At 46.7% G+C, this 71,244-nt stretch overlaps 2 protein-coding genes across 3 annotated transcripts; both read left to right on the forward strand.

The window, feature by feature from the left end:
* Positions 1-10,507: 10,507 nt before the first annotated feature.
* On the forward strand, positions 10,508-37,791 carry LOC144094601 (aminopeptidase N-like). Of its 2 annotated transcripts, none has more exons than XM_077628517.1 (24): positions 10,508-10,594; positions 11,933-12,058; positions 14,398-14,714; positions 15,463-15,732; positions 16,733-17,082; positions 17,990-18,145; positions 19,795-19,897; positions 21,172-21,292; positions 21,690-21,844; positions 22,697-22,810; positions 23,650-23,784; positions 24,879-24,944; positions 25,466-25,531; positions 26,779-26,945; positions 28,088-28,179; positions 29,072-29,202; positions 30,070-30,125; positions 31,690-31,837; positions 32,754-32,833; positions 33,605-33,721; positions 35,183-35,350; positions 35,655-35,804; positions 36,177-36,258; positions 37,596-37,791. In XM_077628517.1, exons 3-24 carry the CDS (start codon positions 14,403-14,405, stop codon positions 37,773-37,775), a joined length of 3,219 nt encoding a protein of 1,072 aa, XP_077484643.1. In that variant the 5' UTR covers positions 10,508-10,594; positions 11,933-12,058; positions 14,398-14,402; the 3' UTR covers positions 37,776-37,791. The 2 variants fall into 2 exon arrangements, with proteins under 2 accessions (XP_077484643.1, XP_077484644.1); XM_077628518.1 differs by having other exon boundaries at positions 10,508-10,590.
* A 4,434-nt stretch (positions 37,792-42,225) lies between these two features.
* LOC144136454 (uncharacterized) lies at positions 42,226-57,596 on the forward strand. The gene is made up of 6 exons (XM_077668789.1): positions 42,226-42,326; positions 42,623-42,757; positions 45,373-45,481; positions 47,723-47,934; positions 53,393-53,728; positions 57,442-57,596. The coding sequence occupies exons 1-6, from the start codon at positions 42,282-42,284 to the stop codon at positions 57,520-57,522; spliced, it is 918 nt and encodes a 305-aa protein (XP_077524915.1). The 5' UTR covers positions 42,226-42,281; the 3' UTR covers positions 57,523-57,596.
* Positions 57,597-71,244: the final 13,648 nt, after the last annotated feature.

Raw genomic sequence — 71,244 nt, forward strand, 5'->3', positions numbered from 1 at the left:
TCAAAAAGCCTATGAATGATGAACAGACAGTTTGGTAATTATTTAACTGAAATATAATTGCACAATAGGGTTAAGATGTTTGCACCGCGCTGAGTCGCAAGTTCCTCAGCGGAGGCTTATAATGGAAACGTGAGTCATTTATTGATGTTACTGAAAGCACAGATGTTTAGTGGTCGCGAATGCCAGATATGATAGTGTATTGTACATCCTCTATATCCAACTTGCATCCTCATATCCAACTTGATTGATTGATTGATTGACTGATTGATTGATTGATTGATTGATTGATTGATTGATTGATTGATTGATTGATTGATTGATTGATTGATTGATTGATTGATTGATTGATTGATTTACTCAGCATCGTGCATCATACAATGCTCGCTTCCCAGCCCGTGGAAAACAAATACTGCCTATGACTTGCCGTGAAGTGGAACAGATAAGCATGAAATGACTCTAAAGGACCATTTAATGCAGGAAAAAAACCTCCAAGCATGCACCGACCGCAGCTCTGTTGTCGCTGTTGTTGCTGTTGTTGTTATGCTCTTAAAAGACAATATTTTTTAAGGATTTGCCACTGGGATAGATGAAATTGCTCACACCTAGAAGAAAAAAAAAGAGAAATGTGGAGATCAGTTAAGATTTTACAACAAAAAGCTAAAAATAATCTCACGAATACTAAAACAAATGCCAACGAATAGTTTCAGACCGGTCAGTGCCGCCCTCGTCGTTTATAGTCGAGTATAGTTCATTTGCTTCATTGCTTCATTGTGTTGATAAGAATAGTTAAACGATGTTTTACGAGGCATTGCGTGATTCTGGAGAACGCTTGGTGAAGCCTCGTTCACGCCACTCGCTAACTAGGGGTGAGCTGAGGGCATGAAATGTAGGCTTTAATTGTCGATTCTTGGTATGAGTCATTGTTGCGCCATAGCTACTGATACCAGTTGAAATATAAATTTTTTTTAACCTTCCCTGGCCCCTTAAGCATGCTAACGAATGCCTACGATGACTTTATGAAAAACAGTCTCATGATGCTATTCATGTCCGGTCTTAAGCCTGCCCTTTTTTCCCTCCCTTGGTTCACCGGTGTTTTAACTCCATGCTTCAAAATTACTTGAACGGCTGTTCATAGAGAACGACCCTTTGGGCTTCATTTCGTTGGTTCTTGTTATAACATTGTGCAATCTTCTGTTCCAGCAATTAACAAAGCAATATATCAGTTTGCCTTATGCAGCATACAAGTAATATTCTGAAATCCCGTAATATCCTATATAATAACTTAATAAGATCACTTTGTTTGTGTCTTTCATATATCTATTTTGCCTTCCCTACTCTGAGTACTCTGCAATGTTACTACACAGATGATATCTGGATAATGTGTAATGGTTTTTTTAATCTGCGGTATACCAAGTACACGCATATGTTTTATATCATAATAACAAATATTCCGTATAATGTGGGCCTCGCCTGTTATTTCTTTTATTTTCACGTTTACATTTCTAGCTAAATTTCTAGCTAGCATTTACCTTTGAATTCAACCCCCTCCTCCTGTAATGTTTTACCCTGGGGGTATCAAAACAAATAAGCCGACAGGCAAGAATGCTGTTGTATTTCCGTGGTACGACTAGATTGCCCCGTTCTCCCCGTTTCTTTCGGCCTACCGATACCAAGCGAAATGTGTCGTTTCATCTCTCTCTCTCTCTCTCTCTCGAATGACAGTTACAGTTGAGACCTCGATGGCCTTAACTAGTGCGACCCTGTTAGAGATTAAGTCCTCCTGGCCTCCAGAAAGATCACTCCTGTTCGATAAGCTTCATTCCGCGGATTCGTACGGCGGCGAATATGTGGTCTCGTTTTAACGCTCCTATACTCGCGCTAGATCAACGGACTACTTCTCGCAGCGTCCGTGCCTCTGTCATGTCCGGCGCGAAAGCGAAATGACCGAAACACGCTCGCTTCGACTGACCGTCTTTTCGCATAGCTGGCCTGTCATGTTTCTTTTCTTTCTTCGCTTTTCCTTCCATCCGCGCTTCCTTTTAATCTTTCTTTCTTTCGTTATTTGTGAAGCGGCCCTTGTAGAGTGACCTCAGTCGGTGCAAGAAGGGGCTATCCGAAATATGATTCATTTCTTCGCGCGGAAACGGCCCCCCAGTTTGTTCACACGCTGCTGCTGCGGCCGGACCGGAAGTAATTTCGCTCGGACGCCTCTCTCGTGCCTCGAGCACGGAACGCGAAATTGTGGCGACAGGCGCGGCGTGCGGAAGAAGTCCGCAGTCCGGCAGCATTGGAGTGCAGGAGGGACACGCGTGTCTCTCTCCCTCTCTCTATCTCTCTGCCGCGTCCAGATCGCGGGCCACTGAGTGAGCGGCCGCTTGACGGGTCACATACGGGCGCTTCAGCGCTGACCGCCCCTGTGCGCCACCTCCTCTGTGGCGCCGGAGCAATGACCATGCTGCGCTACTCTCAAATCTCTCCGCCGATGCGGGCCCACTCGAGAGGCTGTCGCACCACGACCGATGCAGAGGGTTTTAAATTTAGATGCAGTGCTGAATTCAGAAGTCTGTAATCGTTACTGATAACTATTCTTTCGAAACGTTAATAGAAAATAGCAGCAGTAGTAGCATATTTTGGTAGAAATAAAAGTATAGTTGCAATGCTACACTCCTTTAAAAAATTATAGAGCGGAATCTCGTCAGCTCGAACTCGCGTAACTCGAACTTCTGGTTTAACCGAACTCTAACGTTGGTCCCATCACCATCACGTTCACTAAGAAGTGGAAAAGAATTAGGCGGACATCGAATTAAGGAGATCCCGATAGGGCCTCTGTCAATTCGAACCCCGCCCAATTTGAACAAATTTGGGGTCCACTGCGAGTTCAAACAATTGAGATGCGGCTGTAGTAGAGTATTGACGTGACAACTGGTGACTTAAAGACCTTCTGTAATGCGTATCCATGAATGAGATCTCAGAATAAAAAGAGCAGGTTACCCGGTCATTACTGCGTTCTATTCACTGATCCCGCTATATTTGGATCAACAGCCCGACGCCAAAGCCACTGAACCACCGCGGAGGGTCACTGTTGTCGCTTTCATGCCTCATCTGGGCATTTAGAGCTTGGATTTATGTGTCCAGTGGCATATTTAGAACCTCACTTCAACTCAAGAGATTTCCTTAAAGAACTCTTTAGTTGCGCTGAAAACAATCGCTTCTCTCTGCAGCGCTCTACACTGAAATCAGGTCCGATGAAACGCGCCAGTCAGTTTCAGCGGGCAAAAAGCGACCGTGTCTTTCATGGGAACGACAGGAACGGTCTTCTCTCTTTTTGCCTCGTGCTAGCACAACGGACCGCCAGGGCGCAGGGCCTTTACTTTGTTTCCCCAGCAGAGCTGTTCCGGTGGCACTCATGAAATGCCGCATCCTACTCGATGTGAAGAATGTGAGCTTACAACTAGCCACGCCTGTCCCTATAATCTGTCCCGTGTTTCTGCTGGAAACAAATTCCAGCCGTTAAACAACGGCAGTGGCTGTGCAAACCATCGTTGAGACACAGCCATTCCCTTTATTAAAAAGAAAAGCAAAATCTCGCTTCCATATACGCAGGCCATCCATGGCTGCCAGCGGAAACCGGCGCACGGAGCGGTCGAAAGCATTACAACCGTCTCGCTCAACACTGAAGACTACACTGCACTCTAACTCTGTTCAGTTTCCCCGTAACGTTTTAGGAGGAGCAGCGCACTTATGAAAGCTCTCGAGCGCATTGCGGGTTTAGCGGCCGCTTCATATTTCATTCCTGTCGTCCTGCAGCAAGAAAGGGAAGGGAATCACTCCTGTCGTAACCGAGCCCTCGTTGCACGAATCTGTCTGGCGGTGGCGCAGCAAGATTTGTTTGATTCTCGCTGTCGACCCACCGATGCTACGGGACACACGGCCTTGACACGACAGCGCGGCGTTCACGAGAGGTTACATGCAGTGAGATTTTGTTGGCCAACCATTCTCTTCAGTGGAGGCGCTTCGGCTCGCACTCCGCCCGGTCCAACTTTCCTTCTTGCTTTCGCTTGCGCGAGCACCGTCGACAAATATTTAACGCTGCGGGTTTCCAAAGGTTGCGCAAAAAGAATTCGCTGCGAGCGAGTGCACTCGACAGGTCCGGTATGTTGCCAGGCGCTCTTGTGACCGTTTAGTGACCGGGGGAAAAGCAAGATCTAAAATCTTGCTTTTCGGACCTACGGTTGGTCTTACTGTACTGAAGCCGACTGATAAATTACAGTACAACTGCTTTCTTCGTTCAACACGAACGTAACCACGTTGAGACAAGGGCATAAGTCAAACACAGTGAGCGAAAACCGGCGTTTGTTTATTACAACCGCAACGTTACGATGATTGGTCACGGAAAACAGGCTCGTTATACGCAGTTACAGAAAACTCTCGCGGTTGTGTATACCCACGAATAAGGGGGCTTTTTCGGAGCACCACTGAAAGGCTGCTGCGGAGCAAATGCTCTGCGGGGTCGCGTGATCTGGAGCGTCTGGCTCGTGGGAACGGAGGCGTTGCCGCCATCAGCGTCATTTCGTCATCCTGAAGGCATGGAGCGCTCCAGAAGGACATGTAAAGTCTCAGTCTTGTAAGCGCAGTGATCCTGACCCTTGTGGTGTATAGTACAGGAGACACGCCCACGGCATGGGTGGACTTATCAACGCTGAATTTTCCCTTGAGCACTCTGCGTCTATAGATTTCCACTATATTCAGTGGCAACGTGCTGATGTCACAGGAATGTCTTCCTTAGCTTTTCGTTTCTGTTGTGCAGGATAACAAGTGCGCGTCAGGGTTTAGTCTTGTTCTTTCCGGCCTTTGAGTCGCGATGTCGCTTTACGAACAACTTAACAAATATGCGCCAAGTACCGCAGCAACGCGTTCTTCTTAGTCATTGGCAAACACTGCATGTGCTGTCGTTCATAATTCGCACTCCAGTTTATTTTCTTAAATGTTCTCTCTTGCGGGCGATGTGCTTAAAAGAGCGAACGTTCACAGAACCAGTTAATAAATTACGGAGTATTAGTTTCGCAACAAAACGCTTGTTGGTTGCCCCGTTCGAGAGCAATACACGGGTAGAACAATATACGGCACAAAATTTTCTTGCACCTACTGCACAAGCGAAAGAATTCTGCGACAAATAAAATGCTGGGCGATGATTTAAAACTGTTTTTACTGTGATGATGATTTTTGTCTTGTTATCTTGTTTGAGATGCCGAGCGCCTCTGCTTCTGCAACCTGTGATGCTGGTTACGTGTTGGGCTAGCGCATGATGGGCGATATATAAGTGCATTTTGAGCGCATTTTGGCTAAAATTCTTCTCGTGATTCTAGCCGCAAATGAATTATCAGCAAAAGCTAAAACTTCCTAATTATAGCTTTAGTTAACTTTATCACAACTGAACACCTTCTTGTTCAAGTGTGGTCGTAGTAAAGCTGGGAAATTTAATTCAAATATAAGGAAATCAAATACACACGAAGCTGAGCAGCCAAGCTTGTTGTCTAAAGTGAGTCTCTGCGTTATTCGTTGGTACATGCTGGACATTTTCTACGTTCTGCTTTGGGTTCAGAAAAATACGAAATAGTTGTTTCGGCAGGCCACGCCCTACCAACAGGCAACAGGGTGCGTAAGCGCCTGGCGAGGATATGTTGTGTGTTCTGAAAGATGGCACATTTAATTCGACCTCAGCGACTATTTCTTGCATCGCCCGAGTGATCTGAGAAAGAGGGAGAGGAGGTGGTTCAGTGGTGAGTACGGGTTGCACTGCTGAGTACTTATAATGATCTGACACGCGCAGTCCCCGTTTTGTGAGCAGCATCGCAATTGTAGACACGCGGTAAATTTGTACACAAACGCTCGAATACAAATGTGCCGACTTCCGCCTCCAGAACCGCGCGTCGTCGCTGCCGGAAATACGTGCCCGCAGCCAAAGTCACACTCAACCTCATTTTGCAACGCACTTCTTCGAAACAGCCGTCTTTAAAAAAGCAATCAAAGGGCGACTAGAGAGAGGCACGGGGAACCGGACAATCCGAACAAATACGCGCACCGACGACGGTCCTTCAAAGTCAATTGGGGGCCGCACTCTTCAGCCGCCCAGTGGCGCGCGTTATGCGAACTCTTCTCAAGCGCGCTTTCACGGAGCCGATTTGCCGACACCTTCGACAGGTCCTCTAACTGCCGCGCGCATTCAGGTCACGCGTAAGTCGCGACGCTCGATTCGTCCTGCGCCCCCCAGGGCAGAAGGTAAGGCCTTCTCACCTGTGCTGGAACTATGGCTTCTCTCCCGGTTTCCGGCAGAACCGCTGCAAAAAAAAAAAAAGAGGGCAAACCAGGCTGACCGTAAGGAAGAGTGGTTTATCGCGTCGTTTCAGTCACACTTTTTGTTTATTTTTAGATGGCCCTTCACGTCCGTACATGCGAGCTGTTGTTGTTGCTAATGGCAGCAAGCACGAAGCCTGGTGTCGCACTCGCAAGTAGCTCCTTTACTGCTCAACTTCAAGATCTTCGGTATAAGTCGATGACCCGACTTCTGACATTGCATTGGAACGGACGGAAGCGGTATCTCACTGGCAAAGAAACCTTTTCAGTTGCCAGATGTGCCGCATACTAATGTAGCACGTTGAGAGACTTGCTTCGTAAGGCGGCCATACACTTTAGCTTCTCTTTTTCACAGTTTCCGATCCCTCGGCAGCCTGCGAAAAAATACAGCCGCGACAGTAGGTCACTGCTGGGGCTGTGCTCTCGTCATACCTTTTCTGCAGTCGTACTTACTGCGCCTGAGGTAACCTACCACTTTGAACCGCTCCTTCAGCGGTGACTGTCGATTTGAGTGTCACCTTCCCCGACAAAGCGCACGAGGGGCTTGCCGTCAGTGGGAGGAGAAACTGTACATACCCAGAAACGCGTGTTGCGTGTTTTGAATCACTTCGGCGCTTTTGCCACCTGGAAAGGTTGTTTAAGCCTGTCGGAAGTCGCCGATGGCTGTCACGCATACCCAGTGTTTGAGTTGCTGTTTATAAAGCAGATTTTCAGTTCGAAGCCCGGCTCAATGCGCTTAAATCAGTTCGATGTTTTTTTTTATTTGCTTGCTGGCCTCATACTGCCGTTAAAATTAAGCACGCATAAACAAACATACATCGTGCGCGGGCGACTCTGCTGCATGTCTTTCCGCATAGTTGATGCGTGCTTGCTGCGAACTTGTCGAACCTCCTTCGAAGAGGTACACCGGAAGGACCCGCCGTCACTAGCTGTTTTGCTCTGTACTCTTTTTTTCAGCACGAGGGGAAGGTGTTGCTGAGAAAAGAGGTTAATTGACGTAGTATCGATTCGGCATGGCTTCGATACTGACAGCCGCGTGCCGGACACGGCGCCCGCATAACTGCATCCGCAGGGACAAGCGTCGGCAGTCCTCTGGGCAATTGGTGGGAATCGTCAGGCGGACACCTCGACGCCAGGTGTCCACGGTTCACGCAGACGTTGAGAGTTTGAAGCCCAGCCGTGCTTGCAAGGAGTGCGAGCGCTTGACAGTTTGCCGATTTTTTGAGAAAGGGCCGACCTCAATCCTTCCATTGAGGCAGCTATAGTGGCATATGCATCGCTGCGTTCTGTTCTTCCAACGCCTTTCACGTAAACGTCAGAGGCTACGCCTATAGCGTGTTCTTTCCTAGGGATTGAATTTTTATTGCACAGCTCGGGCTGGAATGCAAGCTCGGGTAAAAAAAAAACAGCAGCTTACCCCCGAGGTACAACAGTGATCGGCGCTAGGAGGTCTGCACACAGTGATGACGCAAGGCATGAGCACATATTAAATTACGCAAACACGTATAGCCGCAGTAGACTGTGAATGATTGGGTGGATTCTTGTCTGAGAAGAGATACATCACAGTCTGGGTTATAGCCACCTCTTTTTTGTTTTTTTATTTGCTCTCAGTCTTCCTGTGAAATGTATACAAACACTACTGATAACGCAGATTTGTTGCATCCCATAAGTTTTATCGCCTGTGCTATCTTTTTCGAAACTTTTGCCAGCGCTGCGACAGGGGACAGGGAACAAGAGACAGAAGGACAAGCCCTACTAACAAGCGCGACTAATGGTTCGAAAATGAGCCAACTAGCTCAAATTTCCGTGTTACTACATTTTTTTTTAAATCTCTGCCGGCATGCGAACGTTCCGGCACATTTTAGCTGTGGGGAAGAAAAAAATTAGTGCAGGTTGCGCACTGCGGAGTGATCGTAAACACGTCTTTATAATACCGAAAGGTCTTCCAGGATGTATCCGCGTGCGTGTCCAATCACTCAAATCCCTTGGCCTCGACTAACATTCGAGACGTAATCTCCGCGCAGAAAATAGTTTCACAGACGCATTCTGATTTCAGCAGAATCTGCCTGTACGACTTCAGGCCATGCAGATTTGAGTCCTAAGTTCTCCACAAAGTTGCAAACTCGTACGAGTGCTTTGCTGCTATAGGTCTTTTTTCGGTTCCTACACGAAAATGATGTCATTTAGTATACAGCCAACCTGAATTGTGCCTTTATGGCAAGTGTGTGAAAAAAAAAATAGAAGACTGCTTCCTCCGGCCCCACCTCAGTGCACGATGATTTGTCCCACACACGCAATAATCTCTGAAAGGCTTCTTTTTTTTCTCGCAACTTTGTTTTTGTGTGTAACTCATAGACATATATCTTTCTTTCAAGCCGCCATTGCCGCGTTTGCGCTCTCCCAAGGCATTAGCAGGTGTCCCTTGGCGTGTGATGCTGTTTGTGTGTTGTTATCTCCTCGTTTCTGGAGCCTAGTTTCTTGCACATTTTCAGAAAGAGGTCATTACAGTCCTGTACAGTGCGTGCCCTCGCCCTGCGTTCTAGCAGCGGATTAAAGCGGCCTCTAACGACGCTTAGGCCGATAGTTGGGGCCACCGCAGCTTGCACAGGTGGTGCACATGACCGGATCTGCCGTCCACATTCCGGAAGTGAAGTACTTGCGTGCGCACGCGCATAAAGGTCGCGCTAATTGTTTCCGGATGCCCGAGGACAATGGGTCGACTCGGACTTACCGGGAGACCAATCGCTTATTGGCGGTCGCGCACGCCAAGACCGAACAACCTGCCCAGGCCGTGCGAGAGTGGCGTGCAAAAGGGACACGCTCTCACGGGCCTGCCCAGTGGTCACGACCTCCATCGATAGCACGACGCAAAACTGACTCACAACCGCCACGCACAATTCAATGTTTTGCTTTCTTCCTTTCTCAATCAACAAGGAAGAAAAGAAAGGCTGGTGGCTAGTGTACACTGATAACATCGTTAAGTGCTCCACTGTGCCCTCCTGTGATAGCCTTTGGTAACTGTAGCGGCTCTTCTTTTTTTTTCTTTCAAGTTTATATCTACATGGGGAACATTGCCCTGCGTATATGGCGAATATTCCCGTTCTCAGGTGCTATCTCGTGGCAATGTTATCCTGGTCGGCAGATAGCACAGGGGGCAAGCGGGCCGTGTAGTAAGCTTCCTTCACAATGCGCCATTTGCGGTCGTGTGATCCAGGTTACCCCTGGTAGGCGACGCTTTAACAGGGGTGTGGCGTAACTGGCATTATCATTTTTCTTTAACTCTGGGGAGTATGAAAGGTCTCGAAGCGAGTTTTTTTTTTCTTTTTGTTTTTGTGCTGGTGGGCCGAGGTGGCCGCTGAGAGAGGTCAAGAGCTCAGTGTCTACGACGAAGGCCAAAGAGTTTATAGAAAGAGAACACAGATATTTATATTGCCTCCGGCAGCACGACCCACAGTTATCAGACGAAGACGGAAACACACACGAGACTCTAGCCAGTACATGCAAAACGAAACTGAAATTAAAATACACACGCAGAAAACAAATTTTCTTTTCGACTATGTTGCCACTGTGCAGTCGGCACCAAGCTCTTTGTATTTTCCTTGAGGCGCCGATGACGACAAATCAAGCTTCTCGATAATTCTTTTCCATGCCTTACGCCTCTTACGATTCTAGGTAGGTAGGTAACACTATTAACGATTCATTAAAGAACCGAGTGTGGGGGGGGGGGGGGGGGAAGCAGGACGACGATGTGCCCTCGGACGGCTCTAGATGGCCGGGCACTGTTGTGCTTCGGCGACCCCTCGGGCTCAGCCCACCGTCAGAAGCTGTACCTCCAGCAGCGAGCTACGAAGAGCAGCCTCCCATCGCTCCTGATGTCCTGAGCCTTGCCACAACTTCAACAGAAATTTCGTGTCTCGAATGCTTCTTCATATCTAGATCTGTACCATAAGCAGCGACGTCCGTACTCTGTTTTCTTGTATTTATTGACACAAAACGACGGTAATCATGAAAAAATTTTAATTTGAACTAAAATTGGAGGTTGGTCGCCCTATTCCGAAAGTCAGTTAGATCTAGCTTGCAGCCGCTCCAGCGCTTTCAGCCATCTCCTGCTGAGCTGATATTCAGCGTCCACATGACTCTTCAATATAGAGGCGTGAAGAAGAGGAGAACAAAGAAAATCTGCGCGTGCCGTCGCTGGAGCCCCCTGCGCAAGAAGCGCTTCGGCAGGCCACGGGCGTGAGTACGTTTATTCTTTTTATAATTTCCACCCGCGGAACGCAAAGAAATCTCTCTTACGCAGAGGATCGAAATAATGTCTGTCTTCATGCCCTTGTTTGATTACGGTCTCGGGTGACTGCCAGCACATGGCATGGTGTGCCAGGGCACGCACATGCCATTGTCTGTAGGCCTAATTTCGTGCAGTAATAAGCAAGCTTAGCACGTGCTAGTGCGCCGCTGATCTGCGCGCAGATCAGCGTGTTACTTGAGACTCGGCAACCGTGAAAACAACATCCGCAGGGATTTCTTAAAACTAGCAGCATCCCCTGAGGAGTGTCGGACCAGGCAAAGTCTGACTTCGGCACCATAGAACGAACATGACCAAAGCCATAGACGCTGCATGCAAGGCGGTGCTGTGTCGGCGTCACAAGTGGTGCAGCCAGCCTAAAGCACGCTGATGAAGTATGGTGCGCTGTGCTCCTGACAGCAGTGGCACTGAAATGAGAAGAGCCTTAACTCGTTTCATAAAAGTGATCGTCCTCTTGCCGGCCTCGTCGACAGTTTAAATCACCTAGTCGTGCATGGATCATTGTTGGTGCTAAGATTGCGAACATCAGCCTGCGGAAAAATCCTCTTTGTTTGTGGGAGCCGAGTATTGGTGCCTAATGTATTCTCAGTGAGTGTCCCCAAGTCCCAACTTGGAACAGACACTAAGGCGATGGTTGAGAAGTGTACCATCGCTCGAACGCAGTAAAAATCGAAGACCATACGCAAAATTAAATGCGAGCGTTAGTTGCTGTTATTTCATACTCTGTTTTGCAATAATCAGGGACAAAATACAGGGAGGTTAAAAAATGAACATAGGACGCTTAAGGATTCTGGCAGAACATTTGCCTCCGTCGAGTCGTGTGTTTTAGCGCGATTGACATCCTTGTAATACATTTCTCTTAGGGTAGGTGTGGCGTTTATGCTATCAAAATGCAGATGCTGCCTAGGAATAATGTCAACTAAACAAAACATTTTTCTAATCCAGCTCGTTTTCCGCATTTCGTTTCTGTGGAAGCGGATTAGATTTAGTTGGTGACCGGTCAGGGTTTCTTCTTTACGCTCTAAGGTTCTCTAAAGCCATTCGTTGTTATCCATGTTTTTAGCTGTACTAGGTGGCTGGAGAATCGTCGGCTAGATTTTTTTTTAATACGCAGCCAATTCTTCTTAGTATAAGAATGAAACCAAAGGAGCCGGAAGCCGTCTCTTGAGAACATGCGAGCTTTACTGTTAGTTTATTAGGTCACTGTAGTATAGTTTCTGCGCTTAAATGTGTCATTAAACTGGTATCCACCGAGTTGGTGCTTCTGCGCAGCGGCATGTCCGTCGGAGGTGGAGCCATCGTGAGAGCCTAACGCGCGCCGTGGGAGTTCAACCACGGCGGCCGTAAGCGCACCACGGCTGACGCTCGCCCCGTTCCCTGTACGCCGGGCTTTGAATGGTGAGCGTGCACACGGTCGTACACATCATCATCATCACCATCATCCTGACTACGCCCACTGCAGGGCAAAGGCCTCTCCCGTGTCTCTCCTAATAACCCTGTCCTTTGCCAGCTGCGCCCACAGTAGGTCCGAAAACTTCTTAATAGACACTTTTAGTTGGGGCGTACGCAATACGCTTGTGTACGCATCTCTTACTGCGTTGCCTACGCTGTGAATAGTGTAAACACGACACTTTTAGTTGGGCCGTGTCGTAGCGTCCCTCAATCGCACGCTTAGACAGTAGCGCCATCTAGTGACAAGACGTCAAAGCACATCGACGCTCGGTTGAAGAAATTTTCATCCGTGATTACTGATAACTAGGGTGAGTGCATTGCGAGCCTTTTTTTTTTGTTCCAAGAAGAAAAACTATGCAAACCGTAGGAAATGTAAGAACTGACTAAAAGCTAGAAAACTGATTCGCCAGGTGTCGTTGCTACGAGGAAAACACCGCATTTAGTTAGGCCTAGGAGCTTGAAAACGGCCAAATTATCTGAAAAACAGGAGCTAGTTATCGGTTATACCTCTTGGTGTGGACGAGAGTAGGCAAAATAAAAGCGAACCGCTACCATCTGAGCGAGCTATTGCGTAAGAGAATCCAGCGGCGACATGTATTTATTTCGAAGCGGGCGAGATGGTCGCCGCCATGTTCTCTACGCAGCACGTAGCGTCCCACGTTGCGTACGCTACGCTATGCTTTATAGTGGGCAGGCGTCCGCAACGCGCGGCTAGATTCGTTGCGTTCTGCGCATGCGCATTTGTTACCCGCAGTGTCGTTGCGCACGCAAGCTCACTGCGTACGTCCAACTAGAAGTGTCTAATCTCATCCGGCCACATAACTTTCTGCCACTCCCTGCTACGCTTGCCTTCTCTTGGAATCCACTCCGTTACCCTTAAGGACCAGCGGTTATCTTGCCTTCGCATTACATGCTACATGCGCTGCCCAAGCCCATTTCTTCCTCTTTAGACTAGGATGTCATTAACCCGCGTTTGTTCCCTCACCGACTCTGCCCGCTTTCGTTCTCTTAACACTACACCTATCATTTTCTTGTCCATAGCTCGCTGCGTTCAAGCGCTAAATGCAGAGTAGAAATGATTGCGCACTTACAAGAAGTTTGTGTCACTGATGTTAAGTGAAGCTACGTGTGATGATTAGCAGCCCGATTACTTATAACGTCTGGCGACCAAATCTCCGCATTTTTGCGCTCACGTTTGTTTTTTCCTTCTTTGCCTTCACTGGACGTTGATCACGTATGGCTTCAAACGAGACCAGTAAGACAATGTTTTTTTCTGAAACAATTAGGGTTCATTAGGCATAATTTCGGTAGAAATTTTCCCGTCCTGGGGGACCCAGCCCAGTCAACGCAAAACGTTATCATTCGTTAACATTTAGTGCTACACGCTGCTTTGGGGGGCTGGTCTGTAAATTTAGCAATCCTTCATTTTTCTCGTTTACGTGATTGTTACTGATCCACTTACCGCAACCGGACTTGACAATAACCTCGGGGATAGCCCGTACTTCCGCTCTTTTACATCGGGCTGTCTGTAGTCAGTGTAAGAAGACAAAACAGCTCCTTTACCAGTGCACCCCAGTGATCGTTTACTCACGAGCACTACCACGTCCTCTCATGATTGTTCTGGTCTGCTCCCTCTACGGCGCACAGAATAAGTGTCTTATTCTTGAACGCACGTTAACACAACACAGGCTGACATTGCTACGCACAGGTGCACACAGGTTGTCAACAGAATCTGTGCTTTGGCCACCTAATCACTGAGCTACATACTCTGAGCACCTCTGTAATGGGGTTTTGCCAACATCTCAGGAACTTCTTGTGCAGACAGCAAGCTGTAAAAGCTGTGCTCCTATCAACCATAAAACCGCACCGAGCCTTGGTCAGTCGCAGTACCACACCCAGATGTCGAACCCACCTTTCTACTTCTCACTTCTGCTCATGTGGAATTTCAGTTACGAACTCGATTACTCACTGTAAACTTTGCAACGCAAAGGGGGCTCTTATGGTGTCCTTGTCACCGTTGCCCTGCACAGTACAATCCTGTATAATGCCCGCAAGTCTTACGTAGTCCACTACTGACGCTTGTCTCGTCCAACTTTTACGAGCGCGGAGACGGGACAATTAACCGTGTCATAAAGTGAAGAACACAAAGGGCAGTCTTCTATCTGTGCTGTCTTTTCGCCTTCGACTGTCTCACGGGTAGTTTGAATTTTCCAACAGAAATTGAACTGACGTGTGCTACCAGCCCACTCTGTTTTCATCTCTGACAACCTGTGGGTGGTGCGCAGTCACCATGTCCTCGGCCATGGACGACGGCTCTGCGGCTGGCAGCTCGACCAAGGGCGGCACCGGCGGATCGTCCGATTCGGCAGTCAGCGCTAACCCACCCACGTCATACTCTCGGATGGGCGTGACCGTGGCGGTTGTCCTGTGCATGGGCGGATTAGTAATCCTCTGGCTCATGCTCATGGGGGGATCCAAAAAGCACACTGAGGCACCACTTATACCGTCTCCGCCGCCCGCCTTAGTGCGCAAGCCCTTTATGCCGCATCTGCCCACGAGGAGGGAGAGGGGATTCACCGTGCCTGGCTCCGAGCTGCGCAAGGTGCGTTGTTCTTCTTCTCAGTACAAGCTGCGACCACGCTTTTGTTTCTGAGACACAGCTATGGGAGGCATTCTCTCCGGAAGACTTAACTCTAATACAGCTGGCTGCAACGCAGCAAAGACCATTATTCACATCATCTGCATGTGCCCTCTCCACTGCGATCAGAGGGAATCGCTTGGGGCAACTGTCGAGTGATTGGACTTATGCATTTTCTGCAAGGGTACTCAATTTGGCGCATGGCCGGGGAGGCTTCGACCAGCAGGAACCAACTATGGACCCTTTTACGCGACAGCGTATACGGCGGCTTGTTCGCTCGAAAAGCTGTCGGCGTCGTAGTAGTCGGCACCGCGTGTCAGAAATAATCGGGGGATGGTAAAAAAAAAAATCATACCATAGTAATTTGTGGGTCTAATGATTGGTGTTTGATTGGTGTGTGATAGGCGATGATCAATTAATAAAATTACTGTAATTAATAATTAAGAAAATTAAATAGAAAATGAAAAGGGGGGTTCAAAGGCGTCAAAATCATCAGAATGAAAAAAAATCAACGCATGATGATGTAATTAAGAAACTTTAGAATGTGTAATTGATCAGTGATTCGAAAAAAGTAAAAAATGAAAATGCGTTCAAAGGTGTCGGACTGCTGAGAATGGAAAGTCTAACCCGCTGCGCTATCGGTTCATACCCTGAAGACGGGGCTAAAGTGTCTTCTCCAATTTTTTTTATTTTCCTCGTTTTTCTTACGCAGCCACTCGTGCCTCAAGGTGCAAATCCCGCCCCTCCGGCCCTCATTCAGCCTCCTCAGCCGGCAGCAGGCGATCCCGTAAGCCAGAAGCCCGTTGACATGCTGACCACCTTGAGACCGCTCCCCGCGATGCCGGCGAGCACCAAGGGTCCGGACGTACTGTCCGAGCCTGTCTACTCGCCCGAAGACGATTACCTGCCGCCGCCGCGCTCCGACTTCGTCGAGAAGTTGCCGCTCTACGTGGTTCCTGTCCACTACGATGTCATGATTAAGGTCAGTCCGACAATATCTACCGCCTAGTTTACTATGTCCCTTCCTACTCAAAGACTTCACTGAAAAAGATGCTATTGCGACAACTTCACAAGCACAGGGCGACAGGCTTAAGGAAACAAAGGGGCACTAGTGACGCTGACGTACCATTGAAAATTTCTTGTCAGAGCAATGAAAAAATATGAGCGATCTTAGGATTAAGTGAAATAACCGAAATAAACATAGGTTATCATATGACAAGTTCTGATATCTACTTTCAATTCACTGCCAAAAGATTTAACAGATGCGAAAAGAGACGCATGATTAACACTCACGGCTTCTTGTTCAGTTTTCCTTATTGCATAATTCCCCGTGAATTTCTGTCTATTCTTCCGCTCATTTGTGCTTCCGACAGAAATTGCTTACATGAAATCCGATACCTGAGTGCAGCAGTACATTGTTTCCAATTTGTCTGCTCCATTTTGTTTGCTGTGCAGTTTTTCAAGATGATCATTATTATACGGATTCGTTCTTAATGTTACACGATACCGGAAGTTTATCGTACTGCTGGGCATGCAACGTTATTTGCTATTTCCAATCATTTCAGAGTGTATTACATATTTCTAAATTCATTATTATGGCCCTTCACCTCTGGTACTGCCACCCGTGTCGTCGGCGCTGGTAACCAGCACCCATTGTTATTCCCCAGCTATAGAAGAGCGGCAGGTAAGCAAAAAAAAATATCTAAGTTGGGAAATACTCTTAAGAAAGCCTGATCCCAGATGTAACAACGACCTGTGATTGGTCGGTATCTTTGCGAGTGGTCCGCCCCGTAACACAAGCGACGGGAGCCGATGCACTTGCCCAGCAGGAAGATGACATCAGCGACTCGAACCATTCCTGTTCTTCTAGGGGTTTCACCTATGCCTGTTTTCGAAGCTCTGATTTGTGTCAAATGAATCTTTCCTTCGCACATCTTCTTCAGTCTATCCACTTTGACCGTCGCTAACGCTGCGCCGTCCAGGTGGTGATTGATGCGAACCGGGACCAGAGCTTCATGTTCGGCGACGCCTACTACCTGGGCAAGACCATCATCCTGGTGCGTTGCGTGAAGCCCACGCAGACGATTTACATGCACGCGACCGGCTTCACCATCAAGGAGCAGCAGACGACGCTGGTCAGGGAGGCCGACAAGACGTTCATCGGCATCGCAAGGATGGCCGTTAACGACGACCTCGAGATGCTGAAAATCGAGACGGACACGCCGCTGGAATTCAACGAGACGTACTCGCTGTCCATCGAGTTTGCTGGACCCATCAAGAACATGCCGCGCGGTATCTACAAGGCCCACTTCACCAGCGACAACGAGCGCGTGTGAGTGCCGGCCCATTGAGATGCATCCCTCGAGGGACGAATGACGTATGCCCTTGCCGGAAATGTTTACTTTAACAATTTCTACCCAAAATACAGAAGCTTAAGCCCAGGGTTAGCGACCGACTGGAGAAAATATAATCCTCGGAAACGCTTCTCAAATACTGAAGAGGTCGCCACTGCTTCCAATGCGAGCATGAATACCCACATAAACGCCAAAATATTGCGAAAAAAATTTCTCAAATATTATTTCTATGATTTCGGCTGAGAGAACTCACAGTTCACCGCTCATATGGCGTGCTGCGTTGTCTGTGCACGCACCAATCACACGACGAAAATGGTTTCAGGGTCCGGGCGCCTTATTCATCATTTCTTACTGAAGCGTCCCCTATTAAGCACTCGTGAGCAACTCCATAAAGACGTTAATGTGGTGCTAGATGTCGCACCGTAGAATAAAGTCGACACTTTCTCTATATCTGCCGTTATATCATATGACGACAGGCTAATGAGCAACTTAGGCTTGCAGCGTTGACATTTAGCACCGAATTTTCGCCGCGACAAGGATAAAACAGTCAGCACTGCTTCCTTTGCTGCAGCGTCCACTTCGTAGGGACAGTTGAGGTTCTTTACAACAGCCTGCAAGGCATCAGCGTCTTTGCTGTCGCATGACTTGCAGCAAAACTATTTTCAGATTTGTTCCAAACAGTGTCTTTGTCAGAAGTTCTAAGGCCGTCATTATTGCTGCCGAGCCATGGATCGATTATCTGATTGCGCCGTCAGCGCTAAACCTCTGTATAGCGAGTAAATACTCTTGATTTCTTAACGCCAAGTCCTTGAAAGGCCAAAAAGTGCGCCAAGAATTGCGCCAAATGATCACGACCACACTACGCGTATCCCTTGGTTCCCGCAGCACCGTGGTGGCCACGCAGTTCACGCCGACGTACGCTCGTCGCGTGTTCCCGTGCTTCGACGAGCCCTCGCTGCGAGCCACCTTCGACCTGGTGGTGGTGCGGCCCGGCCACTACCGCAGCTTCTCGAACATGCCCCTCTCCAAGAGCGAGGAGAGGTAACCGCCCTCATGCAAGCAAGACGGATTTAAAGTGGTGGCGAAGGCTGGGCCGAAAAGTGGTTTAGCGCGACTGCAGCACAACCAGAGGATGGGGGGCAAAACACTCATATAAAGAAATGATAAAGCTACAAAATTGGAATGTAATCTGCGAATAGAAAAGAAAAAATATATTAGCACCTTGTTTTATGAAAGAGGTAAGTCATTTTATTAAAACCTGGCAAATTTTGTATTTTTGCAACACTCTTGACCAGCCCCCTATTCATGAGTGTGCGGTGCATTACAGCGCGTCTTTGCAGGCCTTGTTTCGATACCCGGCTAACCCGGCCACGCCAGTGTCTGGAAGTGTTGCTGCCTTTCTATGCTGCCCCTCCTTTACCACTCACTTTCATTGCGTTCCCAATTGCACATTAACAAGGCCATAACTAGCAGGAACTCGAGCACACAAGGCGAGCACATTTGACTGGCAAAGGTTGGGGCGCGCTGAAAGGCAGCAACCTTCGAGAGGTACGGGCTCGAAAACGCGGATTCTACAGAAAGACCGCTTTATAATTCGCGCCAAAGAATACGTATGCGTGACGTCATTCTACGTCACGTTTGCGTAGTTTGCCCCCTCCCCCCCCTAAATCCAGGGGGCGCTGGAGTGCCCACGAGCCGCCATTTTTTGGACCAATGGGCGTCTATGGAGCCTTCGCTACCAGTGTACATCTACCTTGATGCAAGTGCCGCCACATTGCCAGTCATCGCGGAAGGAATTTCCCGCCCATTCTCCTGTATCGCATAAGTGAATCAGCGCGAATGGAGGTGCCCGAAGCAGATACGAAGGAGGGACAGGAAATAGCGCTGAACACATCCTCTTTACGTGGCCAAAAGAAGGCCGTACTGCGCTGAACACAACCCTGACTTCACTTCACTTCACTTTATTACCTTAAAGGCCTTTGGGATTGGGGGTGTTACATAAGGGATGGGTTACATGTATAAAACAGATTTAATAAACAAAGAAAACACGTAAGGTACATAAATTATTCGCTGTTAAGGTGCCAATCCGTTCTTGCGGCAGAACGTAAGGTGCCTTGCGCAGTAGGCTGTTAGTAATTATCCTTTTCTTGTAAATAAATTTCGTGTGGTTCCTTCGAAGTCGGCGCTCACCACATGGCATAGTTTTTTGTTCTGAAGCACAGTAATCCTATGCGCATTTCTTTTTGATGTAGGGCTCCAAACAAGACTTGGGTATTTCAAGTTGGATGCAAATAATGCGTAATATAATTGGAATTTAATTCGCTGTGCCAGTATGTTTCTACAGAAGGACGCAGATCCTGCTAGTGCAGAGACTTTCCTCACGGATGCTTAACGTCGTTATCCCAACTTAGATGCGCGATAAACCTAACTACTGCTTGAATACCTTAAACGACTAACGCCGGCCTGACATCGACTTTGTTAACAAATATCTCTGGCAACAACTCGGCTCTGGAAACAGAACCCTTCAGCTCGCTGCAATGCATGGACGAAATAATGTTTTGCTATGCAAGCCTGTGGAACCTGCAGCTGTTATCTTTTATCTATCTACAATAGCGCTCTAGCTTCTTTGCTTACTCTGTTCTCGCTACTTTTTTGATGCACAAAACATAGCTTTCTTTTCTTTTTTCCAGATCAAAAGATTTTGTTGCCGACTACTTTGACAGGACGCCCTTGATGTCAACCCACAACTTGGCTTTTGTTATTGGGCCCTACGTGACCGCAGGCAATGGCTTGGTCAGTGCCATATTTTTTTTTGGCTCAAATATATTTCTTTTTGGTAAAAAAGCTTTTATGAATGTGGTAAAGTTATCATTTACAATCGCAACCGTGGTACGGTCCTTGACCCGCTTGTAGTGAAATGTGAACCGCGATTAACAGCAGGCTGGAATATCAGCCCAGCAACAACCACAAGAATCCGCCGCGGTGGCTGAGTGGTTATGGCGCTCGGCTGCTGGCCCGAAAGACGCGGGTTCGATCCCGGCCGCGGTGGTCGAATTTCGATGGAGGCGAAATTCTAGAGGCCCGTGTGCTGTGCGATGTCAGTGCACGTTAAAGAACCCCAGGTGGTCGAAATTTCCGGAGCCCTTCACTACGGCGTCTCTCATAGCCTGAGTCGCTTTGGGACGTTAAACCCCCATAAACCAAACCAACCAACAACCACAAGTCTCCTTACAGCAAAGCAAAACAATTAACCTCTCCAAACAAACTTAAACGTTTGAGATGAATGACCCCTAACGCAGCTGGTAAATTCAAAGTTTACATAATAATTAAATGCATTGTAATGCGGCCGCACACCGACCTAAACTGAGCATTTCGCCACTACTGTTCTCTTAAAACATGCTTCATCAAGCTCCTCTGAAATAAATATTTTTCTGGAAACGAGGAACGCGATACTCACAGAACGCAATACTAAGACTAAATATTGTAGAAGCTTGACATTGTAACTTTTGAGGCATTTGAGGAAAGGCATTTGATGCATTTGAACGGGGCTCGTTAAGACATACATGAAGGAGCCAAGGGTCACCGGAACTAAGGAGCAAAGGAGATGTTTCTTTTTTTTCATTAATTTGTGGTGTTGATCAATTTGAGGCTATTAGCGTGATTATTTTATCGCTTAAAGGTAACTGTTTAGAAAGCAGAAGAATAAAACGGTCCACAAGCCGCCGGTTGGATCCGAAGCCACGTACTCCGAATTGCTAAACAGGTATCTCTTAGTTATAGAATGATTACGCCATTAATCTCGAATTAGTCAGCACAACGAATTAAGCAAAATAGAAACGCCCCCTTTGCTCCTAGGTTTCGGTGACTGTTGTGCTTGCGTCATGTAGATATCCCGTTGAATTTTTTGCACTCGGAGCATCACCGCAATCAGACCGCGGAGCTCAGTCCGTTTACTTCTAACGCTATTCGTCAGTATTACATAAAAGCTCCGTGCATTTGCGAGAACTACCTCAAGCTGTCCTATTTTATGGTTAACACAAACAGATCTCTACTCCAACTGCTTGCAGATCAAGGTGCACGGGACGACGCAGCAGGTGCGCAACGCAGACTACACGCTTCAGGTGGCGCCAAAGATACTCCTCTACTGCCAGGACACATTCGGTCTCAACTACCCTATCCCGAAATTAGGTAAGGACAGGCGCTCAGTCAGTGGAGACGATTTATTTCTCTCGACACAAAGAATTTGATTCAAAATCAGAGTGGTTTTCCCACGATCCTCGAAAAGTACTCTTTCCACCGCAATGACAGGGCAGACTACTCCAGGAACGATTCGCGGATAGTTCTGTCTGATGTCTATTGCAGATAGACAAAGTAATGGTTCTTCTCCGAAGGACTGATTCTTGTTCCCTTGCAGTTAGTCCCCGAAGCACTAAACCGTGTAGCCGTTCTAGTAATTTCTGCCATAAACCGTACTTTTAATTGCGGACTTGGGTTTAAAGCCACTTCTGTAAGGCTTTATTTAGCGGGTGCAATTAATCACATGTATATCCAATAGAGTGTCCGAAGAGCGCGTGTTGTCTCGCAGACTTCGTGGCCGCCCCGATTCTCCCGGCGCCGGCCATGGAGCAGTGGGGTCTGGTCACTTTCCAAGACATCTACTTGACCTTCCGCGCCGATGAGACGCCGTTCCAGATGAAAGTCGATTCGCTCAGGGTCATCGCCAACAAGATTGCCCAGCAGGTACACCAACGCCCAAACAGTTGTCGATGCGCCAATTGATGGGAGCACGTTATTTAGCCTGGTCCTCTCCTGTTCCATTAAAGTCCCTCCTCCTCCTTAGCCTGGCGTTCTAACAGGCCTTTGTTGTGCTCTTTTCCGGTCAGCTGCTTTTTTTTGTTAACTTAGTCTTCGAAGAGTAGCTCCGCAAGAAGTGTCAAGAAGCTGTTCTTTTTTATTTATTTAAAGGAGGACAACATTCAGCGCGCCCTGAAGCTGTAGGACGCCGCTTGGCAAGAAAGGGTCTGATCGAGACCAACGACTATTACAGGCATACTGCAAAACACCAGTCCCTTTCGTCACCCTGAACAGGAGTGCAATTCAGCTGTCCGTTTTTGTTTGTCCGCTCCCTTGTTTTCTTTTTTGTTTGCCCGTAGTCCGGCTCTTTCTTGCCAGGAAAATTCGGGACTTCCTTGTCCCGAGCGCATCGTCTACTAATCTCTTTCTGAATAAGTGTTTCGCGTCTATTAATGCGATAACGTTAGTAGTATCAACGAAAAAAAATATGCGCCGCCGGTCACATAATTCCCAACAACGGAAGTGACGTGACCATAACAGAAGTGGCAACCGTATGTTTCGATGTATCTTTACTGCGTCCGTGTCGCCACCTCTAGAAGCCTTTGAGAAACATCTAGCCACCAACTAGATGACCCTAAGAGATGTCGGTCATGTGCAGACAGATGTGTAGGAGTCCGCTAACACAATCACGAAATAACTCAGTCTCAATGTAAAGGCATTAATCACATTTAATGCTATTCGTCTGCCAACATATATAATGTACACAGGTCTCCCTGTGAATCTTTTGTTTGTTGCTAGTGGATGGGAAACCTGGTGACCATGGCCTGGTGGGACGACATCTGGCTCAAGGAGGGTATCAGCCGCTACATCACTTACACGGCGGCTGGCAGGGCGGACCCGCAGACGGACGTGGTACGCATCACACATCCTCTAATATAGCGCGTTGCCGCCGCGGTGGCTTAGTGGTCTTGGCGCTCGGCTGCGGACCCGAAAGAAGCGGGTTCGATCCCGGCCGCGGCGGTCGAGTTTCGATGAAGGCGAAATTCTAGAGGCCCGTGTACTGTGCGATGTCAGAGCACGTTAAAGAAACCCAGGTGGTCGAAATTTCCGGAGCCCTTCGCTACGGCGTCTTCACTACGGCGTTTCTTTTTTGCATTTAGCCTGCACTGAAATGACGCTGCCTCGGCCAGATTCGATTCCACGACCTCGGGATCAGCAGCCAAATGCCACTGAGCCATCGCGGTGGATTGCAGTCAGATGAATGCAGCCAACCCGAATTCATATGCGTCTGAAACCTCGCGGCAGCGCGGATCAGTTTCAATGACGTCATTTTTTTGCGTCGCTGCAATTTTCCCCCAAAATATTGGTGAAAAACTTTTGAGGCGCAAGGCACATTTTGCCAAAACTCAGTTTTAAAGCAAATTGCTTGTTTCCAAGTCGTTTGTATTCAGATCTGCAGCCGTCATTCATAACTTTTTAATTTTTCTGAAAACAAGCAGTACTTTTCCTTACCTTATGCGCTAAATACGGTCATAGAACGGGACATGTAGAGTTAATTCGGGATATATAATTAATTACTGGTCCCACCCGGAACCACGCCGGTTGCTGTGCTCCCGTATTGTGAATTCCGCGTCCTTCTCCGCAGCAAAAGTATTGAGAGCGGCAGCAGCATTCGTTGTGATACTTTCTCTCTCCATTCATCTCCGAAGAGAGGAATCACATGCACTTCTTCCATTGTTGTGCTCGCGCAGAGCTTCATGATCCTGGAGTCGGACGCACACTATGCCATGGAGCAGGACGGATTCAACTTCTCGGCGCCGGTGTCGAGGCGGCTGAACACGTCCACCGACATTCGGAAGCACATAAATGTGGTGACAATAGCCAAGGTAAGCGCCCTCTAGTGCCTCTATACGATTCAAGGTATACTTATAATGTTTTTATGTGTTCATAGATCTGCCCTTGCGAAAACACCCTGGGAAATAAAAAAAACGCCACAATGGAGGGCTCTCAATCTCGGACAAGTGGGGCTCTTATAACGAGCGCGGAAATTGAGCTCTTGTTCATTTTTGCACGTCGCATCCATTAAAATTCAGCCGCCGCTGCAGGGATGGAACCCACAAACTCGGAGGCTTAATAGCCCAACGCCATAGGCACTGAGTCACCGCCGTGGAATCTGTTAACCCTAGTTATTGAGCTCCAAAAAGCAATAAAAACTACAGTTGTTTACACCACGACGTGGAAAAAAAGGACCACTGTATGGAAAACATGCGAAGCCATATATCTGCTTGCAATGGCTCAACAGACTCTCCGGTTCACAAGGTACGCCAACAAATCGAAGCGGCTTAGTGCAGTGCTTAACCGTTCTGTTCTCTTCTGGTGCGACAAGCTCCTCAGCCTATTACCGTTGTTACATTCTCCAATTCAGTATTGCCAAAAGAAGCCGTGACTTGAATTTTTTTTTTCCGTATCAGCTTCAACTAACTCAGATAATATTTCAGCTCCGGCAATTCAAATAAAAAACCAACTCTGTCCTCTTGCGCGATCAACCTTTCTGCTCCTTTCGCGCATGCAAAAACCGCACAGAAACGTGTGCTTAAATAAAATATGCGACACAAGCATTCACTTCATTCGCAGCATCTAGGAAGATTGTTTTTCATCGTCAATTTCTTCCAGTTCACGCCAAACAGCTGGTTGAATAAAATTAATACGGGTTAAAATTGGAAGCTAAAATACTGTAAATCAACGACTGTCGCGGCAGCATGCACTGTGAAAGCCAGCTCAGCCTAGTGTTATCTTCTTCGGCGTCACTAAAAATGTCGTTATTTTTTTCTTCTTTTTTACTGTGAGGTGTGCCTCCACTGCCTTTGAGGAAATGGGTGGCTTTTAAGGCCCAGATTCCTTAGACTGACGTTTTTAGTTAATTATTCGCTATCTATACTTTACGGCACGAAAGCAAAAAAAAAGTGACTTCCTTTTTCAGGGCTCCGCGCTTGTGCGCATGATGGCGCATATGGTTCCAAGCAACTTGTTCCGGCTGGCCTTGACGGTAAGTGTGCCGGATTTCTAGTAGCGCATGCCGGTGGCGGGGGTGTTTATGTGCAAGTGGGACGAGTCTGACGACTATTGCTCAGCCGCCTGCAAAGCATATCTTCAGTGACTGACAGCCTGGAACTACTTGTGAAAGATACTTTTGGTTATTGATACTTTTTTTTGCCACCCCCGTACCAAGCGAACCTTGTGTCCGCAAAATTTGGTCCTTAATTGGGGCCCTTTAAAGCACCTCACCTTTTCAGAATCTTTCGCGCGTATAGTTTTCTTATCATTTGAAATAAAGCGATGCTGCAAACTGCTCGGATCAGAAACAAGGACTCACAGAGGGTCGTCCGTTGAAGAAAGGGGGCCCGTGTTTGCATTGTAAAAGCAAGTGAGATCACCATTTCGTAGAACACGAAATAAGCTGCCATCCTCTATAAAAAGAGTGTCATCTTTGGCAATGACTCAATGACTCCGAAAACTCCACTTGCCTCACTGTATAATTGACGTCATATCGCGAAAACTTGCTTGCAGGAAGTTTTCAAGAAGTACAGCTACCAGGCCATTCATCCTCAACATTTTTACAAGGAGATACATACGGTACGTTCAACACTAAACTGCAATTCTAGTCAGTGGCAAGTCTTGATTTTCTCCACAAAAACGTGCTCAAACTATCCCGAAAAAAAGCAGAATGCAAAACAAAAAAGGAAAGTGCGTTGACTAACAAGCCCAAAGGCTTTGGTGTTCGCGGCTGGCAATACTATATTTTTTGTCCCGAAACCCGTATCAAGTACTCCCTCAAGCAAGTTATTCATCAGATCTCATATCGATCTTGTTGCCTCTAGGCTTTCGTCCGTAACGAGCACTTAGATCAGGGGAGCTTCAAGTCGGGCTGGAACGCGAACTTAACATACTAGTGAGATCAGAACAAACATAAGAGGTAGAGCCAACTCGAACACTACTATACAATACACCGCTATTAGAGCATAATGCTCAGTATTTGCTGTTCATAACTGCCTCTACGCGAGATGAATGAAACAAGTTGTGATTTACTCCAAGTCAAAACGGGGCTTGCAGTCATGAGCCTTAGGTTTGGTTTATTAAAGTACGACATAAATTAGCGAGGCGTCGACGACTCCGCACAACATAAGTCGATATATCGAAATAGCGATATTTGCTCATCTCCATGTTTTTCGCAGACACCTACATCCATAATTTTGACGTTTTCTGTCTCTTAACGCTTGCAGCATAATTGAGGAATCCTGAATGCAGCGCTGAATGAATCCTGAATGAAGCGCTTGTCCGTGTCACTTCTTACGTCTTGTCTCTGTTGGCGCTTCTCTTCTTAGTAACATGCACCAACTATCCCAGCAAAAAGTTCTACCTGAATGCATTGTTATTAGAAGGATGTTAAATAGTTGAGGCTTCGAGTGCTTCATGTATACCAAGGCGAGCAGCGGTTCCAAGATCGAAACAAATCATTGTGCTCGAATCGCACTTTCGCACGCTGACCAGTGCCTCGTGAAAAAGTGTGTTGACACTTTAGTAACACGGCGAGTTGTGTGAGTTGGAACATTCTTGATCAACAACAGCAAAGGAACAGGGACAAGAAAGAAGAAGACTGGACAAGCGCTTGTCCAGTCTTCTTTCTTGTCCCTGTTCCTGCGCTGTTTTTGTTCAAGTGTGATTGACACCATCACAAATTATGCAAGCAGGAAGGCGCGGTCCTTATTTACCAGGCAGGTGTCACTATTCCTATTCGTTTATCGCTATTAGAAGTTTCCTAGGACATACGACTCGGATCTCGGATCCTGACCATTGTGTATTTTTCGATGCTCTGCGAGCAGGCCCAGAAGGCCATGTACGATCGGGTGGCAGTCAACCTGACCAAGGTGATGCACGAGTGGGTGCACATGTCCGGCTTCCCGGTCGTGTTCGTGAACCGTTCTTACGAGACCAACACCTTCTCGCTTTACCAGCGGCGCTTCATCTTCGGCAGCGGACCTGTCGACAAGCAAGTGCTTCTCTCAAGTCAAACAAGCCGAGTCATTCGGCCTAGGGACTTTTGTTTGTCAAGCAGATTAACTAAGCGATCGACGGATGCGTCATAGAATCAGTCATTTGTTAGATCGATAAGTCGTGCCTGTTTTATGTAATGAATTCTCTTTTACTATATTCTATTGATGTAGCGAACAATGTGGTCATTCTTGCATAAAATAGTACCACATGCAGACGAACAAGAATTAGTGGTGGGAAACAGCGCGAAAGACGTGGGCGAAATGATAATTACAAGACAAGCGCTCGCAAGTAACAGAGCCCAATACTAGAAATTAAGTTCAACATTATAGCTAGACTGGTGAGTTGATGATAGATTGCTGACCTTGGCAATTTTTTTGTTTTCGTTGCCTGCTGACTGATATCCAAATATGTTATATTCTGCTGTAGAGCAGGGCGCATGGGTTTGGTGCAGCGAATTTCGTGCCGCACATGGCGGTCAGAAGTCCTTTTGGGATAGATGAGCACGATTAAACGCAAATTTATTTTTTAATGTCTCTACCAGCTGCTTACAACTGCATGAGATGAACGCCAATGAATTTGTTGCTGCAGAAATAGGCATCGGCGCCATTCATTGGCTCGCATTCCTAATGAACAGAACACTTCGCTCACACACGCACATCCCTGCCTGTGTATACGGGATTAACACTTATTTGCTGTCGCGGACGAAACGAAAACGCTGTCAAGTTCAGGCTCCTCACCCAAAGAAAAAACAGTTTCAATACCTGACCTTGTATGGTCCTAACTCGTAATTTTTTCAGCTGAAGCATGTGTAAGGAGTGCCGTAAAATCAGCAAAAAAAGAGAGGAAATGACGCCCTGAAAATAAAACATTGTTTAACTTTTTATGTGGCTGAGTCAAAACAACTGATCCTTGTACTGTTGTCAAAACCTTTAAATAAAGCCTGCACTGCCACTAGACTTACTCCTTTGTGTGTCAGCTCATATACGCCAGCACTGAAGCTGCCGTTCGAACTCTTCTTGAAGAACGGCGTGTCCAGAAAACGTGCCAGATGGCCAATTTCTGCTTACGATATCGTTTACATACATGCGACCCGATTTCGGCTGGCTCATGGCTATTACAATGCAATTTCTGTGACAGCACCATATGGCACATCCCGATCTCGATCGTCACCGAGGACAAGCCGGACTTCACGGCGACGGCTCCCAAGCACTGGTTCAACACCAGGCAGTGTGAGTCGACCGTCCTGTCGTGTGTCATTTCTTCATGAAAACGATGACACCTGCCGACCCAAGACACCGAAGCAGGTTCTGTAAATGTAGGACGAGGGAAACCACACCGCCTAGCACTCCGATAGCTGCTTTTAGTACGTATGGCGACGTGAAGGTGCCCACACAAGTTTTCGGAAAGCGGAAACCAAGAAAAACTTAAATTCCTCTATGCTTGGAGACGCGACCTGGCACGCAAGAAAGCCAACAGCACGCTTTTCGACACAATGTCTGCAGGCTCAGACTGTGAAGCAATTAAGCTTGCTCGTGGTCTCTGTATACAGAAAACTTATGTGGGTGCCTGTAAATGTATCTCCTTAGCTACCTCGGCTGCATTCGTTCACAATGCTACAAGAAGCCTCTTAAATAATGCATTCTTATGCATAAATTTGCGCATACCTATGTGTAGGTGCAAGGCTTTGTATATTCGCCTGTCACGTATTCGCTTAATTCGTTGTCATGCGCCACTGTCACAGTCAAAGTGACACGCTAACGCCGTAAATCTGCGTTTAACAGAAAAATTACCCGTAAGCCACGACGTTGTTCCGAGTGAATGTGTCATGTACACAAAATGGGCTCTACACTTGGTTCCTGCATTGTACGCAGTGTACTTTAACTTACCGCAATGTCAAAAAGTGAGAGACATACAATCCCAGAGCACCGTAGTTCGAAAGCTGGTAAATGGAGCGAGCAGAGTTTAAATGTCTACTCTGCGCTGTTTATTTTTTTTTTTTCAACCTGCAGCCACAGCACGTTTCGTTTCTGCGCTGTCGCCAAACGTTACACTAAAGTATCCGGCATCGATATAAAACTGTTATGAAAAGCTGTCAAACGACTCAAACCTTATCGTTCGCAGCCGAGCTGATCGCCGGGCCAAGCAAGCACCATTGGCTCCTCCTCAATGCCCAGGAAACTTACTACTACAAGGTCAACTACGACAAGGGCAACTGGCTTCTTCTAATTGGTCAACTGGAAACCGACCACAAGGTGAGTGGGTCGATGGTTCCTCGCGTGGCTGAGGCGCGCGAAATTTCGCTGCTCTTAAACATCGGTTTCACCAGGCTACCAGGAATGTGAAATCGCTGTCACTGCGATGATTGTAGTAGAGTTCGCCCACAGCTCCAATTCACTATCAAGAAGCGTTGTATCCCAGAAATACTAATGGGGGTCAGTGATTCGTTCTAATGAGGAGATTTGCTGTAAGCGTCACCACGCAGACCGATTGCTGGTGTTATGCCCCGTTCTTATTTAGTGTATAGGTTACAGAATATAGAACACAGTTTATTGTTTTGTGCCCCTCCGCGGTGGCTCAGTGGTTAGGGCGCTCGACTACTGATCCGGAGTTCCCGGGTTCGAACCCGACCGCGGTGGCTGCGTTTTTATGGAGGCAAAAACGCTAAGGCGCCCGTGTGCTGTGCGATGTCAGTGCACGTTAAAGATCCCCAGGTGGTCGAAATTATTCCGGAGCCCTCCACTACGGCACCTATTCTTCCTTTCTTCTTTCGCTCCCTCCTTTATCCCTTCCCTTACGGCGCGGTTCAGGTGTCCAACGATACATGAGACAGATACTGCGCCATTCCCTTTCCCCAAAAAACCAATTATTATTATTATTATTATTATTATTATTATTATTATTATTATTATTATTATTATTATTATTGTTTTGTTTCACATTCTGCAATGAAAGTCATCGTTGTTATTGCTCCTCTTTACAAAATCTGCGGAATTCAGGCCTGCGATGGCAGTTTCTTACCCAAAACTTTGGTTAAGCATGAGCGAGTTTGAGATGTAACATACGCAGCTGTTAACGTGTGTTTAAATTAAGGTTTTTCTTCTATTAACTTTTTTTTGCAGGTGATTCACGAGTTCAACCGCGCCCAGCTCATCGATGATGCACTGGATTTGGCCCGGTGCGTTTAAGCGGTTTATTTTTCTCTTTATGCCTTCCGTTTCCTAACGGCCTTGCCTTTCTACGCGATTGCTCAAAACTTTCCTCACAAACTCTTGATATGTCTTCTTTTTTCTCTCTTTGAATTTACGTTAAACTGGTTAAGTAATACTTCCGCGCTCTCTGCCGAGGTTCCGAGTACGGTGAGCTCAGGATAACAGGAACAATATCGGCATTAATGATGGCAAGTCACTAACAGATTTCTTTTTGTTTAGGACACTCACGATTGACGCTATACGAGGTGTGGCTAATAGATAACGCCACTGCTGTCAAAGCTGTCGTTTACTGCAGCAACCTTACTAATTAAGCCTTGTCACCTTGATCGTTCTCCTCTCCTCCGTCTATGCACCATGGCATACAAATTTTTCACTTTTCGCAACAGCTCGTCAGGTGTCGCGTCATTCAAGTGAGTTACCATCAACGCGCATTTTGCTTGGGAAGCCGGTAAAAGTCGTGCGGAGCTATGTCTGGCGATTAAGGTGGGTGGTCCAGCACTGTGATCCTCTTGTCGGCTAGAAACCGGTTTACGAACAGAACTGTGAGCTGGGGCACTGGCGTGATTAATAATCCAGGCAATGTTTTTCCACAATTCGGCCTATATACTTCCTCCTCACTCGCTCTCTCAGCTTGGCCAGAACCTCAAGGTAATACCACTGATTGATTGCCTGACCCGGTGGTACCCATTCAACCCTAGGCACGTCATTGATATCAAAGAAAACAAGCAACCCGGACTGCCTTCAATTTTGACTTTCTCATTTTTGCCTTTTTCATTCTTTTTGACGTCGGAATTTTCCAGAGCATTGATTTTGACCTTTTGTCTCCGAATCGTGCGGAAAAATCCACGTCTCGTCACATGTGATAACCTTTTCCAGTAGTTTAAGGGTCTGTGAGCCGTTCCATAAAGTCCGCACAAATGCTTTTTCGGGCGTCTTTCTGCTCCTGATTGAGGTGCTTGGGGACCATTTTGGCGCAGATTTTGCGCATTTTCGGTTGGTAATCTAAAATGTGTCGCACGGTCTCTCCTTAAATTTGCCCTACGTCTGCCATTATTGAGATGCTCAACCAGCGATGGTTGTGAACAATTTCACTAAATTTCAGGACGTTGTGTTCCTTCAACACACGAAGTGTTGAAACCTAATGAAAAATGGGATCTTTTTCTTAAGCACGAAATTTAAATTAGAGGGAAAAGTTTACTAATTTACATGCGTGCCCTAAACGACTTGAATTCTAGCCGATAAATCTGTTGAAATATATTTAAGTGGAATACACCTAAGAATTTTAAGATACGTTTTTCACGTAAACCAAGGGCTAAATGTACAGCCCGTATCAGGGTGGTGCAATGGCTGAATGGCAGCGCATCCAACATGCGCAGTGCGTCTGCCCTGCTACCACAATTTGCAAACGACTTTTTTTTCACGAGCTCAATATTTCCCGAATGCGGCTAGAGTCGCAGTTGCGACTCTTGCCTCCCTTCTCGAGGGTACAGTCCACATTCTGGAACACGTGGTTCTCCCGTATGTGCGCAGTGCTGGGCAGCTGCAGTACGACCTGGCGTTCGATGTGCTCGAATACCTGCCCAAGGAGCGCCACCATGTGCCGTGGAACGCAGCGCTGACCAACTTCCAGAAGCTAGACCCTGTCCTCAGGCACACCAAGGTCTACGAGAAGTGGAAGGTCGGTGCGTCACTAAAAGAACTAGACGCGAAAGATGGCCGCGGAGAAACGAATCGAAATCCTAGCACGGTTGTCTCTCGCGTAGTTTTTATTGTGGACGTTGCAAAGACAGCAGCAATTCGCAAATAGAGCTCACAGGAGTAGGCCTCCCTGGGAGCACTGAGGGAGACACTCGTGAGAACAGTCGGGCTTCTGCTCCCAAAAGAGGAAAATCTTGCGCAGCAGAAAATGTCGGAAAATCCGGGAGAGTTGCTATAGATTTTGTAAGTTGAAATAGGCTTGAGCGTTGGATGCCTGCACTTTGGCATTTATTGGCTTCAAAGAAATATACATAATAAGGCGGCGCGTAGCAAGGCTTCACGGAGCCGTTACGTCGATAAATGTGGGCTCATCAATCGTTAGATCGAGGTTTTTCAGAAACCATCAAACGTTTTCTTCTATGCGTCAGTGTTGCGCGTTGTTTGGCTTTGTTAGTTACAGCAACTGGCTGATGCTATCCGTTGTGCTCTTCGGGAAAAATCCTAGTCGACTTCACATCGATCATTTATGTCTTCAGGGGCTTAACTGATAGTCTTTTAAGGACGGATGTTGGCGGAAGGAGGAATTCGGATGAGACAGAACTATCCGCTATTCAATGAGTCGCCTCCATTTTGAGGGCAAAGGCAATTGAAAATAAGCTCCCCGTAGCCCCTCTAACTCATCCGGCCGCTTTTCAGGGTCAGTCTTTGATCAGTTCACGATGTCTTACATATGTCATCCCATGGTGCACACATCGCCTTCAAGCCGTATTGCATGGCTCTGGGAATGTTGTTATTATTGGGTACTTGATCAAACGGCTCCATACAGCGCTATGTCTGGGGGATTCTTTCTCTAAAGTTTTCAGCTCATTTTACCCCTCTTTTGCATGTCTTCGCAGAAATTCGTTAATCACCTCATCACCAACCAGTACGAGCGGCTAATGTCCGAGGAGAGCAAAGATGAATCCATGCAGATATCGTAAGTCTAATGTGAGCACCTTCACCTCACCAACGTGTATGGGAGCGCGCGTGGTAAACAGGATTTCTCACTGTCCATGGGCTTTCATTGTTGGCTGTCCTCACGTTACATTTGTAACGTGACATTCATCAAGTTACATTTGTCCTCACGTTACATTTGTTACATTACATTTGTTACGTTACATTTGTCATTGTTGGCTTCCCTAACGTGACATTCATCACGTTACATTTGTTACATTACATTTGTTACGTTAAATTCGTCACGTTACATTTGTAACGTGAGGACAGCTGTAAGCGTCCTATGCAGGAGTGTAAAAGAAATCCACAACCAGGATGTAATCATCAGTTTCAAGCACTCTCTCCTGTACTTGTTGGAGTCCGAAGACTGTTTCGCAGCGAAAAATCACTCTGCAACCAACTCACCATCATGACTATCATCACCCGAACATTTCATGACACAATTTCCGCAGTTTGCTTTCACGATGTATATATTTGGCGTTGGCTTTGATAACGGTTATTATAATACTGCCAATGATGAAATAGTAAGGAGTCGACGATGAGAGGGGATAATCCCTTCCCTCTGTGGTTCCGGGATAGACCCCCTCTCCATTGTGGCGCCGCTCCCTGCATTGTCACGCTAGCAGGGTCATGAGAATCGGCCGACGCCATTGGTTGGAAGGGGGTCCTTAGGCGGGGAAAAGCTACTGTGTTTGTATCCGACTACAGTAAAGAAAAACACGTACATACTTGTAATGCGCCCTGTTCATTTCAGAATATTGCGAACCTCGGTCTTGACGCTGAGCTGCGACTACGAACACGCTCCATGCGTCTCGTTCTGCCGGAGGATGTTCGACAACCTCAGGACCAACTACGACGCCGCTTACCACATGTACGTTCGGATATTATTACCGCTATTTTTGTTTTTAATAGTATGAATGTAACTCAATAATTTTGACAGAAGATAATTTGACGGCACATAAAAGAGCACAGAGCATGTCACCGATAGGAACCGAACATGATCCGCACCAAATTCAAAACCATGTTCCTCACGAAGAAAAATTCGCGGGATTTTGGTTCTGTAGCGATAGCTACACTACGCCAGCCACTTCGCGAGGTCAGCGTGGCTGCGCGCTGAGCCCTGGCACCACCGCTGCGCCAGCTGTGCGCATGCGTGAAGTGACGTCATAGCCCGCAGCTGGTGTGCGCGGCGCACACCAGCGCCGCGCGCGGCGGTACAGTGCTCTAGAGAGCACTTACGGCGGAGCAGACGCCGCTCGCCTCGTCAGTTTTACGCATGCGCGTAGTGACGTCAGAGCACGCAGCTGATGTGCGCGCCGTGCGCCTAGATTGCGCTAGCATTTCGAGCCTTCAGCGTGGCGGCGCCGTGGCCACCGTGGCAGCTGCTGGCGGCGCGGCGCGCCGGCGAAACCGAGTGGACAGGAGTGGAGAGGGGGAGAGCGTGAGGAGCAAAACCGCAAAACTGAGTTGGGAAACTCACAGTTTACCAAGTGGCCTACAACCAAGTCCTTCTAAGAGGGGGGGGGGGGGGAGAGTGAATCCACGTCCAGGGACGAAGATGAAGAAGGAACGCCCACCAAAACTGGCGAAATGTAGCGGTGAAAGACTGACTTTAAAATTCGACTGAGCGAGTTCCACTCGGCCAGCTGTAGCTATCGCGTCACTCAAGGTTTAACCAGAGCTAAACCACAGCCATTTTTTATCGTAGAGTATGGTCTTGAAAGTAAATCATAAAATTAACCTATGGACGTCACACACTGATTGGCCCGTTTTCGTTGCTGTAATGAATACATGAACAAAGCGAAGGTCACCGCTTTCCCGCGCAGTTCTAGCATTACAAGCGCATAGTCCCTGTGCTGCCATCTAACGCGGGCCTTCTTAGTCAACCGTGCGGGGATCTGGTGGGAAACGCTGCAAACGCGACACACTGCTGTCCTCTCTCGTCGAACGGGTGCATCCAATACAGCAAGGCCCACTGCCGCGCTAGAGCGGGGTAGTTTCAAACACGTTTCGTATTATAACATCCATATACCCTATCGATTGCCGCGAAGAACACATGATCAATAAAATGCAATAGACTGTCCCTTTAGCACAGCCTTGACGTTTCCTTGAGATTTTCTTGTGGCTTCCTATTTATTTCCAATTGGTTTCGTTGCATTCTAGCCAAACGTCGGACCAGGTTAAGTACAGCGCATTTGCTGAAAGGTTCCTGTCCACAGGGTTAGCTTTCGAGCCGTGTTGTTGGATTTAAGTAGAAAGTAGAAAAAAAATCACCGCGTGGCATAATCGTTCGCAACGGCTAAAGGCATATCGAGTCTAATATTTCCCGCAGGCTTCCGTACTCGTACCGGCCAATCGTCTTCTGCCAGGCCATCAAACACGGAAACGAAGATGACTTCAACTTCCTGTGGAAGCACTATGACATCTCAGCCAACACCCAGGAGCGCGTGGTGCTGCTCAAGGCACTCTCCTGCACCACAAACCTGCAGCTGCTTGAGAGGTACGGTGCTAACTGGCAACGGATGAATGGATCAGTAAATCATTCAATCAGTCAGTTAATCAACTAATCAACAAACTAACCGAGTAATCAGTCAGTCAGTTGTTCGGTCGTTCGGTCGGTCGGCCAAGTTTGTCAAGTCGGCCAATCGATCAAACGAATTAGTCAACTGTAGGATTATATAACTCTTATAGTCTTCCACTACCGAATAGTGTAGGGAGACACATGGAACCAAAGCATTCACACGGCTAGCGCTTGGCAAGAGCTCATGAATTTCATGATGGAATGCTTATATTCCTCGTCGCAGACTGCTGCTTCAGCTGGTGAACAAAAATTCCGGCGTGGAAATGACGCAGAAGGCAGCCAACTTGCTCAACGCCATCTCAAGTACCAGTGTTTCGAGCAGCAAGAAAGTCATCCGCTTCATGACAGACCACCAGGGCGCCATGTTCAACCGGTATGATCACAGCTATGCGCAGCGCAGAGCACATGTGCTGAATGATGTAGTGGGTTGTCTAGCTGGTGTGGTTCGTGTTATCAAACGGGTCTAGTGACGGTGATGACGATTTATGCTCACACTGCTCACGCATGCTCACACTGCTCAACTCAACTCATAGTTTACTACATTACTGCCCATTGTCATCCCACAGGATCAGTTTCTGATAACGGATTTTTTTCAACTACACGAGTTTGAATGTACCAGTTGCTCTCCTTCACTTTGGGTTCACCTCTGATCAATGATTTTGGCGGGCTGAGGTTTTCAGCCTCCGTGACTTGTGTTGCTCGACCGGGTTTTTTTCTCCTCGCTCACAGTTGTCACTGCTCGCAGGTACGGCACCCTCCAGGGCCTGTTCGACACTATCCTGCAGACCATAGTGGACAACATCCGGCACGAGAGCGAGCTCGAGAAGGTGAGTCGTGAGAATGGCATGTCTTCGGACTAGTCAGTTCGGTACCATTCGGGTAACTATGAAACATGATTGGTTGGAGCGTTCCCCGAAATGCGTGGTATTATTGCAGCTTTTTCAAGCTTGTCTGAGTCATGACTGGACAGCGCACTTGGGGCTCCTTTCCAATACTTACGCAGACTTTGTGAAAAGTTGAGCATCCCCTATTATTTGCACAGGACGTATTTCCTGGTTACGCTGTACATTCATGCGATGACTCTTGCTTGAGAATGGGAACACATACCACCTAGTCCTAAGGAACTCTGTCGAGTACTTGGCTAGCGCCATATATAGTTGCAAGGAGGTCTAAGCAGGGAATTTCCACTTCTAGGAAATCCGTTAGAAGACCTATACTTGAGTTCACTTTTTGAATCTGCATATCTCCGTAACTCTCTTGCCATGGCCCGGAGACGAATCCATGAGGCCAAAGAGCTGCCTGACGTCCTTTACCCACAGCTGCTTCCTGATGCTAAGCGGCAACATTTTTGCCCTACATCGAATGTTGGCGATCAACAGGTTTAAAGTCGTTGAAGGTAGGAAGGAAACGAAGGAAGAAACTCCCAGTGAAGAAGAGAGGTGCTGCAGGATAGCATCTTTCTAAGATAGTTTATTCAATTCCATTTGGGTAGGCCACCTGGAACTAAAACACGGTTTCTCGCATTTTCGCATGGTTTGGTTCGCGTTCATTAACGTTGAAACTCAGCATTGTGCCCTGCTTGTTTGTCTACGCCTTCATTTTTTCATCCTACCCAAATGATCTTGAGTCGCGAGAGCCGACGGCGGTATTGTGCCCTGCTCAAGCGGCAAGCGCTCACCGCAGTCACTACAATGGTTCTTACCGCACATGGTCTTTATCAGCACCGATTGCGCTACATGTTATTATGACGGCCTTCACTCACTGGTTAGCACAAATTAAACCGGGGCCCAGAAGCATTCAGCTTTCACCCCCAAAATTATGAATAAATAGCTTAAGGACACATGAAAAGGGAAGCATACAAACGATGAATCATGCTGCTACTCACCTAGAGGACAGAATCTCCGAGGCTAATATTAAGATCAAAGATAGCGCAGCGAGCGTTATCCTTGAGCATCTGAGAGCCACGCAAGGAGGCGAGACCAGATAATTTGTTGGGATGAGGTTGCCACGATAAGGACAAGGAGGGACAGGTCAGGGCTATTTCGAGATTGGTAGCAGAGGCATCTGTCCTACCGTGAAGGTAACATGGATGATGATGATACCTTTCCTGATGAGCACGAATGACGTGATTGCGGGTGCTAAGACGTAGCTCCCTCTTGCGCAGCTGCACTCAATCTACGAGCGCACCCGAGACGTGCTGCCCAGCGAGGAAGAGAAGGTGCTGCACATGATCCAGAGCGCGCGAGAGCACATCCGCTGGACCACGTACTACTACCGGGACGTCGAGGCCTGGCTCGACAAGCGCTTCGTACTCGACCACCGGGAAGTCGAGCACGGGAAATAAAATTTTGCGCTGTTTCCTTTCCACTTTGCGCCCAGCTCCAGCCGTTGCGCCAGTTCGAAATTAGCAATTTGTAGAAAGGCGAACCTTAGTCGTAATTTCTTTCAGTTAGCTGCTGCTGTTGATCACCTGTGGGCTACTGTTTGGAGCGGATGATTGCAGTATTTGCGATCGTCACGCTTCTTGTCCGAGCCCTCAAAACCGAGAGCTGTTCCTAACAGCTGCAGCATTACGTCCTGTATGGTGCATAGGAAGTACGTATACATACGTCGCCAGAAGCACGGAGGGGGAGAGGGAGGTATAGCATTGCCCCTTTACTGTTCCCCCTAGCATTATAGAATGTGAAAACTCTTATGCATTCGACTTCTTTAAATGAAGTCGAACAGTTGGGCCCTTCATTATGAACACCTCCTTCGTGGAAGGCTGACAGGAGATTTCGGAGCCATGGAACTCAGCTGCTTAACCGTATCGATGAATTCACATTATGCGCCTTGGCTTCATATGTACTATCGGTGACAAAATCCTCAAGGACACGAGTGGCAGCTGAAGCCGACAGCTGGCGATCACACTTGAGGAGGTGAAAGTCGGACTGGCATAATGTTCTGTGTGTACAGAGGCGAGTACGCTTGCTATAGGGCTCTCGAATGGTACGCTCCGGGGCAAATGAGGTGACATTTTAATGCAGCAGGTAGTGGAAGGCTCAGCAATAATTTCGACCACCTTGGAATCTAAGGTGCGATGTCGGTGCACCATAATTAAAGATCCCCAGGTGGTCGAAATTATTCCAGAGCCCTCCAATACGGCACCTCTTTCTCTGTTTATTGTTTTACTCCCACCTTCCTCCCTTCCTTTATGGCGCGGTTCGGGTGTCCACCGAGATGCGAAACAATTATTGCGCCATTTTCTTTCAAAAAAAAAATCTTGCATTGACTCCAGTGAATCCTTTTATTGGAATGGGGATGTCTCCGTGGTCTAGTAATTGGGAGAGGGATTAGGAGAGCAGAGACATTTGGCAGTCTACGCTGGTGGTGCGCGCAAAATCTATAGGAGCTTGTACCCATGACGCGATGTGGTGTCTCCGGGCATGATCCATATACCTGTAAGTGCGAACATCAAGAACGAGGTTCTGGGTGTTAACTGACTACGCATTGTCTTTGGACATCGACAGACCGCCAATTACTGCAACTTTTACGCACATCTGTTCAGCGCCCATTTCTTGGGTTGATCGTTGGTGGTGTCGGCGTAGGCCGTTATCGCAACCGTCAGAGCGAACGCAGCACATGGCAGCCAGGTTACCGAGGAGGGAGGGTGGTTATCCATGGCGAGAGAAGGTGGGGGGAGGAAAAACTTTATTTAAAGCCAGCACTAAGGCCTAGTGAAGAAGAGCGCATGCTCCGCCAAGGGCCGCTGATAATCTGCCGGACCCGAGTGAAGCGAAGCACTCCAAGAGGGATGTGTCACGCTCCGTCTGTTGCGGCTGCTGCGAAACGCGCCACCCGAGGAGAGGCCCAGCGGCGGCGGCTCCGCGTGCTTGGAGCTGCGGACTGGAGAGGAGTGCTAGTCAAAGAGTGACCATGTGTGGAAAATAAAAACAGCGGTCTGTATAACTGTGCATTTCACCTCCATGTATTGCACAATCCAAGTACATCAACAGCTGCTCTGAAAATTCGTGTTACCGAGAATTGTAATCGTCCAGCGAGTTTAGCAAAATGCGTTTTGGTAGGCGTGTACCGTGACGAGTATAAAAAGGTTAGCGCACGTGACTGACGACCCGATCGGCAGAGTTTCGTCGCTCGGCGCTGCGGTTCGTGAGCGCACAAATAGCGGCAGTGTCGGGCCGTTTTCTTATAGCACGCGGAAGCTCGGCAGGAAAGCGACCCTTGTGGCTCGGTCAGGATGGCTGAGTGTCTGCTGAGCTCCCCTGAAGAATGAGAACTGCGTCGCATTCGCGTTATTTTCGTATTCGTGAACCGCAATGCCGCGCGTTAATTGTCAATATTCCATCGCTCCAGTCAGTTGTACTAATCTTTTTTTTTTTTACTCGCCGCTGTACGTATATACATGTTTCGGCCAGAATGAGTGCACGTCGTCTGATGGCGATGCCGGATCGACAAAGTGAATTTTCAGTATATCCAAAAACCCGCCGCGGTGGGGCTCAGTGGTTAGGGCGCTCGGCAACTGATCCGGAGTTCCCGGGTTCGAACCCGACTGCGGCGGCTGCGTTTTTATGGAGGCAAAACGCTAATGAGCCAGTGTGATGTGCGATGTCAGTGCACGTTAAAGATCCCCAGGTGGTCGACATTATTCCGGAGCCCTCCACTACGGCACCTCTATCTTCCTTTCTTCTTTCACACCCTCCTTTATCCCTTCCCTTACGGCGCGGTTCAGGTGTCCAACGAATATATGAGACAGATACTGCGCCATTTCCTTTCCACAAAAAACCAATTATTTTATTTTGTATATCCAAAGCAGCTGGTCATGATATTGTTCCTCGTTGGGTGAAACTTCTGCCGTGAAGCGTATATACCCACCGCCAAGACCGCCATGTGCCACCGCTCTGAGAAATCTGAGGACGGACAGTCAATCATATGTAGTCGGAAAATGTTTTTTTTTTCTTTTAAAGATCCAACAGGCAGTACATACAGGAGGAAAAATAAATTTACAGTCTACATTGAATTGTCATACGGTATGTGAGGTCGGATATTCGAAATTGGTTTCACATTCTTGGTACACACCCGAACCATGCAACGTGGAGGAAAAAAAAGAAAAAAACCAGCCCACGCAACTTCTCCCGGCGCTCCGTGAGGAAGGGAGTGAAAGAAGGAACACGGAAAGCGGTGTCGTAGAGACCTCTTTCTGTCTTCTTTCTCTCCCTCCTTCGTTCCTTCCCCGGGTTCCTCATGATGTACACACACTCCTGACGCCGCTGCGGAGTCCACCGTGACAGTTTCCGCGTCCTTCCTTTCCACTAAAACAAATTTAGTAGTAAAGGGCTCCGGAGTAACTGTGCGTTTTTATCGTGAAGATTTTCAAAAATTTCCCTGCCTCAACCGCTGGCTCATTTGCGGTGAAACTGCACGCAGAGCTTGCGTATTATAGTAACTTTTGTATCGTCGCAAGTTTGACAACGGTACTTACTTAGTTGAGCCCTGCATGATGCGAAAACGTAATCGTCTGCGTAAAGATCGGCGAATCAAAGCCCGCAGACGATGTTTCTTCGCTGAAGACGTGCCCAGCGACGGCTGCTATCAGAAAACGGCTCCTCAGGGAGGTGGGCCTGCGGTGGAACCGCGAAAGTGACTACGTGAAGTGGACTATGGACAACCGTTTCATTAGCAACCTGTGCGACTACCTCAGCGCAACGGTTCTTCACTCCTTCTTTTAACTTTCAATCCCGTGCATTCCTCCCCCCCCCCCCTTTCCTTTTTCAACTTATGCCTCATGTCCACTGTGGAAGAACAACTTCCACCGTGCTCATGACGCACTTCTCGAATAAAAAAAAAAAAGAGCGGCAGTGGCGCCTTCTGTTTTTGCAGTGGAAAACGTCACGACAAGGCCACCGAGGCGAGCATTGCAAACAATATTCTTTGAAAGGTGAAATCAGTGGCTCTAATATTTTTTCCTGCTCAATTAGCCGAAAATGTAAGCGCTTTAGCTGAAGCAGACGAAACGACCGGAACGGCATAGTAAAACGGCCCGCACATCTTGCAATGTGCGCCTCGGCGGCCTTGTGACATTTTCCACTGCGAAAATAGATGGCGCCACTGCCGCTCTTCAGTGAAAAAAACGTCGTCTGCGGGTTTTGGTTCGCCGATCTCTACGTTGACGATTACGTTTTCGCATCATGCACGGCTCAACTAAGTAAGTACCGTTGTCAAACTTGCTACGATACAAAAGTTACCATAACACGCAAGCTCTTTGTGCAGTTTCACCGCAAGTGAGCCAGCGGTTGAGGCGGAGAAAATTTTGAAAGTCTTCACGATAGAAACGCACAATACTGTATACTGGTGCATCGCTCAGCAGACGGGTACCTTTTGCACATGCTTTTGCGTTGAACTTCTATGCTTCTATCGAAACGCGGCCGCTGCAGCCGGAATTTAGTGATTCTGGTTTATAATGGCTTCTTTCGCTTCTTTTTACTTTCTTTCTGGATGGAAGGCAGAAAAAAAAACACTTGGAAGACACGTCATCTGCTACATGAAGGATCAAAACTTCTAGCAAGAAAAAAGTCGCTTTACAATGAAAAAATTGCCCTAAAATTTCCACAACTTGGCAATAGAGCTTTAAGAACACATATAAAATTGCTATAAAAAGTAGTCGGCCCATTTATAAAAAAAATTGTGGGCCTTTTTTTTTTCTGCTAGTCACTATGTGGCGTGTCTCGGCTGCTGGTCTGGCCAATCTAGTAACGTTGGGTCTGGCAACAATAAACAGCCCCACATTTCCACATTCAATCCAATCCAATCCAAAGCGTTGTTTGGCAGCGTGTGCCGTTAACGATCAGAGACGATGGCCAAAAAGAAGGGGATTTCAAAGAAAAAACAGGATGCGAAAGTGAGCATTCGTTACACATTTTGCAAAGTGCATTGTCTCTTTGCTCATTGCACCCTTGACAGCCCTTACACACTTGTCAGGTTGCCTCAGCCTGCGGTTGCGGGGTTTCGCTCGGTGTTCACTGTAAACACGTGATTCTAAATGAATAATTTCTTCTGGCGAAATCTGCTTCCGGAATTGTCCTACCCGCTTTGTTTCGGCAGTAGAATTATGCCGCGAGTGTCGCGATATAAGCGTGAGCATGATACGTTATGCATTGCTTTTCGTTTCACGCTGTCAACGTCTTCCTGCTGCAGCCACAACAGAAGGTTCAGAGGCGCGGAGTCATTTACCTCAAGCACATCCCTCATGGGTTTTATGAAGAAGAAATGAAGAAGTACTTCTCCCAGTTTGGCACTGTCACAAACCTGAGGCTGTCACGCAGTGCAAAGGTAAGTGAGGAGACAGGCTGTGGAAAACAGCTTGCCAACTCAGAACCATCTCATGTCGACTTTGGAAAATGAAATGCATAAAATAAAAACGAGAAATTTTTGCTCTGACATTTCTGGTACAGCACAGTGTTAAACTGTGGCATGATTTGCGTGGGTTTTGTACCTGTGCGATTCGTTTGGTCTGTAAATGGGAATGTGTATGTAAATTGCCAGCAGCCCCACTAGACTTTTCTTTCTGAGAGTTCTTTTTTAAATACAGTACTGTACCTGTTGTCATTTCGTTTCAGCATTAAAGCGGAATTACTTGGCAGCATTTTACATTCCAGATAGTTACTATTTTATGTTAGGTTTAGTGTCTATGTCTAGTTGTTCTCCATCTCACAAGTCATTCGCAGCGCTATGAAGGCTGCGGCGATCTGAGCCTATCAGTACAGCGTGCGGGGCCGAGTCTTTGCGCTCAGGAGACTCGGCCAGGGTGGTAAAGCTGAGCCCGAGAAGTGGTCCACACCAGTGCACTGACATCTTGCAATTCTCACTGTGGCCAGAACACTTTACTTTTTTCAGAACGCTCACCTACTGAAAATATCATACAGAAAATGAGTGTTTGTAACCGTTACACATGTTAAAAACAATTTTGAAGCATTTATATTCCCAGAATATATAGGAATTCGATTTCAAACTCTATTAAGTGCATTATCACTGCAGCGTTTGAGCGTACACTCTTGCTGTTGCGATTTTGTATTTTATCAGTGTAGCGTTTTATGGGTTACGCTCTCAGCCGCTTATGAGTGCAAACGTGTGCATTGCAGCAGATTACTCCTTCCCATGCTTAACTATAGCGCTAACCTAAATACAGTTTTGAGATAGGTAACTTCAGTAGTGCAACAGGCACTTTCCGGGACGGCCTTGACCAGCATTCTCAAGAGAGAGAGACATGACAACACATGCACTGAGCAACGTTTTTATTTGTGCATTTTTAGCAAAGCGACAGTGTATCAAACTGATTCGAGGCACATGCAAATTCGCTTACTCTGTTACGAGAGCTATCACCAGCGTTCGAACCTAATGCCATGCCGAGAACTGAACTTTACACTGGGAAATTTCTAGCGCTCAGATGTTCTGAGGTCTCTCTAATGCCAAGGTTTTTAAAAAAGCCTTCTCCATAGTATCTCCACAAACTCACAAGAGTAGTTTTGCATAGGTTGAATGCTATGCTTTCCCTTTAGAGTCAGTATATTAATTCTACGGACTCTGTCGGCTCGGCAGACACCATGTTTAAGAATGGCGATGCACCACTTCACATCAAGCTTCTGCAATGCTATGTTGTGCGGACTTTTTCTGCTAATCTAACCAGTGAATGAAGCGCTCGCTATACTTTCAGAACGCTATCCTGAACTGGCCTTTCAGTCAGTGCAATATTTGTTTGAAAAATAGTTGCAGCACTGCTCACCTATTGTCTATTAGCCCTGATTGAATTAGGGAGTTTTACCTTTCACAGTGCTGAAAACAGCTCTCATCACGCAAGATTCACAACAGGGATGGATATGGACGACAGGCAAGACGTAGGCAAGGTTAAATGCTATGTTGCCTCTTTGCGAGTCATCTATGACCTCATTTGCTTTCTTGGTGGCCTTGCTTTGATGGTCGTTCATGAGGCGTTTTTTCTGCAAAGTGATTTGTGCAAAAAAACCCTGGTGGTTCATATCGAATTCATCGTTTCCCACTAGAAAAATATATTTCAGACAGATGTAAACATATCTTACCTCTTCTTGCTACGGTAGAGGGAGAGGCAGTTTCTTGACGTAAAGTAAGCCAGAGAGGGGAAAGCCTTAGGAGGAGGAGGAGGAGAACTTTAATGAAACAGGAGAGGTCTGCCTGGTTGTTGGCCTGGCATGCTGCTTCAGAGAAAGCCTCAGGGTGCTTGCCTCAGGCAAGCATCCTGAGGCTTTCCCCTCTCTCTCACTTTATGTGTGGTTTTTGCTATGTGAGAGCCGCCGCTGCGGCTCAGTGGTTATGGTGCTCGGCTGCCTGCACGAAAGACGCGGGTTCTATCCTGGATGCGGCAGTTGCATTTCCAAGGAAGTGAAATGTTAGAGGCCCATGCACTGCGCGATGTCAGGGCACATTAAAGAACCCCAGGCAGTCGAAATTATCTGGAGCCCTCCTCTACAACGTCCCTCATAGCCTGAGCCGCTTTAATACATTACACCCCATAAAAACCAAATCATTTTGCTGTGTGGCTCAAAAGCAGTATTGATTCTTTGTGGTGACTGTTTACCATGTTAGTCTGTTCACTGTAACCATTGGACGCTGCAAGTTGAATTTGTGAGTCCCAGGCGTCAATAATGCTAACGCTAGCGGTTGCTGATGATTTGAGGGAGGGAAAATTAAACAACTGAGGTTCAGGTCAGTGAAATCAGCCCTGAATGTGATTGTTGACCAGGAACCCACAAAGCATATAGAAGCTTATAGAAAATCTAGTTGCAGCCAATCTTAAAAAAAAAAATACTTCCTAATGCAAACTGACCATCGGGGAGCCCCATCTTTTGTTCCACTTATGATCAGTGGACAGTGCATTTGTTTCTCATGTTTGTTCAATACGTTTTATTTTACAGACTGGTGGTAGCCGCGGCTATGCATTTATTGAATTCCTGTCAGAAGACGTAGCTAAAATTGTTGCTGACACCATGGATGGGTACCTGTTCTTCAACAAAATCCTGAAATGTGAGTGATTGAAAGCATCACTTAGTGCTGTTTTTGTCAACCTTTGTTTTCACTGACAAAAGCTTGTGCATATGCTTTCTTTTCCATGTATTGTTGCTTTCATTGCAACATGGTGCAAAAAGTCGTCTCCATAATTCTTCAAAACATCACCCTGATCTTTTACTCACATATTTCTCTTTAGTTAATTGTGCTATATTTACTTTTCACTGCTGAGCCAAGGAAATTTTTTATAAGGCGAAGCACGTAGTATAATGGGCAGTCCAAATGGACTGAACTTGCAGGACGAATATTGCACACTGGTGTACCTTTGTTGGCTTGCACTGCGTGCAACGGGGGAAAAAAAAAACTGATTGCATTGCAGTGACCTTATTGTCACTAGATGTGGTGCCATACTTTTTCTTGGTAAAATGGAAATAAAAGCTGCTTTACATTAGCTATCAAACTGTATTTTATTGTGTGGCATCAAAGAGTGCAATTTGTTATTTGGGTTTGTCTTTTTTTTGTCAGAATGTAGACTGAAAGATGCGATAACCTTTCTTTGAAGCTGACACAGGCACTAACTCGTAATGTAGGTCACTTCTTGATGGCGGTGATTAGCTTGCCATTGTACACAGCGTGCACCGCTTTCATCGCCATGTTCACTCCGGCTGGCTCAACAAGCCAGACAAGGACATCACATGCAGTGTGCCATTTTATTCTCTGTTCCCCTCATTTTGATGCACTGGGGATTTCCAATGCCAAATTTACAAAAAACAGAAGAGTGTAGTCAGCCTGCTTCTGCAAGTGCATGGTTGCATGTTTTTTTTTAGTACTGCTTGCACTTGTACATTCATAAGATAATTTTTCTATGCTACAGTGCATCTGACTAGCCACAGTAGCGACGATCTGATGAGACACTGTAGGGATCACACAGCACAACACTGACTTGCAACTGAAATCGGCTTGCACACTGAAATTGGCTGACCAGCCAGCAAGAATACCCCACTGGCAACCAGAATTGAAAAAACTATGCACACATGCAATGCATAAGAAGCAATAATGCTAGCATAGAACTGGCACATGTCAACGTTCACAGTCAGGATGTTTTTTTCTTTTGCGACAATGCTACCGGGGGTGCCTTTATACATTGGTCCTGAAGCTTTGCTATTGTATGTGCCTCTTTTGTTTCCTTTGCCACTGAGTCACGGTTTCTGCTTTTTTACGATGCACTCCTGCAGTGTGCAAATGACTTAACATGCAGTAAACTAAGCTTAACTGACGTCTAAAACTACACTTTTAATCTAAAATTGACTCCAATCCCCCTAAAGCTGTGCTGCGTTAACAATAACCTAGCTTAATTGGGTTGTTTGCCTTTTCGTACCTATGTTGATGTTTGTTCGGAAGTGAAAGGCTCATTTTTTTTCTTTTTGAGCAAATGGATTTACAACAGAAAATTTTCTTCTGCCAATAAGTTCAAGCTTGTGACGTCAAGACTTGAAAGGACTTCATGATAAGCATTCGAAAGTGATTGGTGGCATAGCCATCTCAGGGATCTGCATAAAAAAAAAAAAATTATCTTGACGTAATCGCAAGTTTGTTGTGAAAAAGGCCGTTTGCAGCGATACTTGTTTCATTTTTTGCCCTATTGTAGTGTATAAAAGCTCCGTTTTCAGTCAAAAGTAGCCTTTTTGTCACTGAAACACGGTAATTTATCAACACATGCAGAGTTCAGTGTTCCTGTAATGCAAGCTAAGCTATGGGAGTGAAGTGGTCGGCCTTAGAAGTGGTTCAGACACAGTTTTTTGGTGTCTGTATTTTTTTCATCGAAAGAAGCCGACGGGGCTAGTAATTATGAAAATGAGCCAAAGACAACGGTGGGCAGTGTGAATAATTAATTACAAACGCTTTTGTACCGACAGTTTCGGTCTCTGTCACTGCCAGCTCTGGAGTACAGCTTGACTTTACGGTGGACCTGCCTACCTAGGCTGCCACATTTTGATGATGTGGGCATCACTGGCAAGCACTGGTTGTTCCTGTGAACAACCACTTGGTTTTGTGACGTCAAGTGCACCTTGTTGTTATCGATTCGGGTAGAAATGCAGAGTGGCTGCTTGGACAACATTCAAAATCATATCAAAATATGTTCCACTCCACACCTGCGACTGAAACTTACTGTAAAGCATCTCGTTATGCCCATGATACAAATCATAGTTAGTTTGCTTTTGAAATTTATTGTCTGTACTTCTTTGAACCGCTGTGCAGGTAGTGTGGTGCCCAAGGAGCAGGTGCATGAGGGCCTGTTCCGGCATTTCCGCTACCCATTCCCCCTACGCAAGGAGGTAGTGCGCACGGTCCACAATCGGCGCCGCACAGCTGAAACAGAGAAACGGAGTGCCCAGCGCCGCCTGGCAACCCTGGAGCGCACGAGGGCCCGGCTGCGCAAGATGGGCGTACGCTGCAACTTTGCACCTGAGGTGAAAGCAGGGGTCACTTCACATCTTTTGCCTGCAGTGCTGCAGAACCCTCTATCGGTAGCAGTGGTGTGATATATTTCCTTGGGATGCTGCCTTCTGAACCGTATGCTTGTGTAGGGATGCCCTTGAGGACTCATGTCGCACCTCTTTCTACTTACCTGTGAACCAAAACGTTCCTCATTCATTGCCAAGAGTAATGCAGAAAGACCTAAAGAAATTAGCACATGCAGGTAAAAATTATTGTCCTCTCAAATTTCATAGCACGTCAATGTTCGAAGGCTTAAAAATAGTGGCATCTCTCTTGTCAAAAGTGGGTGCTACAAATCGATATTGCACCTTCGAACTAAAATGGCACTACAGTACACTAAGCGACATGAGACAGAGGAACCATGACCACCACAGGATGCAGTGCTACTGACAGCTGTTTATTTTTGTTATTTAAGGGGAGAAGAGGGTCTTAGAAAAAAATTTTTATTAATGAAGTCACAATTACGAAATTTTCAGGGAACAGGTATTTTTACGTGCTGATTCCAAATATGGAATTTAATTTCATATGCAGCAATTTCTTGAGCACTTATACAATATGTTATGTAACTTTTTGTAGAGAGCTTTCAAGAAATCCTGCTGCAGGGAACTTTCTAAAATGCATGCCATTGGTGTCTCTTGACATTAAGATATGCAATAAAGCTGAAATTCTCATCCTGCCTGTCATAGAAGCTGGGTTATACAATTTTGAAGTTGTCACTTCAGAAACAGGAAGACAAATTTTTCTTCCCATTTGTGAAGTACGAAATTCAAAACCCTGTAACTCAACTTCTGTGATAGGCAGGATAATAATTTTACCCTTATTGTATAGCTTGTCAAGACGAGCGGACGGCATACATTCTAGCAAGTTCCCTGCAGCAAAATTTCGTTAAAGCTCTCCACAAAAAGTTACATAACATATTACATCAAGTCCACGAGGACTTGTTGTACATTAAATTAAATTTCATATTTGGAATCAGCATGCAAAAATACATGTTCCCTGAAGATTTCATAATTGTGACTTCATTAATAAAATTTTTTTTTCTAAGACCAGCTTCCCCCCTTAACAGGGGCTGGTATACACAAAATGATAAGAATAAACAGTTGTTAGTAGCTGGGGTAGTCGTGTTTTTTCCCTCTGGCTCTTGTTTTTTTTTTGTGCAGGTTAGCGCTATCAGATTCCTTTAGTACTCCTAATGGTTATGAAACTCCCACCAAAGTTTGGTTTGGGGATAAAAGCGGCCGCTCTAGGTGCCACCGCAGATTGTGGAGCAGCGAGCAGTAGACTGTGCTGGTGTCGTATGGTGTGGTTGCACCAGCGGAGCTTGCTTCCACGCCTATGCTGTTACTTCATCCTTTTAATATTTCTTGCGAAATTGAAGTGCAGGTCCTGTATCCACTACGGTTCTTTAATCATAGCCTGCTTGACGCTTATATGGAGAAACAGTGCTGGTGTTTTACCTGCAATTGCCTGTCTGCTACGTGGAGACTTGCCATGCACATTGAAACATTGCTTAAATGTATGGTGTGCTCATTAACCTGCAGTACAGTAAAACCTTGTTGATACGTTCCCGGCTCATGCGACTTCCTGGTTTGTATGCTCAAATTCATGGATATTAGAAAAATCCCATAGAGTTAACTACCATATAAACGCGTGTAAGGGTCGCACCTCTGTACGGGCCACACCCTGTTTTGTCAATGGAAATATTTAAAAAAAAAGAGATCCCTGTAAAGGCTGCACCCGAACTTTCTATGACTCACGCGAGAATAGCCTTCGAAATTTACGCGCCGTGCCCTCCGCGATCAGCTCTCTGCTGCGAGCAACGGCGCGCTTGATTGCGGAGGCTGTGCACATGCACAGGAGCTTCCAGGTGTCGCCCACGAATGGCGCCCGGGGCTGCGGCTCACCATCATCATCATCGCCAACTTTTTCCTCCGCCGCGAGCTCCCACTATCCATGTCCTCATCGGTATCTCCTGCTCTCCAGCTTTTAGTGGCTGTAAAAGACACGGGAGTTAGTTGTGGTGGCGTAGTTGTGGCTTTCATGTGCTGCCACTGAGCGTGGCAATTTTAGCGTAATAGGCAAGCACCATAACAGCTGCAAGGCTTGGAGTTTGCTCTCGAACACGGCAGCGTGCAATGGGCAGGAAATTCGGCGAGGCTGAGAAGTGCGTCCGACGATGGTGCAACCAAAGGGATGCATTGAGGAACACAAGCTGCAGAAAGCACGCTTTCCGAGGCAAGCCGTGCATGTTTACCGAACTGGAAGAAGAGCTGCTCTGCTGTATGATGGAAGTGCGGAACAATGGCTATGCATTGACAGTGGACATGCTATGCGACTTCTTGTGGGATGAGCTTGCACCAGAGCACAGCACCAGCTTGGAGTTGGAAGACTCCGTGAGTGATGATTGAATGCAGAATAAATGCCACTCATTCCCTGATTGGTGTGTTTTTACATTAAAAAAAAATTTTTTCCGCACATTGTGGGTATGGGCCACACCCCGAAAATGGCCTTTGAATCTGAAAAAAGAGTGCGGCCCTTACCCGCGTTAATACGGTATATTTTTCGCTGTTAATACGTTCCTGGGAAACATGATTTTCCTGCTACTACCTTTAGAAATTCGACAAATTAGGGTCGCATAAATGTTTACTGATCAACCATACATTCATACATGTGCAAACATACAAGTGGGCCAAATATGAGGACACATGACATGAAAAGCTTGAATGCAGCGGCAGTCGTCCGTTGTGCTGGCTTCTCTGTAGTTCCTAGGTGCAAAGAGGCAATGCACCGCCACCACTAACAACAAAAATAAAAACTGCGCTGTCGCTGTCCACGAAGTCGTGTGCTCAGGAAGTAGCCCCCACCTGGGGGCCACACCAAGCCCACCTGCGCTAAATTCCGACATTCTATGGCAATAAAGTTGTTTCTCTCTCTCTCTCCACGTAGTCGTCGAACGAAGAGATGGCGGGCAGCAGTTCTGCAACCTCTGCCCACAGTCTCCCGGGTTGCTTTCAGTGACCTCTAGGTCATCTTCAGGCTGCACAGACACTTTGAGGAGCCCTGCCTTTCGCCAGCAGTTGCTAATGGTGGCCACTTTCAAGTTCCACCAAGCCCCTGTGAGCATTTCTGCTGCCTGACGAATACTTATTGCAGTCGGCTGCTTTAGGCAGAGGTTGATAAGCAACCGCAGCACATGACACTGACGAAACTCTGCCTTCACACTCTATGATGCCTTGGTCTAGCGGTTGCTGCAAAGACATGTGGTTTGGCGGCATAAACTCCAGGCGAACGTGCCTCAAGCGAACATTCACTATGTGAGCTGAGCAGTTGTCAACAGCCAGAAGAATTCTTCGGTCATGCTTCCTCTTTTGGGTGTCGAGTTTGATCAGCCACTCGGAAAACAATTCTCTCGTAATCCATGCACGCTTGTTTGCGCGGTAGTCGTATGCTGCCGACGTCACGTTCTTCATGCAACGAGGCTTCGCATACTTGCCTATGACAATCGGCTTAATTTTTTCATGCCTGTTGCATTGCAGCAGAGCAGGACAGTCACGCGAAGATGTGTCTTCTTCCCTCTTTTGCACTGCTTTCCTTTGAAGTGTATCGTGTGATCTGTCAGCAGCTGATAAAAATATGTGGTCTCGTCTGCATTGAAAATATTGTTTTCAGAGCAAGATTCAGCTACCTCTCGGAAACGGATCATTTCGCCAGGAATCCGCGCCCTCTCTGTCAGCAGCCTTTTCCTCACCCGAGGCTACCTTCTAAGTTATCCGTTTTTACGGAAATGGAAAAGCCAACCCGCACTTGCGTCGAACCCAGTTATTTCAAGTGCATCAGCAGATTTGCCCGCTTTTTCTTGCAGCATTGAGCCACACACGGGAACATTTTGCAGTCTGCTATCTTTAAACCATATGAGAACAGCTCCGTCCACATTTTGAAAGTTCCCCAGTCGCAGCAGTTTCCTCGTTGGAGCAAGTTGCGACTTCCGATGAAGTTTGAGAATCTTGTCTCGGTCCTTCAAAAATGGTCGCGACGGTGGGGCAATGCCATGCTGTCTGCAGAGGTGAATTTGCTTTTTCCCTGTGTCGATTTCTTGCAGTATGTCCACTTTTTCCTGCAGTGAAAACTGCTTTTGCTTCTTCTTGGCGCTGTCGTTAGCTGCATTTATCGTTGAATCTTGCTCGAACTTCAACGTCGCAGTAAGATCACGCACAACGAAAAAAACACTTGCGCGAACAACGACCGAATGGCCGCTGACACCCAACACAAAGAGAGAAAAGAAAAAAAGGCGGCTAGGCCTGCTAGGCTACTGAACATTAGACCACAGTCTTGTGGAGGTGCTAGCAGTTGGCGCTAACATGATGATGATGATAGCTGCTGCCATCGAAACCTACACACAGAAATGGCGTTTTCTGATTCATACGATGGTTGCAACACTTAATTTTAGCCAAATTTGTAATACTGATGTTCCTTGATCCACACAGGAGAGAAGAAATTAGGTACGTTAATCTGAAATGTGCGCTATATTGAAATTCGTTGTTCTGAAATATTTTTACATTGAGAATATTGGCAATTTGGTGGAGATTTTTTAAAAATTGTTAACTTGAAAAATTCGTTAATGTGCTGTTCGTAGTAACGAGATTTGACTGTACTTCTATGCACTGCAGGTGTGTAAGTTGTCAAACTTGTTTTTGTATCTGTGATAGTGGTTCTCAATTGGTCTACCAAGTACCCCTTGTGGGCCAGCAAAGGCAATGGGGGACACACAGGGAAAAGTGTGGGTGGAGGGGCCTGTCTTGTTTTCAGATAACTGATTAGCATGTTTGTATTTGTTTTGTTCCTGTTGACAGCTTCATCAGAATTGTGTTAATAGCAATATGATTCCTAGACATTTTATTAGCATGCAAGAACAAAAGCAGGAGCTGACGGTTGGCTCAAGTGTGACTAGATAAGACATTGTTGCTGGAGGCACATGCATTGGCAAGCAATGGCTTTTCTCATAATAATGGGTTTTGCAAAGTTTGCAGGCGTGAAGCAACCCAATGTGGGCTCATTAAGGTGCCTGCGTGTGTTTACAAAGAGGCACTAATTAAAGTTATTATGATAGTAATTACTGATTTAACGGATGCGTCAAGTAGCTCAGGGTGTTTGGTTGTCCCTCTGGCCTCCGACATCACCAGCACGCTACCAGCCACGCAATATTTTTGACACAAGAGCATTGGTGTGCTTGAGAGTGGGATTTCAATGTCCTCTCCTATCTTTTAACAGTCGGTTTTAAAAACTTAGAACTGCAAAAGAACTGAGAATTTGTTTGAATTGTACAGCGCCTTTTTAAAAAAGTGCATATGAGTTTGATGGAGATCCAAATTGAACGAGTCCAAATGAATGAGTTTCCACTGTGTTGTGGCTTCTACCTTTTGCTCCGAGCAGGTTCCCAGCGAGCTGCTGGAGCCACTGCCTGCCAAGGGCGCAAGCAGAGCCAGCAGCACGGCTGAGGACTCGGGTTTTCCGTTAGTGCTTGACTCCAGCGACGACAGCCTCAGCTTCAAGACACCCCCGGGGGCACGAAAAGTACGCAAGGTGAAGCACGGCAAGCCATCTACGAAAACCCTGGTGGAGGTGACTCCCAGCCGGCGGACCCTGTCAGCCAAGAAGCCAGCCAATCTGGTCGCCTCACCCTGTTCCAAGTCAAGACGCAGGGGCCCTGTGGTGTCTACACCCCTTGCAACTGCTGCTGCTACTACTCCTGCTACTACTACTCCCAAGGTAAGTGACCACCAGGAGGACATCCCATGGACTTGCTTCATGGTGAACTGCATTAAAAGGACACTGGGGACAAATTGAAAATGATGGCTTAACACTGGTTTGGTTACCTTTTTTCTAATAACAAGGCTCCTTCAACTGCAAACGAACTGGAAGGGGCCAAAAAATTAAAAACAGCTATGGCCGGCGCAAGCTCTTTTCAAAAGAAACTGCAGTTATGTCAAACACTTTTCTTTGCGGATCTCCCAGTACAGACTCTGCAGCTCCACTTTGAAAAAGCAGTCTCAGGAGTCCGTAATTCCTGTGACAGCATCATCAATGTGTCACGCATTTGAATCAAGTAGTCTGAAAAAATTCCTATTCTTTTTTCGACTCTATGCAGCCCACTTCTACATGCAGCAGAGAACCCACAATTGCGCGTGAAAGTTGGCAAGTCCTTTGCAGTGACTTTTTCCTGTTCGTGCCCTCCTCCGTTGCACGTTTCTGCATAATTCTGTGTTGGTTAGACTCTTTCAGGCGTCACGCAGCTACCATGGCCACATCCAGTCAGCATTGTTGCTCTGGCGGGTCAGGAAGCTCGGCGTGCATCGGCGTTGTGGCCAGCGGAGGATCGCAACCTTTGAGCATGCAAAAAGTGATGAGAGGAGAGGGAAAGGCGCAAAGGCACTGAAATTCAAAATTTCACTGCATATAACTCAGCTGCTACCAAACGCCGTACAAAAATTCTTCTTGGAGCAGTATTCGTGAAGCATAAAAGTGCTTTAGCTACACTATTTTTTTTACTTTCATATTGCACTAGAATTGTATAACTCGAAAAATGACATTATGTAACTTATTTTACTTGGTTCTTTCTGTACAATATATAATTTTTTGCTTTGTTCTGTAAACTATAAATCATATATTGTTTTAATTCTGTTGTCACTGTGTGCCACAAAAAGGGGGACTCCAACGCTACCAAGTGAACTTGCTTCACTTTTGTTTGAGCCCTCTCCGTTGATTTTGACGAAAGTAAACTGAATTTGAATTTTATATACCAGTAATACCACACCTTTCTTGAGGGCCCCTTTCAGAGCCGGTTTAACGGGAGGCCACTGGCATATTTTACGCACCGCGCTGCGCTAGACCACCATCATGCATGCGGGCTCTACCCTATGGCTCTACCCAGTAGCATTTGGCTATTCCGTGTGTTTGTTCGGAAGGCTTTTTTAATCTTTTCTGCACTGGGCATTCGTGATGGTGTCAGGGGCCGCTATTACAATCGCGGCGGCACCAGCGGCATCGCCACTCGGACGGCCAGCAGCGCTTCCGGGGAGGACTGGCAGCTGATACAAGAGCCAACACCGCAGTTTGTTTGGCTGATGCATGTGACTCGACTGCCGGCTACGCTTTTCTTGGTGGCTCCGGCGGCTTGTGTTGGTTGTTCGGTCGTGTCTTGTGATGGGATATCACAATTATACGGCAAGTTTCAAACTGCATGTCAGCGCCTTATCATGGCGCGGAGTGGTGAAGCCAGCGAGAATAGCCACATACGCACAAGTTTACCCATATACGACAATCGTTGTGTCGGCAAACTTGTGTGCACGTGGCTATTCTCGCTGGCTTCTCAGCTCTACGCCGTGATACGGCGCCGACAAACAGTTTGGTCGACGATTGCGCGGTACTGTTAAAGATTTGTGTGGTGTGATGATTGATTTATTGATTCACGGTTGCTTTCCCGGACGAAGTTGCGAAAGCAAACTTGCGGAATCCGGAACTATACCGAACAATTGGCTGGGCTGCAAGCGGTGACGCTGTTTTAGTGTCTTATTCAGCTTCGTGCATGCACCTTCATTCAATCCCGCAAGAGGGGTGGGCGGGGGCGCGGCCTTTCATTTAGAGTGAACTTTTTTTAGAAGGCGGCCAGCGTGGGGTACGGGTCCGGGTGCTCACGTATACGCAGCACCACACACTATATTGCGCGTTATGACCTTTGTGGAGTTTTTTAAGTCGCGCTCGCGAAATCCCTGCATAATTTGCGCACCCCCTTCTTGGAGCCCTAATTTCTGAATAAAAAGTGCGAAAATTATGCGCGTAAATACGGTATTCTACGTTCAGTCGTCACTCGCGGAGTCTTCCGAGTCCAAGCTAGTGTGCCGTGGGCATGCCCATCCCACGAGAAGTCACGGAGAATGTCCGTTGTCAATGCATAGGTGTTGTTCCATACTTCCATCACACAGCAGAGCAGCTCTTCTTCCTGTTTGGGAAAGTTGCACGGCTTGCCTCGGGAAGCACGCTTTTTGCAGCTTGTGCTCCTCACTGTATCCTTTTGGTCGCACCATCGTCGGACGCACTTCTTGTCCACGTTGAATTTCCTGCCCACCGCACGCTTGCCGTGCTCGAGAGCAAACTCCCAGCCGTGTAGCTGTTAAGGTCCTTGTCCATCGACCTAAATATTGCAGTGCTCGGCGGCAGCACACAAAAGCCACAACTACGGTGAGCTCACGCGCTACCACAACTCACGTGCCTTTGACAGCCACAAAAAGCTGGAGCTGGTGATACTGATGCTGATATGAATAGCGGGAACTTTCGGCGGAGGAAAACTTGTAGTTTCTATGGAGAAAAAGTTGACGGTGATGGTGGTGACCTGCGGCCACAGGCGCCATCTGTGGGTGGCTTCTGGAAGCTCCTGTGTGCATGCATGGCCTCTGCAATGAAGTGTGCCGTTGCTTGCTGCCGGAACTGATCGTGGAGGCCATGGCGGGTGTATTTCGGAGGCAATTTCTGCTTGGGTCATGGAAAGTTTGGGTGCGGCCCTTACACAAATCTTTATAAAAAAAATTTTCTTCTGGAAAAACAGGGTGTGGTACGCATACGGTTGCGGTCCTTATACGCGTTTATATGGTATGTCACCTTGCTCAGTTTTTTGTGCTGATTTTAAACCTGAAATTGCATACAGATCTGTACTGCAAATTGAAATTTGCTGCACAGATTTGTCGGCTGTGTGGGAGCAGCTTGAAGTAGAAATCGTAAAGAATTGTTTCTGCAAAGCTGGCTTTGTCTCAAAGGATAGGGAGCCTCCAGCCTTTCTGGTGGAGGATACAGACTAGCCAGATCCAGAGTTGTTGGCTGCTAGGAAGGCAGCTTTTAGAAAGTAAGACTTTTCAGCATATGCAAGTGTTGGATGCGAACTTTGTAAACACGGAACAGTTCACCGGTGAAGAAATTGTTGCACAAGTGAGACGTGCATCAAGCTTGTTGTGGCAATGGTGAAATTTCATAGAGGTACTCGTGATTGTCATAATTTTGTGTTGCTCCAAGGTTCATGCCTTGGGGTTGAGATTAAAATTATTTCCCTCTGTGTACCATGCTTAAGTCATAGGGCTCTGAGTTGTTTCTCATGATAATCATGGGTAAACATTAACGTGAGGTAAAGTATGCAAAAGTAATGGAGCATACCGTCGTTTGGTGTCATTTGGTGTCAGTGGCTTGTTGTGCTTCTAGGTATCACCTCTAAGGATCCTTTCCTGTCCCCGCTGGCAATAGTCTTGCCTAAACAAGTATTGCATCTCTGCTGTGAGGCAGGATTAAGCTCATTTACATGCTGTGTTCAGGAGGAAAATTAGAAGCTCTTATTGTGTTATTGGGAATTCTGAAGCACGTCATCATTTTTGTGGTGGTTGTGGGTGCTGTAGTTAAACTCTTGCTTTCTGCATTTCCTTTTTCCTTCCCCATTGCAGGTTGCATCGAAAAAGACTCCCACCCCAAAGTCTGCACCGTCTTCTAAAACCAAACGGAGGAAAACACCAACAAAGACATAGGGAGCTTCCCACTTGTTAAGCAACATTAAGAAGTTATTGAGCAAAAGTAAAATAAAACAAAAATCGTGCTTATATCTTGTTATCTTTTATTTCTCAAGCCTTGCTACCAGCAATTCAATGAGAAGAAAGATCACACCTAGTAACTGTGCTATGGTGCCACTGAGTACTGTTGCATTTCTTCAAATCCCTTATCTGAAAATGTGCAAGATATGCGCTGTTCTTCTTTGACCCTTGTGTGTTTAGGTTATTGCTGCATAATCGATAAGCCAGATCCAATTTGTCAAGACTGAATCTTGGAAGGCAGTTGATGGCGTATGCAAGCAATACAAGAGCTGGCACAAGGGCAGTTTACTGAGCAGGTGTCTATGCATCTAATCATGCTGCCTGCGTGACAGTGTGGAATTGAGTTAAACTGGGAATATAGGTGCAGTATTTTTTTCCTGGACGTTTTCACCATCATATGTGTGTGCCACATGGTTCCGATATTTCGTCATACTAGAGGCCAATGTCGCTGTGGTGATTCAGTGGTTATGGTGCCGAGCTGCTGACTCTAAAGACTATGTTTTGATCCCGGCCACGGCTGTAGGCTAAATGCTAGAGGCTTGTGTACTGAGCAGTGTCAGTGCCATTAAAGAATCTCAAGTGGTTGTAATTATCCAGAGTCCTCCACTACGACGTCCCTCATAGTCTGGGTGGCTGGAACGTTAAACTCGTAAAACCTAACCAATATAAGGGCCATTGTCAGTTGGAAAAATATGAAATGCCCAGCTGATGTGCGTGGCTTCCCGGCTAACCATTTTAACAGCTTATCAGACGACAAGTTCTTTTGCGAAGCATTGGTTAGCAGGCTAAAGCTCCCCACCTGTCTCGTGTTCATTTTTTTTGTGTGTATTGTCAAGAATCCCATCTTCATGGCCTTCTCCCTAACACGGATATACCAGACATTGTTATTCATAACTAAATAGGTTAATGTTGACAAACATGGAATCTTGCATTTTACAAGTACCACCATTCACCATGAGGCTACATTGCCCGACATCACTTTATTGCTGGAAGCACAGCATGGGGCAGCTTCTGCCAGTAGCACGTCAAGGTGCATGCCTGCAACTCTGATGGGTTTCAGAATGAGTGCTTCCATAAAGGATGTCATGCAAGAGCCACACGTTTTCAGATGATGCTCATATACATCAAAAGTCTCATTATACATGTGTCCACAGATTAATTGTCGCATCAAAAGAGGACTCCCGGACTTATCCATTTTAAGCATGCAGTGCTTTTAGCTCCCCTTGTCGTTGCGCGGCTGGTGACCTTGCCGCCAGAACGGAGGTGAACCTCAACCAACTGTGGCTAAACCTTCCACCTGCCCCTTGGTGCTCACGTGTCGCGCTGCCACCAGAACAGCATATGCGTCAGCAACAGCGTCTCTGCTGGGAGGTTTTCGTACCTATCTCTCAGGGATATACGGTGATATTAGATTATTTTAAGGTGGTCAGAAGACGCTACCCCCCCACCACACAAATCACTTAGCAGGGAAGAGGCTGTAGCTTGGAGACAGCTGCAAACGGGTACCTACAGTAACCTGCATATACTAAGCAAAATTCACCCCACGCAACATAAAGATACATGTCCATGGTGTAACGAAATATAGTTCAGTAGCGTGCCTTTTTGGGCTTGTTGGTACATAGTTCCAATACACTGTAGCGCAGCAAAAGACGAGAGACGAACACCACGAGCGCTAACTTCCAACCAAGTTAGCGCTCGTGGTGTTCGTCTCTCGTCTCTTGTGTCCTCGTCTTTTGCTGCGCTACAGTGTATTGGTATTAGTGTAACGAAACGCCCACGCTATATCATATTTCGTGGGAATGCCCGAGAATACCCGTGGTCCCAGCCATACCAAACCCGAGTGCGGAGCAGTGGGAGGGATTGCTCTCCAGCGACCGCCGGTGCGACCAAATTGGTCTAATCCGGCGGGCCAAGCTGGCGGCGGCATCCAGCGGAGCCCTGGAATAGGGGCAGACGACCCTGTGCAAGAGAAGATGACCCAAGTCGTCTGACACCGCAGACGAACAAAACTAGAGCAAAATAAAGTTTATTCTCTCTCTCTCTCTGCTGGGCGAAGGCAGCGCGCGGCGCGAAGGAGCCTACGCTCTGTCCAGCAGCGCGAGCAGCCTACACACAATCCTCGTGACTTAAGGGCGCACGAAGAGCGCTATGCGTTTTAGTGCGCTCACGAGGAACTGAGCTCGTGCGGAGCCGCGGCGCCATTCTTCAGCGCGGCGCGAGTGAGTGAGTGAGTGAAAACTTTTATTGATACAGTCAAGAGATTCGCGGATTCGAAAGCTCCGTCGTCATCGTTCTTGGCGCTGGCGATCGGAGTCTTCTCTTCAGCATGGGTGGGCCCCTATTCCAGGGCTCCACTCAGCCGTGCTGCATCGCCCGCTTGCCTCACTAAGGCCCGTTGGGCCGTGAGCTCGCTGCTGGTGAGACGGCTCTCCCATTGCTCCGCACTCGGGTGTTCGTGTTTGTGGAATGCTTTGTTGCGTTCGCACTCCCAAGTAATGTGATAAAGTGTGGGTGTGGCTCCGCACCACGGGCAGGTGGCCCTGTATTGTGATGGGAACATTTTGTTGAGTATGTGTAGGTTGGAGAAGGTTGGTGAACAGTGAGGACGACTAAAGGTAGTCGAAGGGTGCAAGTATTGATGGCGTACGCATTCTGAGCCGTCGTTTTGTTCAAACGGGCGAAAAGATAGAAGCGAAGCACTCGTGACCTTGAGCGGAGATGGTGAGTGAGAGAAAATGGCGGCGCTCTTCGCTTCTAATTTAATTTCAGCCATTGAGGAGCGTCAACAACAAGGTGTCGCTGCCTTCGAAGCCGACGGGGCACTTGTCTTAGGCATGTTGGTAGTTCTGCGTTATCTTTTTCGTCATCCGCACACCACCGCGTGCTCGCTTTCGCATCTCATGCGCTCGTCGGCTGCTGTGTTTGCGGTCGCGGCCATCGTGCTGTCTGTACTCGCACAGAAGTGTCGGAGTGTGCATAACATTGACTGCTTCTTCCAGCAGTTTGGTAATTTGGAGCTGCAGTGACTTTTTCGGCTAAAATTGATTCATCGAACTTTCGAGCGATCCCCGTCAAGTCGCAATATTCAGTCGCCGATTATACTTCATGGTTGATTTCTTTCGTTGTCCTGATCACCGGCATATTTTCCCGCATTTTAGAGCTTTGGAAAACTTGGAAAGTTTATATTAATTTCCCTCTTAGTGCTGTTCGCTTTATTCGATACGTTTGAATATTCGCATAAGCCTGCTAATAATCCTGTACAGTTAAGATTACGCTATTGAAGATGGAAAATCTGCGTGAAAATATTCTATCGTATATCACTCGTTTTCTGGAAATCTGTTGTGTTCCTCATTTCGAACTGTGTGTTGCATGCTGGGCAATACTTATACAACTTAAAAAAGCTGGAGTTTGTCACCATGGGTCATGGTCCGCAGCGTCCTGTCTTACTCCGCTGATGAATCAAAACTGTAAACGGAATCAGTTTTATGTTTGACTATGTTAAATAAGCCAGGGGCACTAAAAATCAGCTTCTAATTTCGTCTGATCGTTAGCTTCTTGTTTAGGTAACGCGAAAATTTTTTACAACGCAGTACTTTTTTGTAGTGGCGGAATCGAAACCATGTTTATAATGCATTCTACAAGTAATTTTTAGCGAACTCATTTGTTTTCATCTTTACGTATTAAGTTCTGTATATGTATGCTGTGCCCTGTTGCCATTGTACTGGCATTGGGGCTTCCAAGCTTCTCTACGCAGCTTTTATCTCAATTTGCACTATTTTTCTGAATGGAAAATAACATACAATTTCGCGTGCGCTAATGCTACTGGAGAAGCTTTCTGTGGGTTTCAAGTGACGAACGAAATGTAAATGGTCTTTCACAGCTGGAAAAAACATGGCAGCAAGGAAACAATGTTTGAGGATGAGATAAAATTGATGTCGGTTCCCTCTTGCTGTTGATTGTTGCCTATTTTTGATGATATTCGCTTCTGAAAAACAGGCTATATTTGTTCTCGCCGCATTCTCTGAACGTCGCCACGGTGCAGCGCCAAAATCCACGTACCACACGACGGCTTTGCTTCGAGAAAGTAAAAACCTAGCTGCGTCGACATGTGTAGCTCGTCAAGTCCTCCGAGCCACGTCCGTGACGGGCGATGCGACTCCAGCGAAGATGACTTCCTCCAGGGGAAAGGGCCGCGCCCTCTCATTACGTGCTCTGGGGACAGCAGCCGGAAGGGTTTCTCACGGTCCCAATTCGATTGTATCTCCACGCCTGTGCTTTATTATACGGCGCAGGACTATGTTGTCTGTCTCTCCGAATGCCGCTGTTCTGCAGCTTGCTCGGTCGCTCAGGCGTGACTTTGGGCTGCCGCTACTCGCTGGTTTCGTTATCGTAGCTACCGGCGACACGTCTTACTGACGTCAAAGCTTGGTGGAGTCGCTGAAGTGAACTCGTACTTCGCTCCCTTGTCGCGTTGCCATCTGCGCTGATTCAAGTTTCTCGCTAACACGGCTTCGCAACCGGGCTGGACTTTGTGCAGCGTTCGTTAAATATACCGCTTTATTCGACGTCAATATTACTGTCATAGCAGTAACAGTGGCACTTGGCGAAAATGCCGCTGTCGTCTATGTGGAGGCTCGGCAAATGCAGCCTCCGTCCTCCAGAAGCGCCACCCACTACCAATCCACCTGCCACATGGCCTTCACCCAGTAGAAGCCCACGCACGGAAGCTCCGTCGCGTTGCCTTGTGACGTCATAACAATCTGCTCACAGGTGGTAGTTAATCAGTGGTCGCTTGACGTTGCTGGGGGAGAGCAACCTGGGTCCCACAAGCTCCATCAGTGGCTGTGTTTGAAACAGCTACCAGCCGAGGCAGTGGCACATCGCTTAACCGTTGCACCAGTGCGCCAGTAGTGGTATGAGGACTCGCTGCGATCTGTGGATGAAAAGTAGAGAATGTACGCGGAAGTAAGGCGAAAGAGAAGGAATACTTGCGCCAGAGGCCTCTCTCATGCTGTCGCACGGTAGTCTTGTGGGTAGGTTAAGCGCTATTATGATAGTGAAAGAAAGAACAGTGTCCGTGTGTCCGAAGTGATACGCAAAGCGGACCCCATGTCACTGAAGGGACCTATTAACGCTATCCCGTCATAACCCTGCCGCGGAGCTTAAGTACCCCCGCAAGTGTTAGTGCGCTAGCACTAACCGCCACTCAGCGGCTTCGCCGCTGTCTGCGATGCGGGTTGCTCGGGAAGAGCAGCCTGGCCGGGTCTCCCAAGCCGCACCAGTGGAAGCACCTGCCATCGCAGGTCAGTGGCGCATCGTTTAAACGCTGCACCACTGCGCCAGGAGTGGTATGAGGATTCCCAGTGGTCTATGAATGTAAATTAAAGAGCGACCAATTCCGCATACATGGGTATTAACCCATAACACCGGCTCCACATGCATAGGGGATGTTTTCACGCTGAGGACATTACAGAAGGCTAAAAAAAAAAACAGCAGGAAATGCCCCTCAAAGAAGGCTTCCAACCAATGGCATCAACGTGTTGTCATGACGTCACGGTCGATAGCCTTGCAGTCTAACGCGATTTTAAGGTGATCACTTCGCGCCTAACCTATAGTCGGATTAAACTGCTCTAAGACTTTATTTTCGCGAGATGGCTGCAACAAATACGTGTGCTTATCAGAAGTATTACTCTTATCTCTACACCACCATGTTTGTTGCAGACTAAGCTACTGTCACACCAGTAAAAAATTCTTGGCACCTTTTAGCTGGAACGAAGGTGATAACGTTCGAATCGCGCTATACTGTATGCTAGCCACTCGTGTTGCCACGCTCTCAACATGAATACGCCCATATGAGAGTGGAAAGGGAGTAAGCTCTCTTTTATAGAGAGGAGTGCTCTAGAGGACAGCTTACTTACCTTTCACTCTGTTCTGATTAGAGTGCACGCTAGCTGGGGAATGGCAGTTGACTGCGTCAGCGCAACTTTAGAACAGCACCGTTGCTTGGAGATCGTCATTAGCGGGGCATTTCCTTGTTGTATCTCGCAATAGTTTTTGTTTTTACCATCAAGCTACTCGGATTAACTCCTCACAGGCTGGCACTAAGTGCTTGCGTGAGGTACTGTTGAGGAGCGATAATAAAAATGGAAATCTTGGCACGATTCCTACTATCCACTCCACCAAGCTTGTGGGCGTAATCGCGTGTTGAATTCGCACTGCTCTTGCACCACAGAACAGTGAGAGATAAAGATGGGATGTCTGTCTTTCTCTGTTCTCGACAGAGAATTTAGCTCGGAATCATTCCTCGCTACGACTATTCAGACCTGCTTCAACGATTGCCAAATCGTGCAGTCCTTGAACACTTAGTAAGCAGCTGCAGCCCGTCGTATACAACGAAGCAGGTCGACTTTAGATAACATGTATTAGATGGCTGGCGGATATCTTCTATCTGCCTAATATCTTTATATATCATTGCCTGATGACTGGAAAGAATGCATCCGCGGTTTGTTATTATTATTTTTTTTTTTTGCGGAGAAAGCATATTTCAAAGCACAAAAAATTTCTTGACCACAAAGAGGACGACTCCTGCGCTTACGCGCACTGCTATTTTTCTCGACTTTGCTTCCGAATAACTGAAAGTATAACACGAGGCGATCCTTTTAAAATGTATAAAGCAAATTTACGGTTGCAGTAGGATGCGCCCAGTTATTTTGTTTTATAAACTTTATTTCGTTTCGAAAATTTCACTGCCATAAATCACGCTGTTTTTTATTTTTGGAAAGCTTTATCTAAAAGAACGAGTAAGCTATAACAGTGAATGCTAAATGCTGCATTATACACAAATTTACCTGGGGAGTAATACAAAATTAGCCAATGAATATTTTAGAGATTAGAAAATTTTACTGTGCAAACTTTAAAAAAAATCCCCATCCACAAAACTTTGAATAGCAAATTTAAAAAAAATCTGCGATATTTTTTTTGTATTCTGTCCGGGATTTGTGCAGAATATCGACATTCATGGGCATTAAGATATGTTGCATAATACTACTGGTGTAGCAGATACAGTGCTCCTGCAGAGACCATTTTTTACCCACATTGCTGTTTTTGCCAACTTTGGTTACGAATAACTTGAAACGCCTTTCAATGATATGCCGGGAAATTTTTAGTGAGCATTTCTAATTACTGGAGAATGTGGCCAGTCATGGTCGATGTATCAATCCCCGTTCTTTCTCTTTTACGCCCGCAGCCCACTCGCCTTTCTGGACACGATTCCTCCGTTTTCTCCGTATCCTGATCAGTTCGTTTCACAGACTGTGCCGGACGGGGGAAGCGCGATGCCTTGCTCGCCTTAAAATGATCAGCACTTAAGTTCGAACTAAGGGCGGTTACGTGCGATCCAGATGACTATGGTTGCCTCTGGGCGTCGACGCGGTTTACACCAGAGTTTTTCTCCAAGTACTTCGGCCCTTTCGTCGTCATCGATCGCTTCAGTGACGTTCATTATGTCATTGCATGTAATCGCTACCGCAAGACCCAGGCTATTCACGGAGTCCGCCTCAAATGCTGTCCTCACAACGCTAACTAGTTCTAGAACGATGTACGACTAATGCGGGCGACGTGTTACGCCTCGCTCCGGTGCAGTTATAGGAAGACAAGGGGCTAAAATTGTGCGAGGACTGAGCTGTGGAGCTCGACCAACACGCTGACGTCCGCGATCCCGCATTTGGCGTGCAAATCAACCCGTTCTCATCGTCTCAACTTCGTCTCAACAGAGATATTTTTGCTAATTTTGGAGGCCGTTATCTGAGAAGAGAAATCAACTATAATTTTAGCTAGCTCTTGCGCTGCATTCTATGAAAACTTGTCTGCTAAACGATATAAAGTTCACTGATGTGTCTATTACGGATAAGCAAATATTGCTCGAACTTCAGCCGCCACGGTGGCTCAGTGGTTATGGAGTTCGGCTGCTGACCCGAAAGACGCCGGTTCGATCTCGGCTGCGGCGGTATGAATTTCGATGGAGGCGAAATTCTGGAGGCCCGTGTACTGTGCGATATCAGCGCACGTTAAAGAACCTCAGGTGGTCGAAATTTCTGGAGCCCTTCACTACTGCGTCCCTTATAGCCTGAGCCGCTTTGGGTCATTAAACCACCATAAACCATTACTCCAACTTCAAAAGAGCACAAAGCAAATTTTAGATTAGCAGTAAAAAACAAAAATATTTAATATTACTATATATTTTTTTCAAGTTCGGTTGTTGCAGTGTGGGAGCACTGCGGGTTCATTGTTGCTAGCATGACAAGCGGGCGCAATATGCGCACGTGGTTGGAAATTTTTGGTGCGAGGGTGTTCCCACCTCCCCGAGAAAGCCGCTAAAACCACGTAGCTTGTATTCGAGCTCCAATTATGGAGGTTTCACATATTGCGTTCTTAAAACAGTAAATTTCTCTTCCAAATGAACACTTACGGGGTTTCGTAAACGTTGCATAAAACGGTTTTCTTGGGGGGTTAATGAGAGCCTTGAAGAAGGGTCTCATTAGACGGGGTAAATCTTCAAGCAGTAATATGCAGCATGTTTAATACTTATGTGATTATGAATATTCATATAACGCAGAACAGCTCGACACAGTATGCAAATAATAAATATACCTTTTTTGATATTCATACAAAATATTTATTGTTCTGGGCTTTCTTGAAGTTTGAGCAACAATATATCCTTATTCGTAGAAGTGTTAGTTGCAGATATAGTTTGTTCCTTTTCTAAGATAAAGACAACCAGATGAAGCAGAAGGACGTGAGATGTTTTCGAAAAAGAAAAAAGAATTTATACGTCAATCAATTTCAATTAGAAATGCTCTCTAAAAGTTTTCAGGCATGTCCTTGTAAGATACTTCAAGTTATTCGCGTACCAAACTTGGCAAAAATAGTAATCTGCTAAAAGATATCTCATTAGAGGATCTATATTTACTACACCGGCAATATTATGCGGTGTGTTTTTAATGCCTATGAATATTCATGTGGGCAGTATTTTGACAGAATATCAATTAATCAAAAAAATTAATTCCCATTCAAAAGGCATCCGAAGATATATAGTTGAATTTTACATTGGTTCGTAGACAAGTTTGTGTAGAATGTAGCATAAAAGGCTCGCGGATGTAGCTTCTTGCTTCTTTTAGATAAAGATTTACTACACCGGCAATATTATGCGGTGTGTTTTTAATGCCTATGAATATTCATGTGGGCAGTATTTTGACAGAATATCAATTAATCAAAAAAATTAATTCCCATTCAAAAGGCATCCGAAGATATATAGTTGAATTTTACATTGGTTCGTAGACAAGTTTGTGTAGAATGTAGCATAAAAGGCTCGCGGATGTAGCTTCTTGCTTCTTTTAGATAAAGACCACCAACGATAGAAAAAAGCTTTCTCTTCGTCAGGTTGGCGAAAATTGGGAAAAATAATACCTTTAAATAATGTCCAAATTAAGTGCAAACACTTCACATGAGTCATAGATTTTTTGTGTGTATTTTGAGGCATCTCCTCGTAACCTATTTGCATTTATTTGAACCAAAGTTAACAAAACAGCAGTGCGCCGAAGCGCAGGATTCGGCATCTTCTGCGCTTCGAAATATTTTTTTATGGACGAACCGAATTGCAGATATCTTCTTTCTAGTCATCACGAATGACATATAAAATATTAGGCAGATCGAAGATGTTGTCCAGCCACCCGTTGCATGATCACATCTGAAATCGCCCAGCATCCTTTGTCGCTAAGCTTGCACTTTTGCAGCCTATTTTTGGGTCCCGTTGGGCGAGTCCGTATAGGTATAGTACACAGCAAGGCATGAACGAGATTGCGCCGAACGCACCAACGGGGGCGTGTGAAGGGCGTTCAATTCATTAACAGGCGCCTTCCAACCGTCTGCAGCGTGTGCTCAACTATGAGCACAGAGCCACGTAGCGGCTGAGGATGCCGTGTAATCCACGCTGCTGGCAGGACGATGAGGGTCTTACAGTGTTATTTATCCAAGAGATTCTCGTGTTGCAGAGCGTCCTCCACATTCTGCCGCATCCCGGGATGTTGGTCCGTTGTTGAGGGGGCGGGCCTCTCCAAGTAATTGGATCAAGCTTCTTTCCTGTGAGCCCCGGCCGGTTGTATACAAGTGTACCTGTCGCTGATTGCCGGCCGTATTTCGTTTCCCGTGTGGCCAGGCCTGTTACACAAGAGTGTACTACAAGTTCCTCCTCCTCCTCTTGTTCACATTGTTCCGCTGCGGACGGTTGCTGCGTTTGCTGCGGTCGTATACGATTACGCCCTGTTGGCATCGTTCATTTGGCGAGAGTCGCTGCCGGTTTCGAGGCCCCGTAACGAGCCGGGCCAATAAAGTGGAAGCTGAAGACGCTCTCCTTCGGAGAGACAGGAGAACTCGGCAGAAAGTGGCTGGCATACTTTTTGTTGTGGTTTGCCGGTGTACACTCCAAGCAGAGGCTGGGCGGCGCAGAGGGTCTGAAGTGTCAGCTTTTGTGTCTTTCCTTTTATTGTAACAATTGTCTTACGAGAGGTTTTTTGCGAAGTAAACGATGTCGCCGTAGGCGTAGTACGTCGTAACGAAAAAGTGCAGAAAATGTCCTCCTCGACCTGGGTACTGAGGATCTGTTCATTTATTACATATTTTGTTATGTGCAATAATGACATTGTCATTATTATTATGTAGGCAGCGTAGAGTGCGCTCTCGAGAATCACATGATTGCCCGTAGTCACGTGATCCCTGAGATAGTTTGGGGGAAGGGTAGTTGTTCTTGGTTCGGAGAAACAAAAAGTGCGCGAGTACTTTTTCCCCTCAACCGAATGAGCTTCAAGACTTACAGCCCTCTTTAGGGATTAAAGTGAAACAAGCCCCTCCCCCACCCCTCACCCCTTCTTCCAAAAAAGAGCGCCCATTGGCGACGTTTTGAAAGCGAGGCATTAAGCACGCGACACGTACTGGCCTATGCGTTAAAGTGCACGAAAGCAAACTAAAAAAAAAAAATTCTGCCTTGCCATAATAAAGTGGATGAGAAAGGGATAGAGCGTAGGTTAAGGGGAACGGGAGTGGGGGCAATGAAAAGAGAATGAGAATAATTAGGGACGAGTGCACAAATGTGCCCAGCCCACATGTGTATGAGTCCGTGGACTCGCGACGTATACAAATCTTGTGCAGACTGAAACCGGGCATGAGGGGTTTACTTCGCATAGAGTGAAGTAAGCGGCGAGTTCTCGCCTGTAGTTTATTTTTACAGAATTTTTTTAGACGCTGTTTCGGCGCTAGACGTAAGTTTATGCAAGTTGCTCGCAGCAGGCTCTTCGCAAGCAGGTGGCGTCAGCACGAACGTAAGAGGTGGAAAGACCGAAGCCTGCTTCGAAGTTTAGTTGTCCCAGGTCTGGGCCTTTTACTGCTGGTGAGGAGGAGTGGAATTCGCGCACAGGCGAAATTCTGGCTGCGGTGTCGCAGTTGGTGTCTTCTTCGAGAAAGACTATAAAAACTGAAAACTTAATAAGGAACTTGTAGAAGTATGCAAACTTTTTTAAACAACGGCCGTGTTGTACTGGCATTCTGGTGCACGTTAAAAAGGCCCGTGGTTGAAATCTATCCAGGGCCCTGCATTCAGCCTCTCTCATAGTCCATGCCGTTGCTTTGGCATGCGCAAAAATCCATTAAACATTACCCATCTATTCGCAAACTCCCCGCTCACACTAATAGCATCAAAGAAAACAAAAATGACAGCAGTTAAGTTAGTGATTGTGCTGTCTTATCCCTGAACTTATCTCTGCGCACGGGCTGTAAAAGTTATTTGCTAGATTATTTCCTCGCTTGCCTCATCGTTACGGTCTTTCGAGCTGAGCCCGCTGTCAACCCTTTTGGGGCCGCTCAGCGGATGCAATGACAACTGCTCTTCCTCAATTTCCTTTTCGCAACTCCGATTTTCTGCCTTTTTTCTTTTTTTTTTGCATTTGAACTGTTCGTATCACAAACCATTTCACTGAACTAGGTTTTAGCTCTTGGATTTTGTCTTTTTTATACATCTATACACTGCTATATTCGTCAAGTGGTGTCGTGCATGCGTTTTTCTCATGATCACTTTTTTCCTCACTGGACAGTAAATAAGCAAAACGAAGATTACATCTCTCGTCACACGACCCGGATCAATTTCCGGTCTGTCAACATGGCTCGTTTAGCGGCTTTTCTCGGTCGCATGCATACGCCGGAAAAAGACTGTGCAAGAGAAAGAGAGTGAGAGAGAGGGGCTTTGTGGAAATCAACTAAGCAGAGTATATATCTGCACATCGGTGGAACATCGATTAGACAGCCTCGAGTGCTGTGCGCCGAGCATTGGGATGGTGTCCAGCCTTGCGGGAGCCGGACCCCTGTGCTTGTGTGTGAGGGGGAAGACACTGTGCACCTGTGAGCGGATAAAATGGTGGAGTCGGCGCTGGAGACCTCCCACTTCTGCTCCAGCTTCTTGCTCTTTTCAGCCTTGCTGGAGTGTGCGGTTAGTGCGTGTGACAAAAGCCTGCGTGAACGTTTGTTGAATCCGCGGAAACAGATTCTTGCCAACCTGTTGCACGAGAATACCAGACCGACGAGCGGGACTTACACCACGGACGAGCTCGCGGACGAATCCGTGATGTTATGTGAAGTCAACGGGCAGCCGGCCGGCCAAAATATGTAACGAGTTTCCATGCCGTAACCGAAAATTCTCAATTGAAAATGAAATGAAAATTGGTTTTTGGGAAAGGAAATGGCGCAGCCTGTCTCGCATCTCGACGGACACCTGAACCGCGCCGTAAAGGAAGGGATAAAAGAGGAAGTGAAAGAAGAAAGGAAGAAAGAAGTGCCGTAGTGGAAGGCTCCGGAATAATCTCTCAATTGGATAATAATAATAATAATAATAATAATAATAATAATAATAATAATAATAATAATAATAATAATAATAATAATAATAATATTAATAATAATTGGTTTTTGGGGAAAGGAAATGGCGTAGTATCTGTCTCATATATCGTTGGATACCTGAACCGCGCCGTAAGGGAAGTAATAAAGGAGGGAGTGAAAGAAGAAAGGAAGAAAGTGGTGCAGTAGTGGAGGGCTCCGGAATAATTTCGGCCAGCTGGGGATCTTTAACGTGCACTGACATCGCAGAGCACACGGGCGCCTTAGCGTTTTGCCTCCATAAAAATGCAGCCGCCGCGGTTGCGTTTTTATGGAGGCAAAACGCTAAGGCGCCCGTGTGCTGAGCGATGTCAGTGCAGGTTAAAGATCCCCAGCTCTTCGAAATTATTCCGGAGCCCTCCACTACGGCACCTCTCCAAAATCCACATTTCCTTCCTCTTTTTTTCCTTCAGAAGCTTGAAAACTCCGTCAAATTGTGCATACCCAGGAATTCTGGACGAAAGCACTTTTGAGCGGGGAACCGTTTATGAACGCATTTTTTTTAAATAATGTAAGATTTCACTATAAAAATCAATATATCCGCAGATCACCCGACGGCAGCCTTGTATTTTTTTTCTATTCACGTTTTTGCTATCGTCAAAAGCGTTCCCTATTGGTTTTCTATGGCAATCTTAACTCTTCGATGCGATCGACGGAAACACTTTAAAAGAAAGGTTTTGCTAC

Source organism: Amblyomma americanum, chromosome 6 (assembly GCF_052857255.1).
Source record: "Amblyomma americanum isolate KBUSLIRL-KWMA chromosome 6, ASM5285725v1, whole genome shotgun sequence".
Classification (NCBI taxonomy): domain Eukaryota; kingdom Metazoa; phylum Arthropoda; class Arachnida; order Ixodida; family Ixodidae; genus Amblyomma; species Amblyomma americanum.

Bases quoted from the DNA above. Each gene is read 5' to 3' on its own strand.
- LOC144136454 (XM_077668789.1), top strand. From the start codon at position 42,282: ATGGCCAAAAAGAAGGGGATTTCAAAGAAAAAACAGGATGCGAAA. The intron at 45,482-47,722 runs GTGAGTGATTGA...ACCGCTGTGCAG, and splicing joins CTTCAACAAAATCCTGAAAT to GTAGTGTGGTGCCCAAGGAG. The intron at 53,729-57,441 runs GTAAGTGACCAC...TCCCCATTGCAG, and splicing joins CTGCTACTACTACTCCCAAG to GTTGCATCGAAAAAGACTCC.
- LOC144094601 (XM_077628517.1), top strand. From the start codon at position 14,403: ATGTCCTCGGCCATGGACGACGGCTCTGCGGCTGGCAGCTCGACCAAG. The intron at 19,898-21,171 runs GTCAGTGCCATA...AACTGCTTGCAG, and splicing joins TGACCGCAGGCAATGGCTTG to ATCAAGGTGCACGGGACGAC. The intron at 30,126-31,689 runs GTGCGTTTAAGC...GTATGTGCGCAG, and splicing joins GATGCACTGGATTTGGCCCG to TGCTGGGCAGCTGCAGTACG.